The 72089-nt window shown below is 38.2% G+C and overlaps 3 protein-coding genes across 3 annotated transcripts; 2 read left to right on the top strand and 1 right to left on the bottom strand.

Moving 5' to 3' along the window:
* Positions 1-1166: 1166 nt before the first annotated feature.
* On the bottom strand, positions 1167-2134 carry LOC125935128 (olfactory receptor 11L1-like). Its single transcript, XM_049648827.1, is given in 2 exon segments — positions 1167-1207; positions 1210-2134. Coding segments are annotated over 2 exon segments (966 nt in total).
* Positions 2135-17603: 15469 nt separating this feature from the next.
* TRIM58 (tripartite motif containing 58) lies at positions 17604-34112 on the top strand. The gene is made up of 6 exons (XM_049648964.1): positions 17604-18105; positions 21990-22085; positions 25556-25786; positions 28527-28549; positions 28647-28747; positions 32939-34112. The coding sequence occupies exons 1-6, from the start codon at positions 17683-17685 to the stop codon at positions 33526-33528; spliced, it is 1464 nt and encodes a 487-aa protein (XP_049504921.1). The 5' UTR covers positions 17604-17682; the 3' UTR covers positions 33529-34112.
* A 10497-nt stretch (positions 34113-44609) lies between these two features.
* LOC125935129 (olfactory receptor 2W3-like) lies at positions 44610-45591 on the top strand. The gene is given in 2 exon segments (XM_049648828.1): positions 44610-45113; positions 45115-45591. Coding segments are annotated over 2 exon segments (951 nt in total). The 3' UTR covers positions 45562-45591.
* Positions 45592-72089: the final 26498 nt, after the last annotated feature.

Genomic DNA, 72089 nt, shown 5'->3' on the forward strand with positions numbered 1-72089 from the left:
ATTAATGAATGAAATAGTAGGCAGGATTACTAGAGGTCTTCTAAATATTGGCTGAATAAAAGAAATTTTGGGGGCACCTGGGTTTCTCAGTGGATTAAGCATCTGACTCTTGATTTCAGCTCAGGTCATGACCTCACAGTTCTTGAGATGGAGCCCTCCCACCCCCGTCAGGCCCTGTGGTGACAGTACACAACCTACCTGGGATTATCTTTCCCTCTCTCTCTCTCTCTCTTCCCTTCCCCAACTCTCAAAATGAATAAACAAACAAAAAAGAAACGTTGACCTCTCTTCTCTTCTTTTCCTTTCCCTTTCCTTCCTTTTTTTCCCTCTCTCCCTGTTTGCTTGTATGCTTGCTTCCTTTGTCTCTTTGTTTCTTTCTTTCTTCTCTCTCTGTCTCTCTTTGTTTTGTCTTTCTCTCCTCCTCCTCCTCCACCTGTCCCTCTGCCTCCACCTATGCCTCCCTCCCTCTGTCTTCCTCCTTCCCTTCCTTCCTTCCTTTCATAGAATTTTATTAAACACAAAAAATATGTAAAGTCTAAGTTACTGTAAATAAATCTTTGGCACTTCAAAATTCTTTCTTTGTTCTTTCACTAGGAGATGATTTAAGTCAATGATCATTATATACCTTCATTCATTTATTCCAATAAATATATTTTATTAAATAGGTGCAGGCTGAATGTGGGGCTTTAACTCATGACACTGAGATAAAGACCTGAGCTGAAATCAAGAGTCAGATGCTTAACCCACTGAACCACACACAAGTCCCATTCCACAAACATTTAAGAAGCACCAATAGCACCAGGAACTGAATTTATAAGGCCAATCTAACAATGCTTAAAAGATGTATAACATGCTGCATTCATGAGGAATATTACTGAAAAATCCGAAAGTAATGTTTGAAATCATCATGTCCTGGAACTGTACAATTAGATTCTCATTAGAAGATGAAAGAACATGTCAAAGGACAAAATTCCCCCCAAAACGATTTGATAGAGTCAATTTATTTTCTGAGCAATTGTTGGCAAGGGGACATGAAAAAACTTTCATTATGGCTTGTGGAATTTAACATAGTGGCAAGGGTCACATTCAAGTTTGAAGTCTCTGAACCTTTCACTCATGTATTCCCAAACTTAATCTATGGCATGTTCTGTGCTAATTTTCCTTACCTAATAAAGGAACTGCCCTTCACTTTTCCTCCATAGATATCACACCTTTTTCTCATGACTTTTCTAACAGCCTCTTTGAATTCTTGATTCCTCAAGCTGTAGATAATAGGGTTCAGAAGTGGAGTGACCACAGTGTAGAAGACAGAAATAATCTTGTTGATTTCAGGTGACAGGTGGTCATTGGGGCAGACATACATGGAAATCATGGTGCCATAGTAGATAGTGACAACAGCCAAATGGGAGCCACATGTGGAAAAGGTCTTCTTCCGGCCAGAGCCTGAAGGAATTCTCAATATGGTAGACACAATGAAAACATAGGATACAAGTGTGAGAAAAAAGCAAATGCACAACACTGCAATTGACAGAATAAAGATGACCATCCTGGTGATATACACACTGGAACATGAGAGCTGCATGAGGGGAGGGAGGTCACAGAAGAAATGATTGATCCGGTTAGGCCCACAGAAATCCAACTTGGAAATCATTAGGGAGGGCAGAAGCCCTGTGCCAACACCTGTCAACCAGGAGATTGCCACTAACTTGGTGCAGATCTCAGGACTCATCAGGGAAAAGTAGTGGAGTGGGCTGTAGATGGCCAGATATCGGTCATAGGCCATCATGGCCAGAAGGAAACACTCAGTAGCTCCAAAGAACACAAAGAAGTAAAGCTGTGCCATACAGGTGGAGAAGGAGATGACTTGTCCATGGGAGAACAGGTTGGCTAGGAGAAGGGGCACAATAGTGAATGTATAGCAGATCTCCAGAAAGGAGAGGTGTTTGAGAAATATGTACATAGGCAAGTGGAGTCGCTGGTCCTGGCTCACCACTGTAATAATGACAACATTCCCTGTTACTGTGAGAAAGTAGATGAACAAGAAGATGGCAAAGAGTAGTGTCTGCCATTCAAGAAGGTTCTGGAATCCTAAAAGCTGAAACTCAGTGACACTGGACACATTTAGAGGCATCATTACCTGTGGAAGGGAAAATATTTTGGAAAACCACTTTACACAAATCATGCAAATATTTGCAGCTATTGATGTTTAGAGCTTCAGAGATGATTAAAAGTAGTTCAGAACTTTATATACAACACTTTGTTGGGAAAAATGCATAATTTCATCTTGATTTTATGCAAAAATATTTTTCATATCACAAGTTGAACGTGGATGATAGATCTTGGAAAGAACCTCAGCAAATTCCATGCATTGTGTTTTCTGAAATTTAGAAGTCTCTGGTCCAAAGATTAAAAAAAATAACAACAATAATAATAAAACTACAATAACAAAACAAAATGAAAAAAATCTCTGATGGACATCAAACTTGGAAACTAAGAATAGCAACAACAACATTTTTTTAAAGCAGGTACATATGGAAGCAATGGTTTTCTTTTCTCACCTATGGGTTTTGTCTGATAAAGAAGTCAGACAAAGCATATCTCCTATGACATCTTGGGGAAATTTATCCATTCTCCTCACAAAGAGTATTTATGGATGCCTTGCTCTCTCTGTCTCTCTCTGTCTCTCTGTGTGCACATGTATGTGTGTGTGTGTGTGTGTGTTTGTGTGTGTGTGCACGTGCGTGTAAAGCTTTGTGCTGAGCTAACCTGCATGTCCACTGTTGTCCTTTCTTGCCCAGGTGGATACAATGCTCAGCCACTGTAATCACTCTTTGTTATATTCATTTAACGTGTCACTTTTCTTTACTTTCCTTTTCTTCATTGTCAGGGCTAGTCCTGGTTAAAGGCAACATCCACCTGCCATACATGAGCTTCCATGCAATAAAGGAAATGAGAGACAACACATAATGTTGCTATTTCAAAATTCATAACCAATAACTCCAGTGTGTCTCTAGTGCCATGGAACAATGAGTGCACACTTCCTGCATCTATTTACTCTTCCATTCTCCTCAGTGACTGTTTCATATGTGTTTTTCTCTTTTCGAACTTTCAACACTTCCTTGTCTATCTATGCCTTTGGCAAAGTTCTGAAGAGAACACTAAAATCCTCCAATGGGAATATCCAAATGCTCAGACCACTAAATTCCCCAACCTCCTTTTGTTCCTCTGTGTCTGTTTCCTACGACTTACTCCAAATAAGAGGGCCACTTCTTCTCACCTGGATTCTTTGATAGTCTCCTTATAGCCCTCTGTATCCATCTGCCCTGGTTCAGGAAATTCTCAATAAAGCAGCCAGAATGAGACTTTGAAACACAGTGCAGAGTGTGTCACTCCTCCACTCAAAGCCAACAGTGGCACTCAGCCTCCAGAGTGTCATGGGAACATATGGTCCTGTGAATCATTCCTGACAAGTGAATAAAATAACATGGCCAACCGATTTATCCACACATCAGGAATCAATTGTTCTGTCAATTCAGTGTTGTTTTAGTTTACTAGTTTTGCTGTCTTCTGTTTCCTCCTTACATACTTGAGCAAAATCTTTAGGAAGATTATCTTCATTTGACCAGGAAAAATTCATATAGAATGAAAACGATACTGTAACAAAATCTATGCACTTGTTATCAGACACAATACTGGATGTGTCTTATACATCTTGAACTATACAATATGTGATTACTTAAAGCCTAAGAAATAAAAGCCAAAGACTTCACAGTGTATGAGACCCTACTTGTCTCCTCCCATCTCCTCTGCAATCTCTTTGTATACTTTTTCCCATTCTGCTTCCAGAATTCCAGCTCCCTCAGTATTGTTCAAACAACATGGGTCCTTTTTTTTTTTTTTGAGAGAGCATGAACCAGGGAGAGGGGCAGAGGGAGAGAGAGAATACCAATCAGTCTGCACACTAAGTGCAGAACCCAACACAGGGTTCAATCTCACGACTGGGATCATGACCTGAGATCAAATCAAGAGTGTGATGCTCAACTGACTGAGCCACCTAGGTGCCCCAAATAGCATAAGTCTTGACTCCCTTTCTATTCAACATATTCAGTTTTTTGGGACATTATACCTGTATATTTCTAAGTGGCTTATATCCTTTCAGTCTGCTCAGATATCACCAATTCCATGACACCTTCTCTAAGCCATTCTGGGAGCTTAGGACATCAATTCAAGATTCAAATGCTAGAAGTACCTTAATTATACTGAAGTAAAAAATATTTAAAAATATAAAATAAAACAAATAAAAATGAAAAGGTCTGCCTCCCAAAATGCTGAGTCCACTTTAGCAGCCAGTATAAGCTTAGATGTAATTCCGTAGCTCTTTTTGAAACTATATGAAAATAAACATTAAAAAATGTTATTGTTGTGGGGCGCCTGAGTGGCTCAGTCAGTTAAGCATCTGACTTCCGCTCAAGTCATGATCTCACAGCTTATGAGTTTGATCCTCACACCAGGCTCTGTGCTGACAGCTCAGCTCATAGCTTGGAGCCTGCTTTGGATTCTGAGTCTCCCTCTTTCTCTGCCTGTCCCCTGCTCACACTCTCTCTCTTTCAAAAATAAATAAACGTTAAAAAATAATTTTAAAAATGTTATTATTGCAATCTTGCCTAGGACCAACTAAATGGCCTTTGACTCCCTAAGAATTCTTTCTTGATTACTTTCTGTTACTACAGATTTATATGCTAGGCAATTGAGGTAAAATCATTTACTTAGTTTTTACATCAGCAAAGGCTCCAACTGCCTTGGTAGTGAGGAATAATTTATTGAAGTCTATAATTTTAGAATTCAACATCAACAACCAAAGCAAACACTACAATAGCGTTTATGTCACGTGACACTAAAGTATACACCATGTTGATTTCCATCTGAAAACCTTTGTGCCTGTCTACACGAACCTCCCTTACCTGTCTTTCTTCCCAACGTGGAGAGCCCTAATGAGCCACTGCTCCACAACCTGCCTTGCCCTCCTCATACCCAAATGTGGGCTTTCCTCCTGCAAGTTGGAATTTGCCATGTCCTCTGCTGGGGTTTGATGCTGGGTGAAGCAGGCTTTTCCTCTCAATAACTGGGTATCTTGGGGACCTGACCCTTCTGAGAATCCTGGTCCCCAGATATTTTTCTGTAATTTGTTGATCAAGTTAGTAAACAACGGAATGAATCTTCTGAGATTCAACTCTGCCCACTGAGGCTTGGATATCTATAATACATTCAGGATAGATGAATTTTTACATTCTTTTGGAGTTTTTTTTTAATTAGAATTTGTCTCAGAAATTGAATCAAACAAGAATTCTTTGCTAAAATATTGCAAGCAGGCAAATGGTGAATCACCTATCCTGAGAATTGGACATTTGACAGTCACTTTTTGTTGAGTGGCATTTTGCCATCATATTTTAATTGCAATTACAACTAAATGAAAAGCAAAAACATAATTTATGATTGAAATTTAATTAATTCATGCAACAAAAGCAGTCAGTACCCAAGCTTAATCTAAATGTGACTCTGTCAGTTTAACAACAACAACAAAAAAAATGCAGTATCTGAGTTTGTCTGAGAGGTTGTCTTAGTTTGGGTTTTGGAAGATGGAATTGGAACGGAAAAGGTTTTCAATCTGCCTGTGGCATAGCAAGACTAAAAACAAAACAAAAGATGTGCCAAATATATACAATGGAATATGAGTTGGTGATCAAAAAGAATGACATCTTGCCATTTGCAACAATGTGGGTGTAACTAGAGTGTATCATGCTAAGCGAAATAAGTCAGAGAAAGACAGATATTATATGATTTCACTTGTATGTGGAATTTAAGAAACACAACAGATGAAAATAGGGGAAGGGAAGGAAAAATAAGATAAAAACAGAAAGGGAGGTAAATCATAAAAGACTCTTAAATACAGAGAACAATCTGAGAGGGTTCTTGGAGGGGAGGTTGGGGGGGATGGGTTAAATGGTTAATGGGTATTAAGGGGGGTACTTGCTGGGATGAGCACTGGGTTTTATATGTAAGTGATGAATCGCTGAATTCTACTCCTGAAGCCAATAGTATACTGTATGTTGCCTAACTTGAATTTAAATAAATTAATACAAAATATAAAGTCATACAAAGTAAAAAAAAAAACACTAAACAAAAACTAAAATAAAACAATAACAAGCAACACACACACACACATAAATCCAAGTGTATGAAAGGCATTATAATCTGATGCATTGATATGTTATTTAATTAACATATATTTTTAATTTTTAATTTGTTTTAATATTATTTATTTTTGAGAGAGAGAGAGAGAGAGAGCAAGTGGGGGAGGGGCAGAGAGAAAAGGGGACAGAATCTGAAGCAGGCTCCAGGGTCCGAGCAGTCAGCACAGAGCCCCATGCAGGGCTAGAACTCATGAACTGTGAGATCATGACCTAAGCATAAGTTGGATGCTCAACTGAATGAGCCACCCAGGTGCCCCAATATAACTTTTTTTTTAAATAATATGATTCATGTGTATAGTTTTCAGAAAACTTGGAAATAGATGTAGACAAAAGTATCAGTAAATTTATTTTGGTGTGATGCACATATATGGATGTTTATTTTTAAGTCAACATCTTTCTTAATATGTAGTAAATTACAGTAAAAATAATTTTAAATGAGAAACTGTGGTGAAATAAAATGCATAGCAAATTGCCTTGGGATGATCCTTCGGATGTATTGTATACCATACTATCAGAAGCTATGGTGCTCACAGGTAATAAAATATTATGAAGAATATCCAGGTTACTTGGGGGTTGGCTTTATAGTACTGTCTTCCAGAGTTATCTACCTGATGTCTTACCTTCCAAACTTTGTGTGTGTGTGTGTGTGTGTGTGTGTGTGTGTTCTACATATGGGTAATACAGTTGGGTCAGTACTGTATAGCCTATATCCTGGCTGTTTTTATAGCTAATTTTATATAGTCTGTATATCTTGGCATTTTTGACACTACTTTTACAACTAATTTCCATAATAGCTGTTTTATAGTGCTATTAAATTTGGGAAAACAAAGTTAAGCACCATTTATAAATGACATAGTCTTACGTGAGGTGGGTTTTTCATATCCCCCCCATCCCCTGCCTTTCTTAAGTAAGCTCCATGCTGTGCATGGAGCCCAATGCAGGACTCAAACCTACAACCTTGAGGATAAAGACCTGAGCCAAGGTCACAAGTAAGACGCTTAACACACTCAGCCACCCAGTCACCCCTGGGCTTTTCATATCTAATCTCAAATCCAGATTTTTAATTCCTGTATGTTTGCAGAAAAAAGAAAAAAGACATGATAGAGTCTTCAAAGCAGATATATACTTTGACAGTTTTCACTAGTACTTTTATCTATACACCTCAGCCACGGCTCTACTCATGGAGATGGAAGAGTGTCCATTCCTACAAAGATCATCACTGCCAATGCATGAGGGACAGCCAGCCAGAGGGCGCATGGAACATGAGCAATATATATATATATATATATATATACCTACTACCAGAAAGTGTCAGGCTTCACAAATCAGCCTGGCTGCCTAGTGAGAGCGAACCATGGGAGATAGGGGGCACCAGGAAGCTTCTTTCTATCATTTAAGCATGTTGTGACAGCGTGGGTGTCTCTTCTCTGTCAAGAGAAGATATTAGAGCACAGGTGGATAGACATTGCCTCTATGACTAAGGTGGATAATGAGAATTAAAAACATATCATGAAATATATAAATTGCAAGCTATGGTGTACATTTGTAGGTTTCAAATGATATTAATGACATAAACACTTAAAAACCTACAAATGTGTACCTTAAGAACTTAATTTAATTTTTTTTAATGTTTTATTTATTTTTGAGAGAGAGACAGACCACGAGAGGAGGAGGAGCAGAGAGAGAGGGAGCCACAAAATCTGAAACAGGCTCCGAGCTCTGAGCTGTCAGCACAGAGCCGGATGCAGGGCTTGAGCTCAGGAACCATGAGATCATGACCCCAGCTGAAGTCAGACTTAACCAATTGAGCCGCCCAGGCACCCCAATAACTTAATTTTTGAGGTCTCTTTCTGTTTCTCTCCTTCACTGGGTCATCTTTCCCTCACTACTGCTGGCCCTCAGTTATCTTGGGTATTCTATCCAGTAGCTTTTATTTCCCAGAAGCATCATGGCTTCTGATAGTGCAATACACAATCTATCCTAACAAATGTTTATGATGGCCATTTGCTCTGTATTTTATTTCATAGTGCAGGAAGAATTCTGTTATTGATTTCTTATTTCAAAAATTATAAGCTTATTTTAACTAAAGTTTATTGCATATTAATTAACAATATTGTTGCCTTAAAAATAAATATCCATTTCTATCAAAACAAATTTACAGATAATTTTAAATATTCAAAGTTTCATCCAGAATAACATTTTAAAATTCCTCTTTTATATTTCCCAGTAAAGTTGATATTTTAGAGTTTTTTTCATTGACATATGATTGATTTGTTTATCAATGCACAGAGAAATTTGAAATTCAGTAATTATCACTTTGATATGAAGGATTATGTGAAAATTATAGATATTAAATAGTAACCAATATATATTCATACAGATATAGATAAAAACGGATGCTTAGAACTAACCAAATGTTACTAAAAATCCTTTCAAATGTTTCAAAAATCCTTTCAAATTAAAAAAATTGGTAATATTCCATTGTATTAACAACGTAATTTCAATGTAAAATGAAAAATAATCATTCTTTTATTATATAATAGAACCAATATTTCTTGACCATTTGTTTAATTTGAGTCATGGTGCTTTATATGTATTACTTCATCTCACATTAACAATAGGTCTACATATTGGGCACCAATCTACAAGTAAGAAAGCTAAGGCCTAGAAATAAGTGATTCAATCAAGGTAACTGAGCTCAAGGACACTACGAAACCATAAATTCCAACTAGAATGTCTGGATATAGAGGCCATGTTGGAACAGAGTTCTTTCCTGCTTCTCTAGGTATAGAGTGATAGAGCCTTGTCTTATGAAATATACTTGTTTACAAAATAAGGAAGGAGAGGCAAGTATGTGTAAATCAATAGACGACTCACATTTAACCATGGAGACAGACAGCTTCATTTGCAGCCTTCCTGGAACCCACTGCCTTTACTTTTGAGGGTATTCTTGAGAAACTCCTAGACAATATGGTACGTGCTCAATGGTGAAAGTTGTGAGGTTTTACAATTATGGAATGAAAAAGAAGTGGGAGTATCTCATCTGATTTGAAGAATATAAACATGGATGATTTTATAGGAGGTATTAAATAGTTTTATAAGAGAAGTTAAAACGACTCTATTTCATCTTAAAAGTAGAGATGCCATTAACAGATAGTGCCTTTAGCAAAATATATTTTCATTCAATAAAAACAAGGACATTCTAAAACTCAGGGTTGATATTGTTCAAACTCAGGAAATATCATCACTTGCCTAGGTATTATACAGGGAAACAATTATTGAATAGAGAGAATAGATATCCAAGTGTTTTGAAAAATGTGATTCTATGATATCATAGACAAAAGTTTTTTTTTTTTAATTAAATTAGGGGCATAGTTTTCTGACAACATCTAAATTCAACTTTATCAGTATGATACTGCCTTTGTAGAACTACAGAAATGAGGGGGATTTTCCAGAATGCATTCATCACAGACCTTTATTTCTAAAGTGGAGTCACCACCTCCCTAAAATCCCATTCTAATCCCGTAACATTGTTTATCTTTTATAGGGGCTTGAAGAATGAAGGATGGAGACAGAATTCTCAGTCCATCAATTTAAATTATTTACAGAGTTATTTTCAAATCTGTTTAACTTTTTTTTTGTAAAATAACAATGAGAATTATCCAAACATTATATCTCATTGCTTGTTGCATTCTGTACATATTCATATAATGTGGTTAGTCCATTATAGGTATAAGGGATGCTTTGTGCTATATTTGCAATACAGTGATTGATGATGTTGTATTTTTTAGAAATCCCTAATATCCAAGGACAAACTTGGGCAATGTGTTTTTTTTAATAATTTACAGCTACTCTCTAGATTCAAGTAACTGAAAAAAGCTGATGAAATAATTGAAGCAACCAGCCAAAAGCCAGTACTGACGTCAATAATTATTCTTTTCAAGACAGCCATGTTTTAAAATGAGCAGATAATGTGTTATTATCTTGATAAACCTTCCAGCACATAATGATGAAGAAAACGTTGGCTTCTGAACATCTCCATGTTGAACAGACTATAGAGACAAGGAAATTCAGAACAATTACCCCTGCATGGAACTGAACAGATTATGTCCCCAAAGATTTTCACTTTCCTTACTTTCTCTCAGGTGTATTATATGACTGGGGAGTGAGGGTTTTAGACAAGACTTGTTGAGTGTGTATTAGATGCCAGGCCCTCCAAGCACAAAAACCCATATAAGGCTTGTGTAAGGACCCATTTCACCAACAAAGACAGTCAGAGAGGCTTGCATAACTCACCAGGGTCACCAGAGGGGTATTTGCATAACAAAATGCCACTCACCAGGGTCAGAGCACCAATATTTGAATGCAGATCTATTTCAGCTTCAAATCCATAGTAATGTTCTGCTCTTAGGGCAATTCTGAGAATTGTACCAGCAATATTAGTGGAATCAAGCTCAAAGGATACCAAAGGAAATGAGTAAATGCTCATTATACTAATGATAGAAGGTTTGTTATCCTGCTGGCTAATGCAGGAGCTACCCAGAGACAAAAATGAGGAAGAAGCTTATATCTGCAGTAAAAAGAATTTCTACCACAGAAGTGGTGAGGTGGCATCTGAGGGGATGGGTGGTTAAAAAAGCCCTCCTCAGGGAACTAGGAAGAATGTGCAGATATAGCTCCTGGGGCTGAAAGCAAGACATTCATCTAGGAAGATCTGCTTTTCAGAGAAACTACTTTGAATTGTTTCTGATTTTTTTTTTAATTTTACTTTTAGGAGGCCCAAATCGGATATTACAGGTATTCCCTGCTTTTTCAAAGTGTGAATATCTACATTTGGCTTTTATGAGAGACATACATCTGCTTTTGCTAACCAAAAGAAATCTGAGGAGGATTTTCACTTTTACAAAAAATGGTGAAAAGCAAAAATCACATTCATTGTTTTTTGGGGAGCCATTACAGAGGTAGCATGCACCCTGTGCACAAGAGTGGCCCCACCAAGCTCCTTCCCCAGGAACTATACTCAGCATCAAGCCACCATAGCTTTGAACTTTGTGAGCCTCTGTGCTTTATCTCTATTTAGTTTTGTGAGTTTGTCAGCAAGATGCATCCCTATCAGACAAGCCTAAGATTATTTTGTGGGTCTGGGAATCTTCAAAAATGTTTCTGTGTAAGTTTTTTTTTATGCTATTTCAGTTCATGAAAGGTTTCATATGAACATTACACTTCTTTACTTATACTTTCAGAAAACGTTCACTTATTTTTTAAAAAAATGAGGCTAAACTTGGTAATTTTTTTTTAAATTAAGTGCTTTGTGTCCTGCTATTTCCACTCTTGGGAAACCCTCTTCAAATATCACCATGAATTCTTCCTGATTTCTCTCTCACCCTGCCACTAATTAAAACTATGTTATCTTCTCTTTTAAATCTTATAGGAAGCTGGAAAAAATTCTCTTTTATGTCTCATTTTTTTCTCCCTATGCTATAATGGGTTTGTAGAAGACTGTTGAATTCAGGCATTCTTAGCATAGGGCATATCATGTGAGTACTAAGTGACAATGCATATGTTTGTAACAAAATGATTTAGAACAATAGCATTATATGAAACACTGGATTCCATACTAGACCATTAATTGTGAGTGTGTGAAAATCTACATATAAATGAGGAAATGCCTCAGTGCCTTTTCTCATGTAGAATGGAGATAGACTAAGGGGTTGGGATAACATTGCACTCATTGAAGAGTCTTTCATGGGCCTTGCTTGGTGTGGCCAGAGGGGTCTAGAAGGTCTATTGGATACAGATTAATGGAATCTATATAAATACAATTGAGTCCAGGCTGCCTCTACAATTTTGGAGAAACATATGTGTACCATTTCCCCCCATGTCTCCAGCCACACTGGAGCATCCCTGAGGACAGGCAAAGCCTCTAATTCACAGTGACCCATAGGGCTCCAACACCCAAACCACTAGGAAAGACAACAGCAGGGGCTGGGCATAAATCTGTCATCAGTACTAATTCACAGTGACCCATACGGCTTCGACACCCAAACCACTAAAAAAGACAACAGCGAGGGCTGGGTATAAACCTGTCATCAGTAACCATTACCCACAAATAAAAATCTAAACATATTTGCATAGCATGCAACACTGGTCATCAGCTGGTCTTGCCTCAGTCCCAGTCTGAACAGGAGCCACATCAAACTACAGGAAGTTCCAAGACACCCAATGTTGCTTCATACCTCCCTGGATTTTGCACTTGTGTTTATTCTGGCCTGATTCCACCAGAAGTACAAAGGCAAGCTGACAGTTCCAGGTCTTCCTGGACACTGTGTTCCAGTAGTAGTTACTTTATGAACTTTTTCAGACCCCTTTCTCTACATGCTTACACATACATGGTATCTTCATTCTGGTTGTCCTGCTTGTCCATCCTACAAACACCTGGTAACATGTGCCATCACCTTGTTATTTTGTCCATGTGCCAGTTCTCTCTTATAGCTGGATGTAACTCTGAGTTCTTCCTCTTAATTTTTTTAATGTTTATTTATTTTTAAAAAAGAGACAGAGACAGAGACAGGCTCCACACTGTCAGTGCAGAGTCTGATGCAGGGCTTGAACTCACGAGCCGTGAGAGATCATGACCTGAGCCCAAATCAACAGTCAGGTGCTTTACCGACTGAGCCACGCATGTGCCCTCTTAATTAGCTCTGCATTTGATCCCAATACCTGGCTCCACGTTTCTAACCCCGTCTACGGAAGAGGAGTGTCATATCTGCCCAGGCCTGCAGAGGACACTAGCATCATCATCAAACATTAGACATAGAAGAACAGTTAAGACAGGGTCTGCTTCCACTCCCTGCATGTGTTCCCATCTCAGATATCTCCTAATATATGGATGGGGTTTACAACATTTCTTTCAGAGAAAGATTGCATATCTCACCTGGGACATTGTATTTGTTATTTTATTCCAGAAGCTACATGGGGCCCTTACTCTGGGCAAACCCAGAGTGAAGGGACTTTGGAATAAAAATATGAACAGGATACATTTTTGTCCTTCAATACATCAAATTAATTACAAGAAAATTATAATGTAAGTCACTTTTTAAATATAAATTTACTGGGGCACCTGGGTGGCTCAGTCTGTTAAGCATCTGAATTCAGCTCAGGTCATGATCTCATAGTTCATGGGTTCGAGCCCTGCAACAGACCCTGATTTGGATCCTCTGTCTCCCTTTCTCTGCCCCTCCCCTGCTCACTACCCCCCCCCCTCAAAAATAAAAGTCATAAACATTAACAAAAATATATATAACATTACTACATAAGTCTTTATCTGTCAACAAGCACAGACAGAGCTCATGTGTGTGTGAAACTGGCCAAGCGGTGGCATTTGCCCACTGTACCCTTGGTTCTCCCTTATAGTCATGAGGAAACTTCTCTACTTCAACTTTTCTTTTTGTTTTGGATTCCTTCCATGAAAACACGGAGGCACACTGGATGCAGGTGCCTCTTACCTAACTAGGAAAACTGAGGCTGTGTCCATAGAAGACATTTGAAAATGTTAGCTCAATGACTCACCAATGTGGTCTCTGGGGAAAAAGGAACCACAAAAATGCAGGGTGTAACTGCTGAATGAAAACCAACCAAGATCCTTTTAAAAGCCACAAACAGGAAGTAATGTGCTGTGTCAGTGGCTGTTGCTTTTGAGGTTTGCACTTTTTTTTTTTTCCTGTGGAGTAGGATGAGCTTGGGTCCAGGAGATAGTGAATCCCCAGAGCTGAGGCAAATGGTATGACCAGGGAGGGCTGAGAGTCCTGGTGAAAGGACATAGAACTCAAGCTGGGGGAGAAAATATGGATGCCTGAGAGAGCCTTCTTTTATGCCTAAGAAGTTAGGAAAGGTGATTAGGGAGGAATACTAAAAAGGTGGAGGACCCCATATTGTTAGAGATGGCAGGACACAAATGGAGAGAATTAGAGAAGGAATATTAGTGAGGTTTGGGGAGGGCATTTGGAGCTATGCAACCTGAAAAAGAGCCCAAAGTAAGAGAGGAGTTCACCAAAATATGGTTGTATCAACACACAGAGGTGTTTTATTCACCTTAGAAGAAAGATCATGAGAAAATACAAATTTAAGTTAGACTAACCCTATTAAATAAGACAGTGCTCAGGGAGTCCCTTCACATAGCATTTTAATTACAATGAAATCAAATTATAATCCAGTCCACAATTTATCTGTACAAGGGAATGTGTTTTTCTAACAGCAATGAAGGCACAGACCTCATTCCTAGGCTAACAAGTCTGGAGACAAAACAGATCTTAAACGCTGCTAGTCTAGAATCAGTGGGAAGAAATGCCATCTGACATCAATTCACTTACTATGCCTCACCCTTCTGAAAACCACTGTGATTCTTAAACTGGAAGCCAGCAAGCTTCTCTAAGCCTCCTAAGAATTAGGAAATCTACACGCAAGTGAGCTGTGTTACAAATTCATCCATACATTTGAGCAAATATATTGTTTTATTGTGTCTCCCAATAAAATGCAAAAGTTTCTAGCATCACTGAGAGTCTCAGGAATATAAATAAAACAAACAAACTAATATTTGTAAACTTTAGAAAAATATAGAACTCACTTTTTAATTTTTTTTTTTCGTTTTATTCATTTTTAGAGACAGAGCACAACTGGGAAAGAGGGGCAGGAGGGAGAGAGAGAGAGAGAGAGAGAGAGAGAGACAATCTCAAGTAGGCTCCACATTCATCCCGACTCATGGTTTGATCATAACATGAGACAAAATCAAGAGTCAGAGACCCAGCCGACTGAGCCACCCAGGCACCCTGGAACTCACTTTTGACATAATATTTTCATCTTTGAAATTCCCTCATCCATTATCTTCTAAGATAAACTGTACTGATTCTGTTCATTCATTTATTATTTATTCAATTAGTATTTACTGAGTGTCCAAATGTGCCAATCACTCTTCAAGGTACCAGGGGACACAGCATTGAAAAAAACCAGAACCCCCCACCTTTTGCAAAAACAACAACAACAACAACAACAACAAACAACCTCCTTATTTCAATGTGCTTAAAGTGTCTCACCAGGCTTCTTCCATTTATGTTGCTACTTTTCTTTTCTCTTTTTTTCTTTAGGTTTATTCATTCACCTTGAGAAAGAAAGAATGTGCATTAGTGAGGGAGGGGCAGAGAGAGGAGAGAGAGAGAGACAGAGACAGAGACAGAGACAGAGAGAGACAGAATCTCAAGCAGGCTCTATGCTTCCAGCACAGAGCACGATGAGGGGCTTGAACCCAGGAAACCATGAGATCACAACCTGAGATAAAACCAAAAGTCGGATGTTCAACTGACTGAGCCACCCGCGCACCCCTTTGCTATTTTGCTATTTCTTGAATTAAATATACTTACTGCCAGAGAGTGACCTGAATGTGTGGTATCTATGAATTCATTTGATCCTCTGAACAGTCCTGTATGAGTGGCACTAACAATGTCCTCATATTTTAGAGGAAGTTTGGCACAGAAATGTGGACTTGGCTTTATCTAAACCTCGTTAGCTAGAAAATAGAATTTCCCTAACTGGTGCTCTTAAAAATAACCAGCTCATTCAGCCTGGGCCAGGGTCTGCTTTTCTAGCGAGAAGCCCTCTGTTTTTTGCTTTCTTTTCTAACTCCACATCTCTGTTGTTCAGCTCATACCTGCATCTGTTTGTTCTCAAAGAATCTTTTTTTTTTTTTTTTTTTTTTTTTTTATCCACCGATACTCTGGATAGATAAACCTTTCAGACCCTGCCCACCACCAAAACTTCAGGCTAAGAACTTATCCTTAGAATAAGGACACACAAACCTCACATCAGCCCCAAACACCTGAGTCATGTGTCCCAGCCTCTCACTGGGACCTTATCGGCAGCCACTCATCGTCATCTGGTCCCACATACCAGCCTGCCTGGATGGCTGTCAGGTGGTGTATGTTGCTCCCTCCCATACAGTTCAGTTCTGTGCACCCTGTGTCCTCTGTGTGTGGCTTCCCTTCCTGCTTTCTGCTTGTACTCACACCTCAGTTGTTAGCTCAGAGACTCCCTGAGGGCTACAGCCCAACCATGCAGGCTAGTTCAGAGTCCTCTATTATCTTCTTGTGCATGGGTGAACATCCTTTCTCCTAGTTAGTTCTTTGTAATTGCCTGAGTGCTCATGACGTGTCTTAAGGCTCCTTGAGAGATGCCGGTTATATCTTTCTCTTACACTTGTGTCTGAGACTCTGACTACTGACACACGTGTGCTGAGGGAGACCAGATAATTAGGTCCAGGCATACCCACCATCACTCCAAACTCCACAGAATGGAAATTACATGTTGCACAGTGACAGACACTCCCTGTATTTGCCACCTTCCAGATGACCTAATGGCCTCACCATGCTTATCCTGAGTGGCATCATATCCTGTCTTCAAATTATCTTGCTCCTTATGCCTCTTTCTCAGTCTCCCCATCTCAGAGGTGAAGGAGCAGCACTGATGGACTCTGCTTGAATTATTCCTTCTGAGGAAAGCCTCAGCCTACAGTTTTGCAACAGTAATAACAAGTATGCAGTCCTTATGGGACCCTCATTGAACTATGCCAGATACTTATGTTCCGAATCATTGCTGGTCTATACACCTATCATTATCCTACACACATTTGCAACATCTGCACAGCAGCCTACTTCATCTACTCATTTCATTTTTTTGTTTTTGTTTTTGTTTTTTAATTTATTTATTTTGGGAAAGAATGAAAGAGAGAGTGGGGAGGGACAGAGTGGGGAGAGAGAATACCAAACAGTCTCTGTGCTGGGAGGGCAGAGCGCCACCCACTGTTACAACTCACAAACACAGAGATCAAGACGTCAGCGTAAATCAAGAGTCAGGTGCTTACCAGACTGAGCCACCCAGGTTCCCCTACTCATTTCTTTATCATGAGCTAATTAAATGGGAGTAGACAAATTAAAGTTTGGAACATATTTTAAGAACTTATTATGTCTTATAAGGATAAGGAGACCATGGAATAGTTCAGAAAGTAACGAAAGGCAGGAGCTCAGCCATTCTCCAAATGCACTGACAGTGAAAACATGAGATTAGGGGCTCCGTTAAGGTACAGTGTGAGGGATTCCGTTAGAAATGTTCAGTTTCCCAGGAGGCCAGGGTTAACATTATTAAACACTATGTTAAAATGTTAATTTTATCCTTGTAACTGAGGGTTGTCTGAGCTATGACTTTTCCCAGGGAGTGGCTGGTTTGGACTCTTGGAGCTGAGCCAGTGGATAAAACCCTTCCTGGGCCTGCATCTTCTGACGCTGTAGAGTCCCTCCCTTCTGTGCCAGAGCACTGGCCCAGATAGCGTGCGCAGCTGGGGAAGAGAGCGCTGCTATCAGCGGGGCCAGGCGACTTCCAGCCTGCCATGGCCTCTGGGGCACCTGGGGAGCGGTTGCGCGAGGAGGCTAGGTGCCCGGTGTGTCTGGATTTCCTTCAGGATCCGGTCAGCGTGGCCTGTGGCCACAGCTTCTGCCTCAGGTGCATCTCGGAGTTCTGTGAGAAGTCTGACAGCGCGCAGGGCGGCCTCTATGCCTGCCCGCAGTGCCGGGGCCCCTTTGGGCTGGAGAGCTTTCGGCCCAACCGGCAGCTGGCCAGCCTGGTGGACAGCGTGCGGCAGCTGGGGCTCGGCGCGGGGCCGGTGGGAGTGCGCCTGTGTGCGCAGCACTGCGAGGAACTGACCCTCTTCTGCGAAGTGGACCAGGAGGCACTGTGCTGGGTCTGTGACACCACTGCTGAACACAGGAGTCACCACACCATGCCTCTGCAAGAGGCAGCTCGGTGTTACCAGGTGAGAGTCCCTGTGCGCACCCTGCAAAGCGCACGTGGAGAGGCCCCCACTGCGAGTCTGCAAATGCGGCCCAGACATCCGAGCGGACTGAGCCACAGGTGTTAGTGACAAACCCTAGGGACAAACCCACATGATACCATCCTGATCTGTGCCCTTCCCACATCCTGTCTCTCACAGCCCACATTCAAGTTCGGTCTCCTTGCCTTATAGTAACCCCCTTTTGGGACCTCTATTCAGGAGTTCAAATGCACCCTTATTTTAGACTGTCCTTTTTCCCATGAAGCCTTCCCTAGCTTTTTAGTTTCATCTTTTTTTTTTTTAAGTTTATTTATTTATTTTGAGAGAGAGAGCAGGGGAGAGGGCAGAGAGAAAGGGAGAGAATCCCAACCAGGCTTAGTGCAGAGCCCCTAGTGGGGCTCAAACCCATAGGCCTTCAGATCATGACCTGAGCCAAGTCAAGAGTTGGATGCTCAACTGACTGAGCCGCCCAGGTGCCCCTTCTCTTGGTTTTATTCTTGCTGATGCTGACATTCTGGTTCCAACAGCAAGACCTCTGGTGTGGAGGGTTGTGTTATCCAATTGGTTCTTGGCTACAGGTGTGTGTCTTTATTTTAAATACTTCTTAATAACTCCCAGTTGTATAATGCCTTGGTTTTTCATAATGCTTCTATGTTGATTAATATTGTCACCAAAACAATGCCGGGGTTTGGACACGTGTTAAGAATAGTGTCTGTGAGTACACAGCTCTGATCACTTGGATGCATGTGTACCCTGCAGATGCATGTGTACCCTGAAGTAAGAGTCCAGTAGGTAAGCACACAGGCCAGTCTCTATTCAACACCTATTTGGCAGCTGATAATGTGAGCATCCTCAATGCAGACAGGACTTGTATTGGAGTATTTGGCCCTCAAAGTGGCATCTGTGAAACTCTAATAGAATTTTCCCTACTGTTGCTTTTCAAGAGTTCTTTGACATATCTTGATTATGTCTTTTTTTTTTTTAATGCTTATTTATTTTTGAGGGAGGGACTGAGAGAGAGAGAGAGAGAGAGAGCAGAGGAGGGGCAGAGAGAGAGAGAGAGAGGGGACAGAGGATCTGAAACAGCTCCAGGCTCTGTGCTGGAGCCTGGAGGATCTGTGCTGTCAGCTCAGAGCCCTGATGCAGAGCTCAAACTTACAAACAGTGAGATCATGATCTGAGCTGAAGTCGGATGCCTAACTGACTGAGCCACCCAGGCACCCCATCCGATCATGTTTAAATTCGCAACATCTGGAACAGCTACTACCACAAAGGAGATCAAAGTCATCTTTAATCTACTGACATGTCTAACTGAATACTATCACAATGAAATAATTTGCAAACATTGAATTTCTAAAATAATAATAATGTTATTATTTTAATTTTGTTTTACTTTTTAAATTTTTTTTAATGTTTATTTTTGAGAGAGAGACAGACAGAGCATGAGCAGGGGAGGGGCAGAGAGACAGGGAGACAGAGAATTTGAAACAGGCTCCTGGCTCTGAGCTGTCAGCAAAGAGCTGACTCAGGGCTCAAACTCAGGAACCTGAGATCTTGACCTGAGCCAAAGTTGAATGATTAACCGATTGACCCATTCAGGTGCCCCTTAACTTTGTTTTAAATTAAGGTTTTGAGACATTTCTTACCTCAACTTCCTTGTTGACATACCTAGAAATATCTCTTAGTTTTTTGTTTGTTTGTTGGTTTGCTTGTTTGTTTGTTTTTTGTTGTTGTCATCTACAAAATTCAGGTGCCAGCTACTTCCTACCTACACTTTTGAAGCATGTTGTCCCTGCTTTCTTTTTATCCAGAAGTTACCTCAATCTAACTTGATTGCATGTAATATGTCTCAAGAAGTTCCTTATATTTCAGTAGTCCTTAATTAAATGCCAGATAAATATCTTTTAAACTCCTTCACCTGTCAGTCAAGACTTTCTAGGGCCCCAACTTCTGTTTCCACAGTTCTTGTCTTAACCAACCATGAGGTCCAACAAAACCAGCCTGATCACTGTGGTCCCCAAACAGGCCACATCTTTTTCCCCTCCTTGCTTTTGCTCACAGTTTCTTCTGCCCAAGGGAGCTTTCCTCTCAGTGTCACAGTTCTATTTCTTGCAAACACTAAAACCAATGCCACTTCCCCCATCTTGTCAAACGTTTCCATAAATTCTACTGCTAGTTTATGTAGAGTGCTATGGATAAGATTATAGAAGTCTCTTTTTAAAGTCAGTTGTTGTTTAAGACTTATTAAATGGCTTTAGAAAGAGTTCCCCCCCCCCATTTTTCCTAAGATTTATTGAATGACTTGGGACAAATTTAAAAATATGCATATTGTGTATCTTTATGGGTGTTCTCTGTAGATAAAATGTATGTGTTTATTTCTAGCAGTGGTTGAAAGGAGATATAGTTTCTGGGGTTTTTTTTTGTTAATTCCTCATAAGATTTATGACATTCTCTATCTTCTTTTCATTTAAGCATTAGTAATTTGCAAGGTTTCAGTTGACCAAATAATAATAAACAATTTTCTTATTATAAATCAATAAATAATTTTAAGAAGTTTAAATATATAGATACAAGGAATAACATCACTTTTGGGGTGCCTGGGTGGCTTAGTCAGTTGAGCATCCAACTTCAGCTCAGGTCATGATCTCACAGTTCATGAGCTCAAGCCCCACATTGGGCTCTCTACTGTCAGTGCGGAGCCTGCTTTGGATCCTTTCTCCCCCTCTCTGTCTGTCCCTCTCCTGCTCACTCTGTCTGTCTCTCTCAAAATAAGTAAATGTTAAATCAGATTATTTAAAAAAAAGGTATACACTTTCAACCAAGCACTAATTAAGATGCAATTTTGTCTACTGAACATTTGATGCTAACTAGTTTTTATATATCCATTGCAAGTACTTTTTTTTTTCCAAAATTGGTGGTGTATTATATAAAATACACTTATTTCAATTTATTTTATAGTTGTGAATATTTCTTGTCATTCAGTATTTTGCAACACACTATTTTAGTTCCATCATGTTAATATAAAATATATTTTTCTCACTCTCTTATTGTTGACACTTGAAGTTACAATTCTACTATTTTGTTTATTTTATTTCATTTTATTTTATTACTTAATTTATTTATTTTGAAAAGCACTTGTTAGCATTTCAAGCTACCAGGATGCAACCTCCCAACACCCCATCACCACACCCTTAATCTTCTTCTCAGCTCTTCTGCTGAGGAATTTGACCTTCTCCACAACAGACTGTATTGGGACCTTTCTGTTTCCCCAAACTTTGTAGTAGCCGGATCATACCACCTCAGTGATAGGGGCAGCTCCAGTCTTGTTTCTCACAGCATTTCCCGGTGTCTGCTCACTGATGTGTCCACTATTTATCAAGGCTAACAGTAGGGCAGACACTCTGGTTCCTCTTTAAGTGGTAATGTCTCATACCACCTTTTCCAAAGTAACCTGGGCAATATTTGTGGAGGTTGGCTGATAACTATGGTGATTCAAGAGGCCAGCATTACCCTGGCCTCCTGGGTGCTTCTGTGCTTCCCAGTGCAGCCATGGCTGTGGCTCATGTGGCCCCTAAGCTTCAAGATCTTCTGCAATATGGATGGTATGTCCACAGCCCAAAGGAAAGAGAGTCCTACTATTTTAAATTATGCTGCAATGAACATATATTTAGATAAACATTTAATTATACCTGGCATTAATACTTAAAAATATATTTATATTTTACTTAATCCTTAATGAGGTTAAACATTTTTATGTGCTCACTAAAGCCTGTTTTAATTGATCTTTGTATTTCCTGGTTAACCCAGTTGATGCCAGGTACTGAAATAGGGCATATACAATGGGTTCAGTGTATCTTTCCAAACAGGTAAAGCTCCAGAGGGCCCTGGAAATGGTAAGAAAGAAGATGGAGGAGGCCTTGACTCAGGAGGTCAATGTGGGGAAGAAAACTATCATTTGGAAGGTAAGAGATTCTTGGAACTTCAGGAGGCTTGCTTTTCCAAAAGATCCAAGTTTGGGTCATTAAATTACTGTTCAACCATTTTCCCTGCTCCACTACTTTTGTTCCATTTATATACTTGCTCTTGGGAAACATCTCAGTGTCATCCTGGGTCATCCCATCCCCGCAAATTACATCAGGTATGTGTGTTCTTTTTATCTCTATTAATAGTACCCCAATCCAAATTGTAAATAGAGAGTTTTACTGATCTTAATCTTACTATAATTTACTGCTCTATTCCTAATACCTAGAAAAGAGTCTCATACTATCATCACTAGTTTAAAATATATGTATTTGTGTGTGTATATGTATATATATATATATATATATATATATGTATATATATATGTATATAGGATGAATGGCATAATAAATACTTCGCAGCATTGATAGATATGAAATATAGCTAATAGTGATCATCTTACAGATAGGAAGATAATGTGAACTTTCACCTCTTTTCAGTAATTCATATATATGTCCTTTTTTTTTTTACAGTTCATCAGTTTTTTCACTTAACTCTTCATACACACATACACACATACCACACACAGTGATTTCAATCTGCGGTGATTTTGCCCTCTAAAGGATATTTTACAATATATGTATTTTTGGTTCTCACAATTCGGTGGGGGGGGGGAGTGGGCTCGCTACTGGAATTTCATGCGTGAAGGGCAAGCATGCTGCTAAACACCATACAAAGCACAGGACAGCCCATGGAAACTCATAATTAAAAAAAAATAAATTTAATGTTTATTTTTGAGAGAGAGATACATCGTGAGTGGGGGATGGGCAGAGAAAGAGGGAGACACAGAATATGAAGCAGTTCCCAGGCTGTGAGCTGTCAGCACAGAACCTATGCAGGTCTCAAACCTACTAACCTTGAGATCATGACCTGAGCTGAAGTCGGATGCTTAACTGACTGAGCCACTCAGGCGCCCCATTTAAAAAAAATAATAATAATGTGAAACTCATAATAAAGAATAATCTGGTAAGATATCATTAGGGTCAAGATTGAGAAACTATACATAGAAGTTATATGTAAATAATATATAACATATATAGGATTTATTTTATAGAGTATTTCTATTATTTTTCTGTCTCCAAATAACCCTTATTCTGTGATCATATTCTATAATTTTTCTAATTATATTTTTAAGTTTATTTATTTTGAGAGAGAGAGAGAGAGAAAGAGCAAGCACATGAATGCACACCACAGTGGGGGAGGGGCAGAAAGAGAGGTAGAGAGAGAATCTCAAGCAAGCTCTGTACTGTCAGCATGGTGATGAGCCCAACGTGGGGCTTGAACTCACAAATTGTGAGATCATGACTTGAGCTGAGTGAAATCAAGAGTCAAAGGCTCTTTCACCTATGGACTGAGCCATTAGGTGCTCCTATATTTTTCTAATTCTTTCCTTACTCTTTTCTTAAAATTTTTGTTTTATACACTATCCTCAGACAGATATTTCCATAAGGACCATTTAGGCTACATTTTTCTTCTGTGTTGAGTCTTATCTTTTTCTCTTGCTATGCAATATATAGTTAATGTATGTAGTTACATGTAGTTAAATACTTAATGATAATTTTTGTTCTTTTTGGGCTAATAATCCAAGTCTCTCTCCCTCCCTCTCTCTCTGCTCTGCTCCCCAACTTGTGCTCTCTGTCTCTAACATAATAATGATAATTAAAAAAATAAAATAAAAAGTGATAGCTTATGCCCTTTAATCAAACCAAGGCATTATAATGTTTAGCAATGAGCCTGGGAATCCAAAATGAGAGACCGTGGGAGGTTAACTTGCCTCCTATACTCAGTTTAAAGCTAGTCTTACACATATCAGTATGAAGAGAATAAAATTTATGTCTCTGTGTATAATAATGCTGCAACAAAGTATATTCCTTAGGTCTATTTAAAAAATGTAGATGTGAGATTTGGGTGGAAATCAGTATTAATTTCCTGAAGTCAACTCTGCAGTAAATGGCCTGACAATCATTTATTTACTTCTGGGCTATACAGAGAATGTTAGCCTTAGGTTTCACAATTACGATATTACTAAGTAATATTCACATCTCTACTCTCTAAGACTCTTTTTCACATTTACAAATCTAGGTCTCTGTAAGCTCTTTTCATAAGTTATTTCCACCCTGTTCTCATTCTAGTGACTATTTTTTTTTTTAAAATCAGGCTCTTTTTTTTTTAAGTTTATTTATTTATTTTGAGAGAGAGTGCAAGTGGGGGGGGCGGGCAGAGAGAGGAGGAGACAGGGAATCCCAAGCAGGCTCTGCACTGTCAGCACAGAGCCAGACATAGGGCCTGAGCCCACCAACTTTGAGATCATGACCTGAGCTGACCCCAGTGCTTAAGGAACTAAGCCACCCAGATGTCCCTCTAGTGTAATAATCTATAATGTATTTTATGTATAGTATAATAATGTATTTTAATTTCATTGTGCAACTATTCCTTGCTAGTCATTCTGCTCAGCAGTTTAATAGATATCCAATTTTAATTCCCATACCATACACCTGTTTCCCCATATTTTATTTATGTTTTATTTTATCTTAGAGAGAAGGCACAATCAGGGGAGAGGGACAGAGGGAGAGAGAGAGAATCTTTTTCTTTTTTTAAATTTTTTTAACATTTACTCATTTTTGAGTGACAAAGACAGAGTATGAGTAGGGGGAGTGGCAGAGAGGGGGGAGACACAGAATCTGAAGCAGGCCCCAGGTTCTGAGCTGTCAGCACAGAGCCTGACGCAGGGCTCCACTTCATGAACCGTGAGATCACGACCTGAGCCGAAGTTAGACACTTAACAGACTGAGCCACCCAGGTGCCCAGAGAGAGAGAGAAAGAGAGAGAGAGAGAGAGAGAGAATCTTAAGCAGGCCTCATGCTCAGCAAGCTCAATCACATCACCCTGGGATCATGACCTGAGACAATATTAAGAGTTAGAAGCTCAACTGACTGAGCCATGCAGGTGCCTCTCTCCATATTTTATTTTATTATTTTTTTAAATAAAGTTTATTTATTTTGAGAGAGACAGAGTGAGTGGGGGAAGGGAAGAGAGAGAATTGCAAGTAGGCTTCATGCTGTCAGCGCAGAGCACACAGGGCTTGAACTCATGAAGTACGAGATCCTGACCTGAGCCGAAATCAAGAGTGGGATGCTCAATCAACTCAGCCACCCAGGTGCCTCTCCCCATATTTAAAATGTGGCACCAAAACTTGCCTATAAAAGTGCCTTGCACCCAACTCCATGGCAAAATGGGAACCCAAATCCAACTGTCTTCTCAAATTCTAGTGGCCTCTGGTTCTTGCATGTTGTTAAAATGCAGCCCATTCATTCACAGACATTGCCTCCAGCCTCACTGTCCCATACCTGTATGGGGAAGCCAGACGCTGTGCCCCCTACTGCTGATGCTCTGATCCCCTGTGTCACTCCAGGAAAAAGTGGAGATGCAGAGGCAGCGCTTCAGGCTGGAGTTTGAGAAGTATCGTGGCTTCCTGGCCCATGAGGAGCAGCTCCAGCTGCGGAGGATGGAGGAGGAGGAGCGAGCCACCCTGCAGAAACTGCGGCACAGCAAGAACCTTCTGGGGCAGCAAAGCAGGGCTCTGAAGGAGCTGGCTGAGGAGCTGGAGGAGAGGTTCCAACGCCCAGCTCTGGGGCTGCTGGAGGTAAGCCTGGGCGCCTCCGGCACAGGGAGGCTCAAGTGCCAGACCACAGGGACAAATAGCCACTTTCAGAGACAAGTCACATAGTCATTCATGCTTTTTAGCAAAAGGACACCCTAGAATGTATGTGTGAGGCACCTTAATTCGAAGTCCTAGCATCAGAATGAGAACGGACCCTACACAATTCTATAAAATAGTCATAGTAGAGAGAAAAGTTTAAGTATTTTTTAAAAAGTAAAATTAATTCGGTATCTTACCTATAAGGTTAACCAGAAAATGGACAATCTATGCTATGTTTCCTGCAAAACACTTCTTTTTAAATTTTTTAACATTACCTTTTTTTTTTTTTTTTTTTTTGAGAGAGAGAGACAGAGAGAGAGAGCGAGAGAACAGGGGAGGGGCAGAAAGAGGGAGACACAGAATCTGTAGCAGGCTCCAGGCTCTGAGCTGTCAGCACAGACCCCAATGCCAAGCTCAAACTCATGAACCTTGAGATCATGATCTGAGCTTAAGTCAGACATTTAACTGTGAGCCACCCAGGGGCTTCATGAAAAACACTTCTTAAAACTTCATAGTCAATCTGTCAATGATGATATGCTGTATTTCAGTGATGGCCAATTCCAAAAGTCTTTGGTAATCCATTTCAATGTCAGAGCTGAAAATATGAATGATGGTTTAACTTCTTCAGCTTGAAGTTTTCCTGTTAAATCTTATGGCAAACACTAATTTCCTTGTCCATATTGCATGCCTATTCCAGGCAAAGTGAAGAGGGATTCAGTAGGTTTCGTGCAGTTTCCTTATAATCAGTAGGGATTATACAGCAGAGACACAAATAACAAGAAAAAATATTTGTTCTTAACCCTCCAGGAGGTCATCAAAATCCCAAGTGAACTGAGAAAGTCATTGTTGTTAATGTACGCATATTATCATGATAGAATCTACTGCAGTCAAAGATTTCTGGGCATATTTCATTCTGTCTCATCCCCAGTGACTCATCAGGATATTCTGAACTAAGTAATTCATATCATCCCTTAGCCACTGACCCACAGATTCCACCTTGTCTGAGTTAGTTCCAGACACTGAAAGTACCATGAAATAAATATTCATATTAACTATCTATATAATGTTTACAAGTACAATGAATAAACAGCACTGGTTACATAGTTGGGGGAGGTCATTGAATGAATGAACTTACAATGCATTTTTATTTATTTTGTATAATTTAATTCATTTTGTCTTCAATATATCTGTATCTACACAAAATTTATTATTATTATTATTATTATTATTACTATGGTCATTTCCTTGTGAGCAAACTAAGTATGAGAAAGGAATTAATTTTCTGAATTTCAGACAGTAAATATACACAGAAAGTTTAACATTTTCCTTTTTTCTAATTTTTATATATATTTTTAATGTTTATTCATTTTTGTGTGAGGGACAGAGTGTGAGCATGGGAGGGGCAGAGAGATAGAGGGAGACACAGAATCCAAAGCAGGCTCCAGGCTATGAGCTGTCAGCACAGAGCTCGACACAGGGCTCAAAAACACAAGCTGTGAGATCATGACCTGAGTTAAAGTCAGATGCCCAACCGACTGAGCCACTCAGGTGCCCTTAACATTTTCAATAATAATATTCATCATCTTATCTTACTATATCTCAAAACACACCATTACTTTTTTTTACATTTATTTATTTTTGAAAGAGAGAGAGCACAAGTTGGGGAGGGGTACAGAGAGGGAGTCAGAATCTGAAGCAGTCTCCAGGTTCTGAGCTGTCAGCACAGAGCCAGATGAGGGGCTTGAATTCACCAACCGTGAAATCATGACTTGAGCTGAAGTTGGAAACTTAACCGACTGAGCTACCCAGGTGCCCCACAAAACACACAATTTAAAACTAGCATTTATTAGCACCAAAAGTTGTTAAAATGATTTATAGTACAGATCTTAGGGAGAATATATTCTAAAATTATTTATGTTGATTGTTATATCCACCTTTGCCTTTCTTCCTCAGTACCAGTAAGCGGCATTTTACCCTCTCACTCCCCAAAGCCTGCCAGTCCCATAAAAAGTAATTATTTCCCTGCGTTTATGCCTTCTGAAAATTATCTACTACGTGGGTATTTTTTAGAGGGAAAAGGAAAATTTAAGGCAGGTGATTTATTTAAATAATCTCCTTTGAGATAAAATGTTGCTATTGATTAATGACTTTCTTTTTTATCCAGTTAGTAAACCTACTTCCATATGAGTTCGTAGCTATGGTAGGTTGGTTCAACGAGTGAGGAATTTGGGGTTTTCTTAGAGACATTGAGAGTAATATTTTTTTGTCTATACCTTTCATCATCCCTCAAATGAATTCTGGAGACATTTATGGTCTATTTTTACCTTCATTTCATCCACATTAGTTACCAGAATGTATTTCTCTATTAAAATATCCAAATGTCAGAATTATCAATTCAAAAAATAATTAAGTTGGTTGATATCATAGGAGTTAACCTAAACTTTGTGTAGTCTGATTCTATTCAAATAGAGGCAAACTGATTCTATTATGTTAAAATTCATGAGAAAAGTCAACAGCCAAGTTTTGGATTTGGTTAAGAGAGATTCATGTCTCCTCTATTTTCGTCTTCATAGTTAATTATTTCTGATCATTCCTAAAGAGATGTTCATAGTTTGTTTCCAATCTGTCAAAAGCAGTTCAGAGGGCTGACTCACACCTGCTTGTATTTCTCTTTTACTTTCAGGGTGTGAGAGAAGTATTGAGCAGGTATGTTTACTTTCTGAATCAGGGAATGGGTTTGGAGATGACAAGGAAGGTGGTTGATAAGTCCTACTGAGAATTATTGGTTCTGTGTCCTTCTCAGAAGTAAGGATGTCATGCAGCTGGAACTGGAGAACATCCCCATGGAGCTGAAGACAATGTGTCACATCCCTGGGATGAGGGAAATGTTGAGAAAGTTCCAAGGTAGGCTGCATCTTTGAGCTTGGAGAACTATGGAGCCCAGGGTTTGGCTGTTTTTGTAATGTGTTACTGCAGAAGTCAGTCTGCAGAAACAAACAGAACCCAAAGTTTACTGACTAAAATCAGTAAAGGGCTATTTTTAAATCATGTCATTGGCTTCTTTCTGGATTGTGAAGGCTTTTGTTTCACCTCATCTCCCTCTGGGAGCCATGCAGATAGAGCCCAACCTCCTTTCTGTTGCTGGTAGCTTTGGGAAAGGGCACGGTTATGGTGATTTGGGCACTGCTCGTAAAGGCAACCACACTACAGTGGAACACTGGCTTCCCTAAAGATTTTATTAAGTAAAGTGAATCACATGGCCATGCCAAGTTATAAGGGTGGGTGGGAGAGAACACTTTGTTCAGAAGAAAGAAAACTGGGATATGTGTATAATTATAAAAAATATCAGAGGTACTAACACATTTTAGCTACATTTAGTTAGAACAATATAGACTTGAAAGTGTGGTTCTTAGTTTATTAACTGTGATTTGAGTAAAATTAGTTCCAATGAATATTCATTTCCCTGTTTATAAAATGCTGAAAAATGTATTATTGTTTGGAAAACTAAATGAATGATATTTGAAAGCAGAAAAATAACCAATATAAAAGCCTTAAGGTACATCAAATAAGAGATTTGATTTTTAAAAATTTTTTTTAACGTTTATTTATTTTTGAGACAGAGAGAGACAGAGAATGAATGGGGGAGGGTCAGAGAGAAGGAGACACAGAATCTGAAACAGGCTCGAGGCTCTGAGCTGTCAGCACAGAGCCCGATGTAGGGCTGGAACTCATGGACCTCGAGATCATGACCTGAGCCGCAGTCCGACGCTCAACTGATTGAGACACCCAGGCGCCCCGGGATTTGATTTATTATCTGTCACTTGAGGAGGAGCCAATGATATTCAATCAATTACTTTTGTGTATGAATAACTGTGGTGACATAAATTTGTCTGTTAGATTTGATTATTCTGTTCTTTAAAACAATATAGATTCAATATTTGTATTTATTTTTTATTTTGTGTTTTTTTAATGCTTATTTTTATTTTTGAGAGAGAGAGAGACAGAGCACGAACAGGGGAAGTGCAGAGAGACAGGGAAACACAGAATCTGAAACAGGCTCCAGGCTCTGAGCTGTCAGCACAGAGCCTGATGCAGGGCTCGAACTCACAAATTATGAGATCATGACCTAACTCAAAGTCGGACACTCAACTGACTGAGCCACCCAGGTACCACTGTATTTATTTTTTAAAATTCACGTTATATGCAGCAATGAAAACAAACTGTGGCTAAATACTGGTTTCACTACTTACAGGGAGACAGCTTTGACCCATATTGAGAAAACCCATATTACCAGTCCTGCTCCTGCTTAATGATGGGAAAATTAATATATACCAACTGCATGAATTGTTACAATTTATTAAACTCTCATAATCAGTGTCATAATATTCCCATTTCTTTTACTGAATTAAATAATTAATGAATCAATTCAATAAAATGAATTTATGCCACTCACTACTCTAAGTATTGAAATATATTATTGAACAATAACAAAAAATCCTACAAATCCATAACTTTGTGTTGTAAATATTTACTTAAATTATGCAAAATACACAGAATGTTAGAAGATTATACAGAATATAAGGTAAGGGTAGCCAGAAGTTCGTGGGGTAGGGCATCTAAACTTGAATTTGACAATAAAGGAGGGCCCCTTCAGGGATAACTCAGCAGGTATCTAATCTGAAAGAAAACATTCCAGGCAATAGAAATGATGAGTGCCCATGCCTGAGACAGAAATATAGAAGATGTGTTTCAGTAACTATGAGGTCTTTGTAGCTGGGGAAGAATTAACAAAGGGAGAGTCAGAGAGGCCAAGACAAGACCAATTAGCACAGGGTGGTATGGACAGGTCACTGTGAGCAGGATGCTTTACCTTTGAGTAAACAGGAAGTCAATAAAAAGCTGTGAATGGAGGAATAGCATGATTATATTAATGTTTTGAGAGGCTCACTCTGTATGCTTCACTGAGAATAAATGCAAAGGGGCAAGGCTTTAGGTGGGAAAAGCAATTAGGAGCCTTTGCAATAATTCCATTAGAGATGATTGTGGATTGGATCGGAGTGGTACTGTTGGAGGTGCTGAGGTGTGTACAGAATCTTGGCATATTTTGAAGGTAGAGCTGGCAAGATCTGCTGTTGGATTAGATGTGAGTTGTCAGAGAAAGAGAAAAGTCCGAAATGACCCAAAGATTTAAATCTCTACAGCTGGTGTAAGGAAGTTGCCATTTATATTGATGGTTAAAAGGGCAGGTGAGGCAGAAGGAGGAGAGTTGGGTTTTGAGCATATCAATCTTGTGATGAGTATTAAATATCAAAAGTTTCATGTCAGGTAGGCAAATGATTTTGCAAATATGGAGTTTCAGGAGAAAGGTCTAAGGTAGAGATATGCATTTGGAGTCAGTAAGCATTTGAATGGAATTAAATTAAATCAGTGAGCCAACCAGCCCAAGAACTATTGTGTGCTGAGTCAGAAAGAAGAGGTCCAGGTCCTGAGACCACTGGTTTCTCCAATGGCAGTGATGGAGAAGAGGAGAAAACAGGAAAGGGGATCAAGAACGAGTGAGGAGAAAAGAGGGAAGGAAAGCATGATGATGGCTGTCTTTGAGAAAGAGAAAGGAGGTTTTTCAGAACAAGGGTATTCTCAACAGCATTAATGCTACAGAGAAGTAATTTAAGGTGAACTCATCAGTGTGGAGGTCACTGAGGAGATGGACACGGACAGTTTGATTACAGTGTTGTTATATCGTGATGAGCAATTGAATCTAACAGAGAAGGGTTGGGGAAGGAATTGGAGACAGACCATATTAAAAACCATGTCACAGATTTATTGTCTTATAAATGGAGCAAGGAAGTGTGGTGGCTGGGAAATAATGTGTAAAGACATAACATACATCACATACACCTAGCACAATTCCATGGAAAACCATGTCTCAGTCTGTTATTTATGACTTCTAGAATATGGAGAGACCACATAAGCTCTGATTCTGAGTCTCCTCAGCTGTAATGTGGGGATGATAATGGCCACCCCGTCGGTGGGTAAATGCATTAGCAGAGATGAGGTATTATTTATGTGACCAACTCAGGTTTGGGTTTCAACACAAGATCACTAGAAGTGGTCATTGGAATAGTATTTGTTATTATGATATTAAAAATAAAACTATGTTGATGAAATTTATTATTTTGAATATTTATAAGACAAGACACTGAATATTTTACATCCTTCCTTCTTCACTGAGATTTCACACATGCACAAGTAAAACTTCACATCAATCTGACTGGGACTTCACAGCATCAATATTGGTTTTCTATTGGTGTATAACAAATTACCACAGACTTAACTGCTTAAAACCTCACATGCTTATTAGCTCATAATTATACAGATCAGACATCCATGTGGGATCAGCTAATTTTTCTCCTTATGGTTTCACAAGATCAACATTAAAGTGTTGGCCAAGCTGGTCTTCTCTGAAGAGTGTGGGGAAGAATCCACTCCCAAGTTTATTCAGTTTATAGGCATAATGTAGTCCTGACAGTTGTAAGGCTGAGATCCCCATTTTAAGAGTTCGTGTGATTATATTAGATCCACTCAGATAATCTTCCTCTTCTCAAAAAACATAACATAATCCTGAGAGTAGCACCAGGGTCTGAAGGTCATGGAGCTCATCTTAGAATTCTGCCTACCACAGTAACATAACTTTGAAAGTAGTGGATTTCAAATTAATGAAATTTTCCTATGGATTTTGAGAAAAAATAAATAAATGCGGAAGATCTTCCTAAGAACACCCAAGTGCTCTGAATTTAGATGAAAGGAATCTAAATGGTCATGCACATGGTTTGTCATATTATCAATGGTTATGTTTTTATTGAGGCAATAATGAGTTCTGAATCATGTAGAGGTAACTGAGGAATACACAAGTGAGTGATGAAGAAAATAGTCAGCCACCTGCAAGGTAAAATATTTATTTCGCTTTCTCTAGGAGTTAATAGAGAGAGAGAGAAATGGGGAGTATTATGGACTATTATCCATAATATTGTGGCTTCCTAAGTTTTCACCTGTCTTTTCTGACGTTTCATATGTCCCACAAAATTCTTCCCACAGTTGATGTCAAGCTGGACCCTGTCACAGCGCATCCTAGCCTCCTCTTGACTGCTGATCTGCGCAGTGTGCAGGACGGAGAGCTGTGGAGGGATCTCCCCAACAACCCGGAGCGATTTGATACATGGCCCTGTGTCCTGGGTTTGCAGAACTTCTCCTCAGGAAGGCATTACTGGGAGGTCATGGTAGGAGAAAGAGCAGAGTGGGGTGTAGGTGTCTGTCGAGAGACGGTGCTGAGAAAGGGGGAGACCACACCCTCTCCTGAGAACGGAGTCTGGGCCATGTGGCTGCTGAAAGGAAATGAGTACATGGTCCTTGCCTCCCCATCTGTACCTCTCCTCCACCTGGAACGGCCTCACTGCATTGGGATTTTTTTGGACTATGAAGCAGGTGAAATCTCCTTTTACAATGTAACAAATGGGTCTTACATCTACACATTCAACCAACTGTTCTCTGGTATTCTCCGACCTTACTTTTTCATCTGTGACACGATTCCTCTTACCTTGCCACCTATGACAGATGTGGAGTCAGAAAATTGGGCATCCAGGGGTCATCTTTACTCTGCTTCTAATGTTGGACATGATCATTCCTAAAATTCTGTTCCTGAGAATTTTATGCCTAGCAAGTTTTCCTGGAGTGGAATCCGGAGGATGCAAATATGCTAAGCCCCAAAATGTCCCCATTTAGATCAGCACTTTAATCCTTATTGCTATGGACATTTTTCCATGAGGACAAAACAGAAAATATGAAATATTTGCATCTGGAGGAGGATTACAGAGCATAATAATTTTAGAAATGCAGCAATCTCCTCAAGTCTTTCCAGGTGGTGCTACAGCTTTTCTTGATGAGGCTTTCTTCAAGTGAATGGACCTGGTGTTAAACAAAGATTTCTATTCATTCATTATAATTTCACATTCATTTTTATATCCTTTTGTTCCAAGCCTTCGATATATTGAGAATAAGAAATGTCATTTTTTTTTTTTTTTAGAAATGGCAATTCCTAAATTGGTGGAGAACAGTCCAATACAGCATCAGATCTATAATTCTGTTTCTCCCTCTTCTTATTTCCCTTCTCTTCTCTCATTCTTTCTGTGTGTTTGTCTCCATCTCTAACTTTTTTCTCTTTCTTGCTCTTGACTTTTTTTTTCTCTCTACGTCTTCTTGTTCAGCCTTCCATTTTTTTCTAGATTAACAAATTCAGGACCATTTCTTTTTATTCAATTTTCCTATGACTACATTCATTTACTCTTTGAATCCTCTTTGTACTGAGACTAATTGGATTCTGGAATCCATTTCTTTCATTCTGATATAACTGATTACCACACCACACCCCTCTGAGACTGCCATTTTCCCTTTATCTTTGGAGACATGTTTTAGAATAGGAATTTCTCAGAATTCTGATGCAACTAGTTCTTTAACTTAGCCATTTACTAGTTTAAGACCTCAACACCTTTCTCTTTAGGTCTCAGCTACTTAATATGGTTCCTATATGTGGAAAAAATGATATGAATCTTAGAATTCTATGGCAAATATTTAAGATCATGATTGATATGATTGGTTTGAATTAAACTTTCTACTAAAATACAATATAAAGATGATGATGACGATTATGATGATCTGCTAATAATATTTGACTTATCTTTAACATATACTCTCTACTTTCCAAACAAAATTCTTAAGTCATTGAAGGCTAACTTTGCTGTTATATTTCTCTGTATCTGTCTAATAAAAAATTGTGAGGCAAATGCTAAAATTCAAATGTTTAAGTGCCAAACAATTACTAATGAATGGCAAATTTAGTTAACAGTATTTTGATAATAATCTGCCAACATTTTAATCTTCCACTTTAATTCTACCTTGAATTTTATTTTATTTATTTATTTTTTTAAATTTTTTTTTATTTATTTTTGGGACAGAGAGAGACAGAGCATGAACGGGGGAGGGGCAGAGAGAGAGGGAGACACAGAATCGGAAACGGGCTCCAGGCTCCGAGCCATCAGCCCAGAGCCTGACGCGGGGCTCGAACTCACGGACCGCGAGATCGTGACCTGGCTGAAGTCGGACGCTTAACTGACTGCGCCACCCAGGCGCCCCTCTACCTTGAATTTTAAAGTATTTTTCTCTTCCAGAGAGATCTCTTTGACTAAAATCTTTCACTTACTTTCCAATAATATTATTAACATAGTTTTCCTTCTGCAATTTTTCAATATTTTTCTTTCCAGACATTTTTCTTACATTTGGAGGACTATCATGAAATATAATAGTTTTAGAAATGGTATGATCTCATAAACTATTACCAAATGACTCTATGAACTTTATTGATGAATCCTTGCATTAAAAAAGATTTATATACATTCATGTTTGGTATATTTATATTTGATCATAAGCAAACAATTCCTCTCTCCATCTCTCCTTTCCAAATGGGGGTATTAATGTATTCTTATCTCCATCTTGGTGACATTTTATAGACCATGAATGCCCTAGGCCTCTTCCATGCATGGTTTGAGTAGAGAAGAGGCTCATGCCTTGGGTTTCAGCTCATGCTTCCCCATCATCAGGGATTAAACAGGAGCTGGCAACTTACTGTAACACCTGAGTGTTGATGTTACTGTAAGGCCAGGATCCATGACAGGAGTCAATGCAGAGAAAATACACTCAGAGCAGTAGAGACCCTTCCACATAGACATCAGGAGAAACAGAGTCACTTTTCTGAGATCTCACCTCCTTGGGAGTTCCAACACCCATTCACTTATGCTTAATGGGTAGAAGGACAACACCACATAGTCAGGGTGTGAACAGAGAATAACCAGTTCCTATGAGAAAGCAAACATCCTGGTTTCCACTGTTTCTCTCTAATGCTGTTATCTTACTTTGCATCTTACTATGATTTATGTCAATCATTAAGCCAACTTAAGTGTGCCTTCATCCCTTGTTTCCTAAACTTTGCAAGGTTTTGTGCGTCTTCCTAAAGGTTTCTTCTGTTCTTTATGGAATTCTGGTTCACTAACAGCAAACTTCTTTAAATCCTATTTAAAGATTTTTCCTATTCTCCTGAAACATATAGGAATGTGAGAGTGTGCATGTATGCATGAATGCACACATACACACAGACTTCTCCATCTCAGTGGAAAGCAACACCATCCTTTCAGTCGCTCAAGCCAAGAATCTGGTTGACTTCTCTCTTGATTTCTTTGGCCCTCATCCAAACCATCAGCAAACCCTTGGTTCTACCTTCAGAACATATACAAAGCTTAGCCAGTCCTAACCACTCTGTTGCTATAACTAGTCTGAACTTCCATCCTCTTCCACTGAGTTGCTACATTTGGTTCCTAACATTAGCTGTACTCCAGCCCTTTGCGCATCCATTATGGATGCTGCAGCTGGGTTATCCTTCAGCTCCCAAGACAGTACTTTGCAATGACTTTCCATTCAACTTAGATAATCTTTACAGCAAAACTTCAAACCCTGGAGTATCTAAACACCAGCTCCTTACCTGATTCTGATTTTGTGTCCCTCCACATGCTTCTGTTTTTATCTTCCTCCCTCTATCCTGGCACCTGGGCTGGGTTTACATCAGACAAGGCACTTCCCACCATGGGTCTTTCTCCCAGATGAGCCCTCTACCTGTGGTTCCATTTTCCCACATATCTCCTTTACTTATCCCATTTTTTTCATTAATCCTGCTCAAATCCAACTTCTCAGTTCAACTAAACTGTCTGAATCACCTTGGAGTCCACCCAGAACCCACTCTCCCAGTCCCCTTTACCAGGCCCAATGGAGCCTTTTTTTCCAATATTGTAGTTAACAATTTCTAAATGTATTCTATTATATTGTTATCTTATTTATTGTGTTTATTTTTGTTTGTTTGTTTTGCCTTTTATTGGTAGAATGTAAGCACTCTGAAGGGAGGGATATCGGTCTATTGATAACAGTATTCCCAACATATCTCAAGCACCTCAGATACTGGTTTGTACATGGTTATCACTCAATTCATATTTGTTGAATAATAAATGATTGACTTTCAGGGGAAGCATTAAATCATAGATCTAGAAGTGTTTTCTGAAATGTAACATATTATACTATTATAATTAGTATTTTATTATTATTACTATTATTTATAAGTACACAATCACTGTCCAATAAAGTTTAATGTCAAGTGCTAAATGAGTAGAATCCATTTTTAGGTATACAGAAAATTTGAAAAGAAGGATCAATTTGTGAAGGTAATAAATTCTAGGAACATGATGACTTGCCATTCCCAGGTATGGTCTTATTGAGCCTCCGGTAGCTTTGATTCCCTATGACAATATGCCAACACTTTTGAATTATGCATTACTTCATATGCACTCCGTATGCCACCTTTCATACCCACTAAGGGTGTGGGGAGAATTCTGTAAAATTATATGGACTAAAACCTTTTTTTAAATTGAATCTTTCATGCTTTATGAGACCCTCTTGATCTGAGGTTCACAGAAGAGCCAACTCCAACAGCTAAAGGGTGTCTTGGGTCTCCTCTCCTCCCCATCACTCCTTACCATCATGCATGTCTCTGTTATTATACATTGGACTTTTTGTCTGGCCCAGATCACTTTAAGGAATGACTAAAATCATAAAGAATGATTCAAAAGTCAACTACAAACCTTAGATTATAGTTTTTCTGAAGCTATAGCTCTCAGAGTTAGGTTTACAGTTTAACAAGACTGGATAATCTATTCAAATACCTAATTTGATAATTTCCTACTCCACCCCCTCAATCAGGTGACTGGTTTGTCAAGTGAGTTAACCAAATAAGCTAATGATTCTAACATGTTAAGAAGGTCCTGAATGAAGAAAAAAGGGAGGAGAGAGATATATGGGGCTGGTTGGACATAGGAAGTGAAATAGCTGCATTAGGAGTTAGAAAGAACTTAGCAAATTGAGAGTTGTAATTTCAACTCTTAGTGTCCCAAAGGGCACAGAAATTGGGAACGCTGGGATTTATTAAACCTGTCTGCTCTTCAAGCATGGACCCCTCCATGCACATTTTCTGTGCGCTACTGGGTCCCTCTGTGGAATTGTTCAACAGGGAAGAAGGAACAATGGAGGTGGTCTGAATATGTATGGGCACATTCTAGAAACCTACAAGTTATATTGATTCATTTATATGAAATATCTTCTTTGTTCCCTGACTCTGTAACCATATGTACTCAAAAGTACCCAAATAATCCTTTTGATAAATTCTCTAACTAGTTGATTCAAACTCGTCTGATTTTTCTCTGATATTTCTTGGCTGATTGCATGGATTCAATTTCTATTTATATATTTACTTTAGTATTATTAAAAAAAGTCCAACCTCATGATGTCATATTTGCCTCAATAAGGGCATTAAAAACATGGTCATGTATCCACAATCTAATAAAGTTAGAATTTCATAATAACTGCTCAAATTACCTCTAGTTTTTTTTTTCTGAAACTATAAGGTATAAATTAATATATGCTGACATCTTCCTTTCAGATCTAAAAATAAATAAGTAAATAAATGAATTAAACAAAATAGTTCACCCTATTAGCTCCTTAAATTAATAATAAAATGTATACTAGTTAATGCATTTATGACATTTTTCACTAAGACAAAGAGTTCTTTGTCATCATACATAAAATTTTTTAGTAAAAAAAAAAAACGTCAAAATTCTTTTGCTAAGGAGGAAAAAAAGGAAAAAAAAAAAGCATGATCTTATTCCATGTAGTATGGAACTAATTAGTCCTCAATTGTTTTTCAGGCACATAAAAATTCTTGGTAACAGGGGAGCAAATGGCCCATCAGGATTTATGTTTATAAAACAACAATGGATTGAGGCTTTAGTTTTACTTACATGAAGTAATAAATCTTTTTTTATACAAGGGACAAATTATCATGGTACTCATTTTTTGTCTAGACCTTATGGGAGATTGAACACAATGTGATAGATATCTACAGCACACCTCAGTGTATGTACTAATGACCCCTGTGGGCTCAGAAGTTTTCCCAGAGCTTAAGGCTGTTGATGAATCAAGACCACCATTATAATACCTCCCCAGTCTTTCCTCAGGAGAGCTACATCATACTATCATTGCCCTCAGCATAAATATTGTGGTCAATTGCATTTAAAGAGGAATGAGCCAAGCCAAGGAGAGGTGCTTTCATTTCCTCCACATCTGGAATTACACCTGGCTAGAACACCCATGTGAACTCAGTAGTCATGGAGAGGGCATTGTAAAATCCATGGAGGTCCTCCACCTAGATCTGTACATTCTGACTTCTGACTTTTAGTGGAACCTGGTGCACACAAATAAAGATGGTGAGTAGATTTCTGGATTTAGGGACTCGACTCATAAATCTACAGTTATCTTTGGTTTGTTAAAAAAAAGCTGTATGAGATGAATCAAAGGAACACAAAAATATAAAATGAGGAGTATCCTCCTTGCTCTTGGAAAATTTATGGATTATGACAGACAGACCAAGAGAAAAGCTACACATAAGCACATACATCACAACTCATGTTATTTAGCTATAATAGAGCAATAATCTACCAATACAAAATCATTTTAAAAGATAAACAAGTAAAAGTGCTAAAGAGACAAAATATGAAGAAACACAATATACAAATTCCCATTTTTTTAATGTTAGAATTGGTGTCAAGGAAGATAGATTTCTCAGGCAGACATGAGAAAATGATATCTGAGATGGGAGTTTCATTTTGGTGGAGAAAAAAAAAAAGACATTGAAAAGGGTGTTCTCAGCTTCCAGGAGGGAGATGGGGAAACGTCATCCCTTGCTTGGGAAGATATAAGTCTGAACCGTTCCTGCATCAAAACATCAATCCTAGTCCCTATCATCTGCCATTGCAGCTACTTTTTGTGAGCTTAAAACTCTTTAATCTTTATGGATGCCTGGATGGCTCAGTCAGTTAAGATTCCGACCTTGGCTCAGGTCATGGTTTCACCTTTCTTGAGTTCCAGCCCCACATTGGGCTCTGTGCTGACAGCTCAGAGCCTGGAGACTGCTTCCTCAGATTCTGTGTCTTCCTCTCCCTGCCCCTCCCCCATTAATGCTTTGTCTCTGTTTCTCAAAAATTAATAAATGTTAAAATTTTTTAAAACTCTTTAATCTTTAAAAATACTTTGTAAATAAACTAAAATCTTTGATTATATGACCATCTACTTTCCAGGAACTGAAAAAAGTACAATTTCTTTGACTTATGGTTTCAGTGTGGGCATTTTTGCCATAGAATGGTGCATTTGGATGCAATGGTATTTCCAGTGTTTGACCAGCACCTACAGGGAGAAATGTATTTTATCCTTTGGTACACACACACTGCCAAATACACAAGTTAAGCGGTTGTTTTACAAGGTAATAGTTCCCTTTGTGCAGGTGAGCTGCTCTTTTATTTCCAATTCCACACAAAATTATGTCTGAAAGACCAAATCGTTAGTGTGTGGGGAGAGGTCAGTTCTCTCCAGTTCAGAGTTTGATACAGCCTTTAAGTTTCTCTGGTTTTGTTCAATGAAGAGGAAATGCTTCTCCAGGGTAAGGCAAACCTGAAAGGCCATGTTAACCAATTCATTGTTTATTCTTTTGAGCTGTGTCCATGTATAAATGATAAAATGATAGATATTGCCCAATCCTTCTCCTCACCAGGAGAATAATGACAAATTCACGTAACATACGGTAAAATTTGCTATGTGCAGGAACAGGTGCACAATTAGGTTAAATATGAAGATATTCACAGTGGTTATAGAAGGCAGTTATGAAGAGAAAACTGCATTGGGAGGTGGGGAAGGTGGGGAGGTTGTTCATGCAGAACCAATATGCTGAGAATGATCTCTACACAGAGAAAAGAAAACTGATTCTATTCCTTTCAAAGTTTGAAATTAAAGGGAGAAAATATTTGTCCCATCCCCAGAACCATTCAGAAAATGACCATATTCCATATTCCCCATGAGAGACCTGTTTCTTCCATGGAGAGAAGTGTGTGCTAGCAGCTGGCCTCATGGACCCTCCCTGTCAGAGCCCCAGGGGCAGGACAAGTGACTTCTGTCTCATTCTAAAGACAAGGAAAGAGTGGTGCCTGGGCGGCTCAGTCTGTTAAGTGTCGGACTTCAGCTCAGGTGATGATCTCATGGTTTGTGAGTTCAAGACCTACATTGGACTCTGTGGTATCTGCACAAAGTCCGCTTCCGATATTCTGCCCCACCCCCTGCCCCTTCCTCACTCCCTCTGTCTCTCTTTCTCAAAATAAATAAACTTAAAAAATATTAAAAACCAAAAAGAGGCAGCATCCTGGTTAGGAGCTGGAATGGTGTAACATAATAACATTTATTCTGAGTTTCCATTGTTGCAAGTCTTTTTGTGAAGTCATTCTTGCCTCCCCATAGAAGATGTGAACACAGGTGCAGTGGGGGGCTCAGTAGGTTAGCGACAAACTCCTGATTTTGACTCAAGTCATGATCTAGTGGTTGGTGAGATCCAGCACCTTGCTGGGCTTCAGGAGACAGTAAGCAGCCTCCTTGGGATTCTCACTCTCTGCCTGCCCTCTCTCTCTGCCTCTCTCTCTCTCTGCCCCTCCCCTGAGCTCCCTGTCTCTGTCTCTCTCTCAAAATAAATACATAAACTTAAAAACAAAGTTGTGAAAACAATTCAGGAGATTAGAACTCAAGTTATTTTGAAAGACAAACCCATGCCCTTTCATAAGCATATGGCTCATTTTCTGCTCCTCTTTCTACTGTTCTCTTATTTCACAGAAAACATAATTTTAGGACCATGAAGTTGTGCAGTTTTTTGTTATAAAACACTGACACCATTACAATGATTGAAAATTTGTTCCTGCCTTTCTTCCTACATCATGCCTTTTTTAGTTTGTTAATAAAATCAGATTTTCTTAACTCAGATGGGACAATGATCTCTCTAAAGGAGGAATGACAAAGTTAAAAAGACATATTAACAAATTCAGAAAAATAACCATAGGGGAATTTCCTAAATATTATATTATACTAAATACATGCATGGGCATGTGTTCTATCTAATTTCATAATTCATGATTATTGATGATTATTTAATAAAGAAGGAATCATGTACAAATGAAAGCCTTGTTTAAAATGCATCATACTCTTGAGAAGTAGGTCTTTTCAACAATTCAGTGCATACTTCCAGATATTGTTTCTATTTTAATGTACATTTTATACATAGAAAAATATATAATACATAGAGTTTGTGACCAAAAAATGTCATCAAGGTACATATAATCTGATTATACATTATATTTCACTTTTCACTAGTTTGAAATTAATCTAGGTTTTGGAAAAAAATTGCAGGTGAAGTTATGTACCTATACTTATTTTCATTTAGTAGTTGTTTCTAGTTCATAAAATTGTCATTTTTAATCTTTTCAATAACTTTAAACATATTTTTCTATTATCCATTTCAATCAATGTTATAATAAAGTTTCTTGATTTTTATTTACATAATGTGGGTTAATAAATGCAAAATAGATTGCTAGATTCACAATTAATAAGTCAGAAAAATAACATGTAATTTTAAATTTTATAATAGGTGTTTCTTTTGTTAAAATTACATATACAACCTCAAGATATATGTGTACTTTTAATTAATGATCTTTATAAAGGTTGTTCCAAAGTTAATATTCCAATTTATTCCTATCAAAAGTTAATGAGTTTATTTCCCCATACTTTCCCAGCTGTGTATGTATCACATCTTTAAATACTTACCAATCTAAAAAGTAAATAACTTTATATGTTATACTCTTAGTCATTAGTGAGAATGATTTTAATATTTTTAAATCATGTTTTGTAAATCATTTGTTTTCCTGTGAACTTCTTCAAGTCGCTGCCTATTTTTCATTACATGTCTTTTCTCCAATTTCTTGAAAAAAATTTACTAAACAAGGTAGCCTTTCAGCTGTCATATTGAATTGCTCTAGTATTATCATTATTCCTTAGGCTTTGTATTAGTATTGTCTGTTGTAGGATTCCTTATAGATTTTTTTTAAAAATATGTAATCAACTTTATTTGTATTTTGCTTCATACCTTTTGATAGTTGCAACTTGTTTAGTGAGATCTAAGATAATCAGGAAAAAAAGAGAACAACTATGATTCTTTCCTATATAGTAGTTTTATCTTTTTAAATAAGTCTAAATAAGTTTTTATGGTAAGTTTTTATGAAAAAAAATGAATGAAGGATCTATGGTCTACCCACTCCAAATTCCTCATCATTGATCATGTTTTAATTATTGCATTTCCATAGTATGTCTGGATGTATATTAAGGATAGTTTCCTCTCACTAGACTTTTTTTTTTTTTTTTTTTGTCTTCATAATTTCCTTGACTTTTGTCATGGGCTTATTTTCCCATTCCCTATTTGTATAACACATAACCTTTATGTGACATACATATAAACTTTCATATTTGCTATATTTTTTTCATATTAAAAAAATCCCAAAACTTACCTGTAAAATAAATAAGATAGTTTGATTATTACAATTTTAGATGAGAAAACTATAAAACGGTAAAGGAACATTCCAAGGTTTCATAATTGTCTCTTGTTGGCTAAAGGATTGTAACATGGGAGATTGGAGTTATAGCCCAAGATATTTTAAATCTATTCTTCTATATTGATCTGCAAGAGTTGTGGTTTATGTTCTCAAAAATGCTTTGCTTTGAATGTGATTCATTCTTGGAATTGCAATTTGGTAGATGTTTCTACACACATATGTGATTATCACATCAAAGTTTTATTATTTGTTGCATAATATTGTGATTTTTCCCCTCAAACACTGTATAATACTTTGGAAGAAAAAATACTCTATTTCTTGAATACCATACCCAAATGAGAGAGAGCAAGAGAAAGAGAAGGAGAGGGGTAGAGAGGGAATAATTTTATGTGGATGTTGCTTTACTAATATTCTATTGTATCATACATTATTTATCTACTCAGGTGCTATAAAATTTCCTCATTAATAATACTGAAATGAGATTTACCTTTTGAATTTTTTTTTCAATGTCTATTTACTTTTGAGAGAGAGAGACAGAATATGAGCGGGAGAGAGGCAGAGAGAGAGAGGGAGATACACAGAATGGGAAGCAGGATCCAGGATCTTAGCTGTCAGCACAGAGCCCAATGTGGGGCTCGGGCCCACAAACCGTGAGATCATGACCTGAGCTGAAGTTGGACACTTCTCCAACTGAGCCACCCAGGTGCCCCGAGATTTGCTTTTTGGATAAAGAGTGGATAATGTATTCTGCATATAGTGGAGATATTGTAAATACTCTTAATTGGTTATTGTGGGGCTCCATCTGGGACCTTTGAGATTTGAGCAGGAACTTAGGAACATTTTCCTGTCACTGGAATTAGAATCAGTTCCAGCAGTAAAGGAAGAAGGTTCTCAGTTCCATTCCCTGGGTTCCAAACCAGCTCTGCTCCTTTCTAGAAAATGATAATTTGCTTAACACATATCTGTGTCAGTTTCCTCTTCTGTAAGTCAGGAATAAAAAGAGTGCCAACTGCAAATCATTGTAGTTGGAGGTTAAATGAGTAAATAAATGTAAAGAAGCACAGAAGAATGTTTGGCTCATTGTAAGTGTTCCCTTATAATGGATATAAGTATTATTAGTATCACTATTCCTCTCAGGTGCAGTAGAGATGGATGGGACCAATGACAGCACCCAGGGAAATTTCATCCTTTTGGGGTTTTCTGACCATCCCCATCTCGAGAGGATCCTCTTTGTGGTCATCTTGATTGCATACCTCCTGACCCTTGTGGGCAACACCACCATCATCCTGGTGTCCCGGCTGGACCCCCACCTCCACACGCCTATGTACTTCTTCCTCACCCACCTATCTTTCCTGGACCTCAGTTTCACCACCAGCTCCATTCCTCAGCTGCTCTATAACCTGAATGGCCGTGACAAGACCATCAGTTACACAGGCTGTGCCATCCAGCTCTTCCTGTTTCTGGGTCTGGGTGGTGTGGAGTGCTTGCTCCTGGCTGTCATGGCATATGACCGGTTTGTTGCGGTCTGCAAGCCCCTGCACTACCTGGTGATCATGAATCCACGTCTCTGCATGGGCTTAGTGTTGGTGGCCTGGGGCTGTGGTGTGGCTAACTCCTTGGTCATGTCCCCAGTCACCCTGCAGTTACCCCGCTGTGGGCTGTGGGCGCCACAGTGTGGACCACTTCCTGTGTGAGATGCCTGCCCTGATTCGGATGGCCTGTGTCAATACAGCTGCCATTGAAGGCACTGTCTTTGTCCTGGCAGTGGGCATTGTGCTGTCACCTCTAGTGTTTATCCTGGTGTCCTACGGCTACATTGTAAGGGCTGTGTTACAGATTCAGCCAGTGTCAGGGAGACAAAGGGCGTTTAACACCTGTGGCTCCCATCTCACAGTGGTCTCCCTTTTCTATGGAAACATCATTTACATGTACATGCAACCTGGAAACAGCTCTTCCCAGGACCAGAGCAAATTCCTCACACTCTTCTACAACATTGTCACACCACTCCTGAACCCCCTGATTTACACCCTCTGAAACAAAGAGGTGAAGGGGGCACTGAGGAGAATGCTGCTGGATAACAGAGGGGTAGGAAAGGATTAAGTGAGAATGAAAGACCAACATCTCCATCTGGCTGTCATTCCATCAGGGGCCAATGACGGCATCTGGAACTGTTGGAACAGACCAGACAATAATCTTAATCTATTCTTCCCAACTTATATAACTTTTCTTAGACTTCTATAACTGTTTCAGTTCCAATACTATGTTTTAATGAGTGAACTGCACAACACATAGCATTCCAAAACCACCAAATGATCTATCAAACAGGTCTGAAGAACAATGTGTGATCAATAGTTATAAAGATGAGTTTTCACAACTTATACCAGAGTGCCAAATAGAAAACTACTTTTCATAATCAGATTTTTTTTTTTCTTTTTTGTTGTTTGTTTTTAATTGGTTAACTTTCTGGGTTTTTGTGTTTTTTTTTTTTTGTTTTGTTTTGTTTTTTTTTTTTTGTCAGAATGATCACAGATTGATCTTTTACATGACAGCCATCCAATATGGGAATTTAACACATTGAGTATTTTTTTTTTCAAATTCTCATCTGAAGCCTTTCATCAAATCATATTTTTTTCTACCCTTTGTCCCCCAAGTCGGGTTTAAATTTTAGATAAACCAAGAAGTTAACTTGTACAAATGACATGTGGGTCATTCACATCTTAATGTACTATATTTCTCAAGTATGTTTTTATTTCATTGGTGAGAAAACCCTGATATTTATTAAGTTCCTACTATGAGTCAAGTGCTCTTAATTCATCTAATCATCTCCACATTTGTCAGAGATCAGCATGATTATCATTATCTTTATTTTTACCTATCTGGTACTTGAGACTTCAGGTTAAATCATTTGCTCAAGTAGAAATGAACCAGAGATTTACTCCAAGTTTTGTCTGACCCCCAATTCCTGCTGCTTCTACTGCTACAAGAACATTTAGAGAGCAAAAATCCTTAAGAATTTAAGTTGTCAAAAACCCTGTAGGTCTAAGGAGCATGACTTATGTAATACAGAGTGTAGGGGACAAATAGTTTCCTGGACGTTTTTCATGTCCCTGTCTTGGTCTGAAAATTAAACTGACAAAGATATATTAATTAGAGAAAAGCAGACAGATTTCTTTGATGTAAGTTTTACATGACATGGGAGCTTTCATAAGGAGGTGAAAACCCCAAAGTATGATTGTCATGCTAGATTTGATAAAGAGTAGACAGTGATGGAGAAATGCGATAGGACAAGTGGAGATATGAACAAAATTTAATAAACAGGGGGAACCTTAATAATGCCTGTGTCCTCAGATTCATTTCAGGGTCCCTCCCTCTTGGAAATAAAGATTTCCCTTTCCTCCAGGAACAGGGAGGGCTCCCACATGAGGATCTTCTGACCTGCTTCAGGGAGAAGATCAGAAAGTCCTTCCTCCAAAGCCATTTCACAAATTCCTTTATCTCAAAACATTCAGTACACCAAAGTGCCATATTTTGAGGTAGTGTGTACTGAACCCCATCAAGGGCTTCTTCCACTTAATGTGCAAATGAATTCTCTGCAATCTTACTAACATGCAGATTCTGATTTAGGTGGTCCTAGGACAGGCTTGGGATTCTATATTTCTGCAAACCTCCCAGGGGATACTCATTCACAGCTGACCCTCAGACCACACTTTAAGGACATAACATAAAGATCACCCTCAGCTCTTTTTGCAAGCATTTGGAGAGCAGACACATTCTAGAATAAGCTGAGATGGGATTCATAGACTAAGGGGAGATAAGATGAGGAGGAAATGAGGCAAAGAGCCTGGCTGAGGGATATCCTTACTTCCATTCTCAGTAACTAAGTTTCATATTCTTCCCTATTTCACAATGACCTGTCATTCCCACCCTCACTTTCTAACATCCTTTATTCTCTCACCTCATCTCATTTCAAATGGTGCCAGCCCTAGTGAGGATCATTTAATTGTGGAAAATCCAGGGCCTCTTGAAAGAAGGCATACCATGTTTCAAGGGGATCCCTATCTGAATATTCAAAACTGCTGTTTTAAAGAAGTAGTGGTATCAATAGCTTGATGGGAGTTATCTGTAGGAGAGTTAGGGTTTCCTCCCAATGCATCCTTGATACACAGTCTAAGGGGTGATTTAATAGAGAATTGAGAAGTGGCCCCAGGACTTCTGCAAACCCATATTCTTTTTTTTTCCTTAAAAATTTTTTAAATGTTTACCTAAGAGAGAGAAAGAGAGAGAGAGTGTGCACATGAGCAGAGGAGGGGCAGAGAAACAGAGGGAGATACAGAATCTGAAGCAGGCTCCAGGCTCTGAGCTGTCAGCACAGAGCCCAACATGGGGCTTGAACTCACTAATCATAAAATCATGACCTGAGCCGAAGTCTGACACTTAACTGACTGAGCCACCGAGGCATCCCTCCCATATTCTTTTCTTAAGTTTTATTTATTTATTTATTTATTTATTTATTTATTTATTTATTTTTATTTTGAGAGAGAGAGAGAGCAAGCAGAGAAGGGGCAGAGAGAGAGGGAGAGAGATAATCCCAGGCAGGCTCCCCACTGTCAGCACAGAGTCTGATATGTGCCCTGAACTCATGAACAGTGAAATGATGACCTGAGAAGTCAAGAGTTGGACATTTAACCAACTGAGCCACCCCACCCCCTGTAAAAACAATACCTTGTTGGATGCCCTGAGTGAACCTGAGGAGCAGCCACATGGGCTCTGAAGTTGCGATGTTTCTATCTCTGGAAAAATGTACCAGAGGGAATAAAGAAGGTTTGCGTAACTCTAAGAAATAAAAGTAGTCCTGTGCACTGTGGTGAGTAATTTTGTTGTTTCCTCTATTAAGAGCAAAACCCAGTTGAATACATTTTAAGGATCTTATTGGCTTTTTTCAGTGACTCGTAAATTGGACAGCATTCAATCTAATAGATAGAAAGGTGCTCCAAAGAGCTGTGCAAAATAAGAGGCTTTTATAGGCAGAAGAGAACAGGAACAGGGAAATCATTCTAGGCAAAAGTGAACTGATTATTGCAAGATTGCTTTCCTTCAAGAGATGGCAGAGGCTTCTCAGGCAGACCACCTAAGGAATGCTGACCAGGCAATTTCTTGTTGGCTGGTGAAAGTTTCGATCTCTGAGAGACGTGAAACTCCAGTGAATTTTTGTTATTTAACAGATTTGGGTCAGTGATGGTGGGATCCAAAGGAAAGTTCTCACAGTGTTTCCATTTGGGGACAATGGGAAACACAGGCATGGTGCCTGTGAACCCTTTTGAGTTGTTTTCCTCACCATTTCTGAGGGCTGTAGTTAATTACGTTCTTCTCAGTATTCTGCTCTTTTTGCATCAACCTCTTTAAATGGCTTTCCAGTAAGTTCCCCATTTGTTTGAAATCACTATTTCCACATTAGGAACTGCTGAAAGGTTAGTCCACAATTCTCCATTTGATTGGAAACCTCGGCCCTCTCTTCTGTCCCTATCCCACATTGAGAACTGCTGGCTGCAGTTCCTCATTTGTTTGGACTCAGTCAGCAGTCGTTATTTATTAAGTTCTGCCTGTTCAATCCATTCCCCAGTCCCAAATTCTGAGAATTGTTGGCTGTGTACACAGGGACTTCTCTTGGTCAGGAGACAGTAACATCACTTGGTTACTGTGATAAATAAGCCCACTGACCCAATCAAAGTAGGAATGAGGAGACTCAGAGCGCAGAGAAGCAAGGCTTTAATCAACTTTCTTGTAAGAGCAGATGTCTGATGGACAGACACGCTGGGGGCAGTTATGGGAGGCAACTTATCTCCTAGTATGCAAGTCCCTCCCCTGATTCCTCATTGGCTGAGTTCTACAGACTTACAGCCTTACCAGGAAGTCGCCTATGTGACTGGCTTGGTAAGCATCGGGCTGTGGGCCTCCAAATAGAGCTGGACAGAAATGTGGTTTGCATCCCGTTTGTAACCAGGTATGACTGGACAGAAATGTGGGTTAAACTCCATTTACAGCTAAGGGTCCTACCAAACTATTGCTGGCCCTCAGGGAAATTATAAGGGCCATTATGAGGAAAATTCCAATTAGATAAGATTAGTTAAGTGCAATTGAAAGTAAGGGTGCCTCCAGAATTCTTCAAAATTCCAAAATAGCTTCATTACAAAGATTTATTACAAAAGGCTAATAAAAAAAAAAAGTAAAAGTGCAAGAGGTACCTAATACAAAATATTGTAAAACTGATGTAATTCCTACTGCTCCTGTATTTGAACACTCATTTTAATAACCCTCTATTGAGTTGTCTTTACAATCTGAAGAGACTACCAGTCTATAAACAGAAGTCTGTCTGTTAATGGCCTTACAGATAGCCCCATATCTACCTTTGGAGGGAGGCCCCTGGGGGCTCATTCCAGAGATGATGAGACTCTGAGGGATTTTCTGATAAATGGCTACATCATTCCCTAAACAGCTGAGGGAAACTAAATTAAAATAATAATAATAATAAAGTTCATTTTTGAGAAAGAGAGAGCACAAGCGGGGGAAGGGCAGAGAGACAGGGAGACACAGAATCCTAAGCTCTAACCTCTGAGCTGTAAGCAGAGGCCAGTGTGGGGCTGGAACTCATGAACTGTAAAATCATGACCTGAGCTGAAGTCTGGTACTCAACCAACCTGAGGCACCCCGGTGCCCTGGGAAACTAAATTTAAAATTAATAAATCCTTTCCAAATTCTGGTAAATATTGAAGTTATAATTCTCCACTAAAGCCCCACTCAGAAGCTATAGATCAGATTCTTGACAAACTGACAAAAATACCTAAATATTCTTATAAGTCAGCCCTCCCAGATTGCCTGTATTTGTTCTAGCTCAAAAGCAGCAAGATATTTAAAAGAAATTTATAAGTTGCTCTCTAAACAAAGGTTGGCCAAATTGGAAGCTCATATTCAGAGCCTGATAGTAATCATTGTTTTAGACCTTCTCGTTTAAGCAACTGAAGGTAGTGTAGTTGAATGTGTGGATGTCATTTATGAGGCCTTTTAGTTTGCAACTCAGTACTCAGAAATTGACAGCTTAGAAATCTTTGCAAAACTAGAAATGCAGCTCTAGAGGCAGTTCAAACTTTACCTATTCCTTTTTACCACTCCTAAAAACCTTCCTTATCTCACAAGCCTTGTAAATATTGACATTGGGAGACCAAAGCTCTATTTGAGAAACTTGTATTCCTTCTACATGATTCCTTCAGGAATTCTTATCTAGACCAGCCCCAATTACTAAGATGAAAGAAACAAAAAACAATAACAAAAGGTTAAAGAAGTTTTTAAAAACTAAAATATGTTCCACAACTTCCATAAATTTACTTATCAGAACATTTACAAAACTTTTTTTTTTTTTTTAATATGGAGAAGTACTACACTAAGGTATTAGATTGATGGAACATGTTTGGACAAGTTGGAAATAAAGACTAGAGTGGACTCACATATTCCTGTCAGAAATTATTTGTTTTTAATGTTTATTTATTTTTGAGAGAGAGAGTGTACACACTCCCTTTACCTACCCAACAAGAACCCAATGTGGTGCTCAAACCCATGAACAATGATATGACTTGAGCTGAAGTCAGATGCTTAATTTACTGAGCCATTCAGGCAGCCCGAACATATACAAATCTTATGTGTTCTCTCCAAAAACATTAGTAATAAAAACCTTTAGCCACATAAACTATGAGCTGTCTGCATCTGCCTATATGTTCATGTATGTGTGTGTGTATGTATATATATTTGTGTGTGTGTGTATGTTGTAGATGTGTGGTATTTTCTACATCTAGATGATATTGCAAAAATTAATTTGTAAAACAGCTGTATCTAATTCACTTAAAAATAAAGTTGTTATATGAACTAAATACCCCTAAAATTCTCAGAAATGTAATAAAAACTATTATGTAATAAAGACATGATATGGGAAAATATTCAATATGAAAGCTAATTTAGTCTTGTGGGTTTAATTAAAATGGAATGTCTAGAGTTATCAACATTGAATATAATGCAGACATGTACTTTTTGTTTATTTGAGTTTATTTGTCAAATAAGTTTATGTTACCTCTGCCCAAAAATTGTCATCAATAAAAACAAGATATTATGATGAAATTTCATAAGTAATGCAAAAATAATTGTTGAGAACAAGATAAAAGTTTTAGGTGATTTTTAAAAGGTTTTCCTCAATTTTTTTTTTTTGTAAACTGAATCCTTGAAGTTTTACCAAGTTAAACTGAATATTGGATAATCATTACATAGCTAAATCATTTCCAAAAAATGTAAGACAATGCAACATTAATTATTGAACATAGGATTACCTAGTTTTTACTTCTTATTGCAGAGGAAATAAATATTTGGAGTCTATTAGTAAATATATTTTATGCCATGCTGAGAAATTTTCATTAAAAAGCCCATGTTTCTAGAACTTATGAGAAGTATTTATAAATTTGCCAATCTACAGAATGCTAATATAAAAGACAATTCATAATTGCTTACTCTTTAGTTTTGACTAGAGTTTAAAGAATTCTAAGGGGGAAAATTATAATATATGTAATTGAAACACTAGAACTAATAAAAAAAATAGAGCTGGCTAAGAATGGAATAAATTTAAGTAAATTTAATTGAATAATTTTTAGTATTGAAAGTAAGTTGGTATAAAGGGCAAAGTTTTTTTGTTTTTTTTTTTTTTTTAGAAATTTTGCTCTGCTTTTAATGAGGAATTTAAATAAAGTTTTTTTTTTCCTTTACTTTTTAACTTATCTATCCAGAAAGTACATATTTTATGTTTAGTCAAAATAATTCCCTGCATTTTTTAAATCAGGTCTCTAATTACTTTAGAAAATTAAGTATTCTCTGTTATAAAGCTAAGTATTCTTTAACAATGAACTATGATTCTGTTTGACCAAGTGTTTTAAACCTTTTGATATTTTGACAAACTTCCTCCAATCAAATTCTGAATGAAGTCTCTTTGATCTCAAACAATTTTTAGAACTTCCAGAGGGTCCCTGGAAAATTTCCAAAAGCTTTCTTTCTTTACTAGAAATATATACACACACACACACACACACACACACACACATATATACATATACATATATATGTATATATATGTATATATATGTATATACACACATATATATGCATATATGTATATACACACATATATATACACACATATATATGCATATATACATATGTATATATGTATATACATATACATATATATGCATATATATGTGTGTATATATATACATATATATGTGTATATATATGTATATATATATACACACACACAACACACATACATATTAGGGGCGCTGGGATGATTCAGTTGCAGTTGGTCAAGCTTCCAACTCTTGATTTCAGCTCAGGTCATGATCTCACAGTTTGTGAGTTCAAGCCCCATGTCAGTCTCCATGATGACAGTGCAGATCCTGCTTGGGAGTCTCTCTCTCTCTCTCTCTCTCTCTCTCTCTCTCTGTGTGTCTCTCAAAAAATAAATAAATAAATAAATAAATAAACTTAAAAAAAAAAAAACGGAAAAAAAAAAGGACATGTTAAACTAATTAGGCTTATTTGATAAGTTAAATTATGCGGGAAGTATTGTCAAATAACAAGTAATAATAAGCTGTTTTTATAGGGCATCTGGGTGGCTCAGTCGGTTGAGCATCTGACTTCAGCTCAGGTCATGATCTCACAGTCTGTGAGTTCCAGCCCCGTGTCGGGCTCTGTGCTGACAGCTCGGAGCCTGGAGCCTGCTTCAGATTCTGTGTCTCCGTCTCTCTCTGCCCCTCCCCTACTCATGCTCTCTCTCTGTCTCAAAAATAAATAAAAACGTTAAAAAAATTTTTTTAAAAAGACTAAAAAAAAAGAAGTAATAAGCTGTTTTTATGTAGTACTTGTATAACTATGTTATGAGTTTTATAAATAGTATGAAATTCCTGAAGTTTGATATGTTCTTGTATAATGTTATCAGTAAGAAGTCCAGTTGTTATATTAAAATGTGGCATGTTGCAGATATAATAAAATTTCCTTGTCAATTTCATTATAAAGAACTCTCACTAGATCTTTAACAATGGACATGTAAAAAGTCTTTTTTAATTGACAGTTGTTGTTTTACTCTGATACTTTGCAAAAGTGTTCCCGTGAAAGTGCTCCATATTCAAGAAGATTCAAGGAAAAGACTTTTCACAAGTACAGGCTCTCATAACTTTAAGGTCATAAAACTGAACTGAGTAAGAATTACCAAAACTTATAGCAATATTTGATTAAAGTAGAATAAGAATTAACAGCATGGGACTGAATGAACTGAGGGAAACATAATTTTTATGACTTCTTGTTTGAAACATTGTTGGTTCTTTAATGCTTTGCTTTTCCAGTATTAAGGAACCTATTAGCTTCAGCTATCTATGACTTACAACAACATGGTAAAGTATACATTTGTAGACAAAGGTGATGCATTTACTTTTTCCCCTAACTGCCCCAAATAGATTTCAGAAAACTCTTTTTAGTAGTCTCTTCCTGGCAGTACTGTAAGCTATTTTTATAAGTTCAATGAGAACCTCTTTTCCTTGTAGTAGGACACATTTGGAATTATCAGCTATTTTGTCAAGGATTTGATTAGTTTGTCACATTTGAGAGAGATGTTCATACGACTGGACAGGTTTCAGAAGTTAAGGTGGATTCTATGAAACCAATAAAGCCCCTCAGAAAATTTTCTTGGTAGCTTACTTACAAATTTCCAGCAAAACAGTCTTAAAAGTAGCTTCAAAAAGAGTAAAATCACTATTCCTGCTGCATCTATGTCATTAATCAGGCCAAGTTTGATTAAAAAAATATTTTTTTACTATTACTATCTTTTAAAAATGGGGGGATGGTAGAAAGAAAAATATATTTGTACCTTTGAAAATATTAGATTCTAATCTTGTTACTTGTTTCTGAGGTTTTGTTACATACCTGTAAACTGGGATGTATCCTGAATTCTCCTAGTTTCATCAAATATCTGGCTATATTCCTCCAAACTAACCTTTCCAGTTTTAGCTAACTGTTCTGATTTGAAATCACTAAGAACAAAGACTGCCATTGTATCTCCTTGAAAGGGACTCTACAAAGTCCTCTTCACTACTTGGATGACAGCCAAACTTCAGGGCCTTGAACCCAAGATATACGTCTCACAGCTGTAGAAGACATTGTGTGACATTAGGCCCTATTTCACTACTGCAGACCTCCAAATCAAATAGACTAGGAAGAGATGTAGTTGACATCAAGGCAGGCTGCTTCCTCCTGAGACAGTGTATCAAAACTTCATGCTTTAAATAAACATAAAATCCTATTTCTCTCTTCTTTCCTTTATTCTGGCATTGGCCTGGAAAGATAATGCCATAATCTTCCAGGCCATTGTTAATGGGAATAAATTTTCAGACTATTGGATTTGTCAACAAAACAAAACAAAACAAAACAACCCTCTGATCTGTTTATGGTGCTAGAGACCCCTGGGCCCTTTCCTTGCCTCTGGTTAAGAATCCCAAACTTGGGGAATCTTATGTCTAGACTCTGTTCCAAGAAAGGGACACAAGTCAAGGGTATCCAGAATAAAACTACTTGTGTCCTGAGTGACAGATTCCAATGAGAACTTGAGGCATTCATGATTCAGATTCACTTCCTTTAACAGGGTCATATTTCCAGGTTTAGGAGTAAATGTAAATGAGGCTATAATCGGGAACCTCTCCTTAATTCTTTAAAGTATTGTGGAATTTTTTTGCTAAGACAATATCTGCCCAAGAAAGAATCTTAGATTCTCTGTCCAAAGTTATTTTTGAAGATAGGATAGCCCTTGATAATCTTTTAGTTGAACAAGGTGTCTGTGCTGTGAAAAATACCACCTGCTGTAATTGGATTAAAACTTCTGGGGAAGTTGAAATTCAACTAAGTAAAATCACTGAGCAAGCCACTTGGCTTAAAGAGGTAACTCCAGTAGGTTTTATCTGAATTCTTTGATTTTTATTGACTTGGATCTTGGAGACCATGGCTCCAAAGTGTGCTCCAAATATTGGAAACCATCCTACTTATAACCACCATAGTAATCTCCATGGTGTGTTTTATCCTCTCAAAAACCTTAGACACATGTTTGAAGCTGTTAGCCATCAACAGATTATCTCCCTAAGACTGGACTGCCAGAACAGGAATACTAAAAAAAAAAAAAAAAAAAAAAAAAAAAAAATGTTTACCTGAAACCATGACCCATGAATATCACAGAGATTAAACAAAAATGTTATGGCCTATGGATACTACAGAAAATCAACCAAAGCAGTAAGCAGTAGCTGAGGATAGTGCTAAGGCCTTAAATTCTGATCACACTGTCAGATAAACAGAGTTTGATCAACAGTGGGGAGATGGTTAAAACAAAACAGCAGACCCAAAATAGAGTCACTTATACTAAGTCCACAAGAGTGAAACAAGGCTCAATCCCAGTTTCCACCTTCCCCAGGAATACAGACTTAACTGGTCAGTCTGGAATTTTCTGTTGGTACCAGTAAGGTAATCTGACACATGGACCCTTCCCATCCCCCCATAGGTAGATGAGGTAGTCCACTCTTTCCTGATAACTTCCCCTTAGGCTTTTCCTTCTACTTTTCTAGGTTTTTGTTTGCTCTAATAATCAGGTAACATAAGACAGATTAATAAGAGAAAAAGAAACCAAAACATTAGTGACATGTGTGTAGAGGTCCCCTAAAAATGTGAGACCTAAGGACAAATCAGGCAATTGAGGCTGATATGCCCTTTTGAACTAAGGAATGGGATGGCTCCTAGGGAGGAAAAGTGATTCACAGGACAGAAAGAAGAGCAGATGTTTGGGGCACCTGGGAGGCTCAGTTGGTTGAGCATCCAACTTTGTCTTAGGTCATGATCTCACTGTTAGTTGGTTTAAGCCCTGCATCAGTCTTGGCACTGACAGTGTGGAGCATGCTTTGAATTCTTTCTGTCTCTCCCTCACTCATGCTCTGTCTCTCTGTCTCTTTCTGTCTCTGTCTCTGTCTCTCAACAATAAATAAACATTAAAAAAAAAAAAAGAAGCTTAGTAACTAGATGTTTTCCATGCCATATAGGTAGGTCATTCAGATAAAATTATCTTTGCTAATTTCTGAACCAGGTCCCCTATCTAAATTCATTTATTAGTTAAGGAAGGATCAAAAATAACTACAATAGCTGATATTTTTCTAAACTCCCAAAATTAACTTTTCTCCTTTGACGATGATATTGCCAATAATATCTGATCTGGCAGAAATTACGCATCGACCACATAAGGAAAATTCCCATAATCTTTTAGAAAATTTATAGTATAGAAATTTAATGTCCCTAAGAGACCAAATCTTGTATTATGGAATATTTTCAAAGGGAAACATAATCACAGCAGGCACTCTACTGCTGACAGTCTACAAAATTATGAAGTCGAATTTGATGATAAAAGTCCTTTTACCTCTGATTTTTGTTTCACTTTCTTACCTTTGCACACGTGTTGGTATCATTCCACTGAAGGTTTTTACTGACTCTACCCCTACCCCAGTCATAGGAAGAACTCTCTAGTGTTCTACTAAATTCCAATTAATCTCATATGGAATATTTTACATAAAAGTATTAACAACATTTTCTATCTAAAAACACATTATTTACATATCTATTTAATCTGTGACTTATTTTTTTTTACATATTACACACACATACACACACACATACACACACACAGGTAAAATATATACACACAATATTGCAGGGGCAATAGGTGGGCTACCCAAGATGGGCCATCTGGCATGAACATTATTTGAGTTAAAAGCAACCAAAACCCACTAGATTCTGAAAAAGCTCTTTTTCTCCCCCTTCAACTAACTGTCTATACCAGAAAGAGAGCTAATAATAGAGATTCCTCTTTAACTAAAGTATTTATCTACATAATAGGACAACATTTGCTTTCTAAACATCTCCTTTTACCTTCCTACTAATGTTTTTCCTCCCCTTTGTATTCTCAGACTCCCATCCTTCTTAGCTCACGAGCATCATGTTACCTCACTGCCTTTGAAATTTCTATGTCTGTGTGGATTCCCTTATGAGCACTATTAGCTTGATTTTCTCCTGTTAATCTTCCTCAAGTCCATTTGATTCTTAGGCTAGAACTGTAAAGGGTATGGGAATTATTGGTCCCTGACAATATTTATACACACACTTGTGTGTATATCTGTCTTTGCATATACATGGTGTGTGTGTATATGTGTGTGTGTGTGTGTGTGTGTGTGTGTGTGTGTGTGTTTGTGTCTGTTTGTACACATGCACATGTGCATTTAAGATAAAGGAGTTGCTCAGGAAGTTTGTTACAAGTAATGTATATATAATCTACACTCATTGGGTAGCATTAGTGGAGAAAAAATAGTTATTCATTATGCTTCATATGATTTGGGGGGGGATTTTAATGTCCATCAAAACAAGATATGGCCTACCTTTTGGCTTATTTTTTTAAACATATTTTGTACTCAATAGCCATAAAACTTATGGATCAACTGACTCAGTATATATTGACATCGAATTTTCCACTACATTTGGACTTATTTGAATTCTTCCTTTATCATAGCTTTTTTTCTAGTTTGAAAAAGTAAAGTTCTTTGTTATTCTGTATCCCAAACATTTGATTACTGTAAGCTCTTCCTTCTCAATTTCATCCATCCTTTTTATTTATTTCAAATACTGCTTGATGAAAATTCCCTTTCAAAACATCTCTCTTGAGTTATTACAACTGGATTGTTGTAGCTATAACCTTGTCTTTGACACTGATGTTTTTAACTTTGCTCTTTTGTTATGATCAGTGTCAAATATGTCATATCCAAAAAAGACACAGGCATTTGAAGAAGTAAAATGGGACATGAACTAGGAAATTGTACTTTGTTGTGTTTTGTCCCATCCACACCATCCTGCCAAAAGGGGTGTCATAATCACTGGATTGATTCTCATCTATGAGTCCAACCAACAGTCTTTATTTCCATTGAAGGTATTACCAAGGGGAACCACAACTGCATCTTCCTTCCACTGATGCACTCATCAGTTAAGCAATCTGTTGAGGACCTACTCTTTCAGAGACTAGGGTTATGAAGCCCCCTTGACTTTCTTAATTAGCATGGTGATCTTTAATAGGTGTTCTTAAGTTTATATGATTAATTTACTAACATTCCTTGTGTATCTATAAATCTTACTTTCCTTTCTAGAAGGAGAATAGAAAGCCCCCATGTTCCAGGAATTCCAGAACATGAATTAGACGTCTTGCACAACACTCAAGCAAGCACTGAAAGCTGTGAACAGCCACTACCAAATCTACACACGATTAGGAATTTTTACAAATCACTGTACACTCTCATTGATTAACTACCCCCATTCCTTTAAAGTCCTCTTGGTTAGACACAAACCACCAATTTGGTTTTGGGACAAAAGTCCACCTCTCCCCAGGTAGATGGCCCCCTGAATATGGCTCATATTCTTTTTCAATCAACCTTTATCTCTTGAGTATTGACCTTTGAGTGGTGGGCAGACAAACTTGGGATTCTGCAACAGTTATAGAAGCAAATATGACTGCTAAATTCCTTGCTATTGGATAAGATTGAAAACACACACAAATGTATAGATATACAATATAAAAAGAAAGATATAAAACTATTAGATGAAAAAATCATAGGTGATACATTTGGGGCCAGGTATCTCTGTGCAGGTTACAAACTTTGAGGGGGTGCATTTTTTTTTTAAGTGAGCTCTGTGCCCAATGTAAGCTTGACTCATGATGCCAAGATCAAGAGCCACATGCACTAGTGGCTAAGCCAGTTGGGTACCCTAAGGTTGCAAACCTTGAGTAATTTTCTTTAAATTTTTTAATGTTTATTTATTTTTGAGAGACAGAGCCAAGCAGGGTTGGGGCAGAGAGAGAGGGGGACACAGAATACAAAGCAGGCTTCAGGCTCTGAGCTGTCAGCACAGAGCCCAACACAGGGCTTGAACCTATGGACTATGAGATCATGACCTGAGCTGAAGACAGATGCTTAACTGACTGAGCCATACGGGCACCCCATTGAGTAGTTTTTTTTAACATGTTGAGTCAGAGTGCCTTTTGGAAACTTTCATTTGTATAAAACCATCTGAACTTCTATGTAGAGTCTATGCCAGCTATTTATTTTTGAACTGTTTTTTACAATATTGGTTAAAACCATCTAGGAAATAAAGCCAAATGAATAATTATAGGAAGAGTGAATACTGATATACTCAGCTGAGGCAGAAGACTTAATGAGGGGCAAAAAAAAGAGGTGACTGAAAAGGAGGTACAGATGGGGTGCCTTAATGGCTCAGTCAAGCATCAGCTCAGGTCATAATCTCGCGTTTTGAGATCAAACCTTGTATCGGGTTCCACACTGAACATGGAACCTGTTTGAGATTCTCTGTCTCCTTTTGCCTCTCCCCTGCTTGTTCTTGTGTGTGAGCTCTCTCTCTCCCTCTCAAAAAATAAAAAAAAATAAAAAATAAAAGAAGTAAAATAAAAATAAAAAAAGGAGGTACAGAACAAGCTTATGTGACAGAAGAAAATTTCCAAAAGGAAGCAGCATCGACATGTCCAGTATGCCAGGGACTCAGTAAAAGGAAGCTGCAAAATTCCCAGTGAATCATTTGTGACAATCACAAAGACATCGTAACCTTCAATCAAAGCAGTGTTAAGAAAGTTTAAAGAGAAGAAGCCAGATTTCTATGTGCTGTAGACTTAAAAGGCGACAAGACTCTTCTTTTGTAAGAGAAGAAAATAAAGTTATAATTGAGTCCAGAGTTAGAAATGGAAGAAACGAGCTCTGTGCTAATTGATTTGTTTTTCTTTAAAAAGTGTTAGTAGGGGCGCCTGGGTGGCTCAGTCGGTTAAGCGTCCAACTTCAACTCAGGTCATGATCTCACGGTCTGTGAGTTCAAGCCCCGCGTCGGGCTCTGTGCTGACAGCTCAGAGCCTGCAGCCTATTTCAGATTCTGTGTCTCCCTCTCTCTCTGCCCCTCCCCTGTTCATGCTCTGTCTCTCTGTCTCAAAATTAAATAAACGTTAAAAAATAAAATGAAAAAAAAAGTGTTAGTAGATGATGTTAAGGTTGAAAGTAGTCTGAGAGTGTGATTAAAAGTGGAGAGATAATGTGGCCAGTAGCATGTCATAGCAAGAGAAGTAGTGATATATATGACTTAATTTACATTTTAATTCAAATAATAAATAAACAAAAATAAATTGTAAAAGAGAAAAACTACTGGATGTAATTATCAATAAAAACAAAGTTCTTACTAATGAGAAAGAAAATTAAATCTTTCCAATGTGTAAACTCCAAGAAATCTCCAGGGGCTAGTAGCCATTAAGTTCTAATAAAATATTTTATTTATTTATTTATTATTTATTTATTTAAGAGAGACAGAGAGAGAGACAGAGAGAGGAAGTATGTGAGCAGGGGAGAGGGGCAGAGAGAGGAAGAGAGAGAATCACAGGCTCCATACTGTCAGCACAGAGCCCAATGCAGGATTCGATCTCATGAATCAGTGAGATCATGACCTGAGCCAAAATCAAGAGTTGGACACTTAACCAACTGAGCCATCCTGGTGCACTCTTCCCCTTCCTGGTGAAATATTTTTAAATAAATGAAGTATTAACAGAATAAGTGAATGCAGAGTAACTGACACTAGAGCTGTTTAATTACTGATGTAAAGGATGTAGGAGATAGGAAAAGAATGAATATGAAGGAGGAAAGAAAAAGAAAGAAAGAAAAAGAAAGAAAGAAAGAAAGAAAAGAAAGAAAGAGAAAGAAAGAAAGAAAAGGGAACAGATAAATCTATTTGAAGGAATAATAGCTGAAAACTTTCCTAATCTGGGCAGGGAAACATGTAGCCAGATCCAGGAGGCAGTTCTTTTAGGAGACAGAAGAGAAAAGAGAACAGATGGGAAAATCAGCCTTCTGTACAATGAGGAACATTTCCTGCTGTGTGGTTACAGAAAGAAGGAGAGAAGGTAGCCCTTAGCTTATTGATGAGCCCATATGGATATAGCAGTGGCTGCTTTCTAAAGAAAAAATGGCAGCTTTAAAATCTTTTGTTTCTGAATAATTAGAAGTGGGACATATTGGACCTTTAGCTAGTCCCTGGAATTCTCCAGTTTTTGTTATAAAAAAGAAATCTGGAAAATGGAGAATGCTGAGTGATCTCCGAGACATAAATGAAAACATACAACCTATGAGGGCTCTACAGCCTGGCCTTCTGACACCTGCTGCTATCCCTCGAGATTGAAAAATTATAATTATTGATCTTAAGGATTGGTTTTTCTCCATTTCCTTAAATCTTAAAGATTCAAAGATATTTGTGTTCTCCGTTCCTGTAATTAATCATGAGGAGCCCATAAACATATTTCAATGGAAAATTTTACCTCAAGGAATGTTAAATAGTCGTACTCTTTGTCAGCTTTTTGTTGCAGAACCTCTCTGATATTTATGATCTCAGTTTCCTCATGCTAAGATCATCCATTACATGGATGGCATCCTATTAGCTTTACCAGAACGACATGATTTACATGCACTGTTTTTAGCAGCTCAGACAACCCTCTCAGAATATGGCCTTATTATAGCAGAAGACAAAATTCAACTTGATGATTCCTTATTATATTTGGGTCAAAAATTAATGCAAAATTCAACAATGCCTCAAAATGTTTAAATTAATAAAGATACCTTGCATACTTTAAATGATTTCCAGAAGTTATTAGGAGACATTAACTGGCTAAGTCCTACTCTAGGTATACCTACTTATCAACTGACTCATCTTTTTGATATACTTAAAGGGGATTCCAATTTAAATAGCCCTAGAAAAGTAACTCTGGAAGCATCCCAAGAATTACAATGGACTGAAAAAAAATCGTTTTCAGTCAGCTTACTCTAATTAACCCCATGCTACCTGTTTCCTTGTTAATTTTACTGTCACCTCATTCTCTTACAGGAGTATTTTGGCAGGCTAATGGAATCATAGAATGGATATTTCTTTCCAGCAAAGCCTTTAAAAAAATTAGCTACATATTTAGACAAAATAGGAATGTTAATTTTTAAGAGTCAAGAAAGACTTAAGGAAATAACAACACAAGACCCCAAGACAATTATCGTACCTCTGTGTCATGCACAAATATCCAAGGCATATCGACAATGCATTTCATAGCAACTGTTGCATCCACACGACTCCTGAAACAGAATGCTATGGGCACCAGTGACAGTCACAACAAAGTTTATTACAATGAGAGGCAAGGCCGACCGATTGGGACCAACACTCTTGATAAGAGTGCGGCCTCGAACAGCCGGGGGACAGAGTTTTTATAACCGATCACATCGTTTTATCATCACCTGGGAACAGAACAAAGAAACAGGTTCCAGATGAGTTAGAAACAGTTGCCTAATGAGGTGCTTACTTTAGACTTTCTGCCTCTAAGTTGCAACCAGTAGATCTCCTTGACCCTGCCTCTGATGCTCTTTTCTTTGAAGTTTTGTTGCCTTAGTTGGTGAAGCCTAATTTACAAGGGTATGAGGCATAGTTTACCAGAGCAAAGCAAGGCTGTTATCTCTTAACCTTCAGTGTCAACACAAAGCTGTTATTTTTCAAGCTAAGCATTATCTCTACACTACAATTTAACCCTTACACAACTTGGAGTTGCAGATTATATAGGTCACATAGACAACCATTATCCCAAATCCAGATTAATTGAATTTATTAAAACCACCTCCTTTATCATGTCTCAAATTGTACAATCAGTACCTGCAAATGGACCTAATTATTTTACAGACACCAACAAATCCAGTTATTCTGCATATTATGGTCCTACTTCTACATGTATAAAATCCCCATAAGCCTCAATACAAAAGGCTGAACTCTTTGCCATATTTCTATTGCTTAAGGATGTTCCCTCCTCCATCAATATCTTAATGGATTCAGCCTATTCTAAACAAGTGATTGAAAATTTGGAAACCATTAATATTTATTCAGATGTCAGAATTGTCAGAATTGTCTGACTTATTTTTTTCAGGTCCAAAATTGTCTCTAACATCGATCCCATCCTATATATATTTCTCACATACAATCTCATTCTGGCCTCCCTGGACCTTTGGCAGAAGGAAATGCTACAGTGGATTCCTTACTGGCAGCTCCTGTTATTACAGCACAAGATTTTCACAATCTGACTCATCTTAATGTTAAAGGCTTAAGTAAACACTTTTCTATTTCCCTAAAACAAGCTAGAGAAATTATCACACAATGCCCCACTTGTGGGCCTATTGTCATTCCTCCATATTCTCAGGGGGTTAATCCCAGAGGTCAATAACCTAATGATTTATGGCAAATGGATGTTACTCATGTTCTCCAATTTGGTCACCTTGCATATGTACATGTATCAATAGATACATATTCTTGTTTTATAAGGGCTACACCTTTGTCAGGAGAAAAAATGGCCTACGTTATTTAACACCTTTTAGAAGCATTTGCCACGATGGGTCTCTCCTGGAATCTTAAAACTGACAATGGTCTGGCTTATACTTCTCACACTTTTCTTATATTTTGCCAAAAATGGGGCATTCATCATACTACAGGCATTCCTTATAATCCACAAGGTCAAGCTGTTATTGAACGTGCTAATCGTACATTAGAAACCATGTTACAAAAACAAAAACAGGGGTCTATGGCCTTGAATCCAAAGAATCAATTAATGAAACACTATTTACAATTCACTTTTTGGATTTAAGAGGTAAACGAGCTCACCGTAGCTGAAAAATATCACACAGTCTCTAAAACCAGACCCCTTTCACAACCAATATTTTGGAAAAAATGATAATAACCAATGGTACCCTAGGTATGTTAAATTGTGGGGTCGAGGATTTGCTCTTGTATGCACAGATACCGGGGATATCTGGCTCCCAGCCCGGTGATTAAAACCACAATATGAACAGATAGACGAAGAGAAAAAGAGGGACAATTTTTGACCACTGGAGAAAGATATGGAAGAATTAAGCCTTGAATGGGAGATTAAAACAACAGAGAAAACAACGAAAGCCAAACCTCTGACATGGGGACAAAGAAGATGACTCTAGAAGCAGAACAGATCCTCCAAAAAACAGGAACACCTAAGACTTCTACTACTCTGTTCAGTACCATGATGTCAGTTCTTACCTTAACCGTGAGTACTAAAGAGAATCACACATATTGGGCTTATATTCCAAATCCACCTCTTAATAGATTAGTTACATGGGACGATCCCTCTTTCTCAGTTTATGTAAATGATTCGGTCTGGTTGCCTGGACCTTATGATAATAGAGGCCCATTTAAACCAGAAGAAGAAGGAAAAATAATTCCTGAATATTCTGTAGGTGCAGATGGGCCACCTATATGCTTTGGAACAGGCGACCACTGTGTTAAATTTTGTTCACAGGTGTGGATAGCAGAAATACCCAATGGGACTAATGTCTCTATATTGTACTTACTACAGGGAGTCTCCATGGGAAGTCAAAGAATTACATATGATCACCCTCCTAAATTGCCTCGATGTCAATTAAGAAAGATCATAAATCCTGAGGAACGGGTTAATTGGGAGCTCTGTAGAGTGAAAGGGCGGGCCAACGCCCTCCGAATCCATCTTGTTCTGTGTCCTTCACCTTGACCACACCTCCTCCCCTTGAGCAACCCCCCCCCCTCACCTGCCTAACAGGACTCAGACCCTTCCCCAGCCAATCGGCGGAGGCCACAGCCATTACCTCACCAACTGCCCCTAGGCCCCAATAAAACCTTTGTCCTTTTGAAACTCGCTCTCTCTCCCAGGTATCTCACCGCTGCATCGGTGCAGGTAGGGGATTGAGCTCGAGCTAGCTCGAATAAAGGCTCTTCTGCTTTTACATCGGACTCGGCTCCCTGGCGGTCTTTGGGGATCACAAATTCTGGGCATAACAAGAGGAGAGGTTTGTAGAGTTCTTCTTAATACTTCCAAAGGAAGTGTCATTAATTGGGCCTCTGTAGGCTCTGCTCAGACCAAATACTCCAAAAAAAGAGCTCTGATGGCGACAATATCAAGAAAACATAATTTCAGATGTAACATCTGAACCCATTATATGGCATGAAGGACGATGACTCCCCCCAGACCATGTTTACCTGATGAGCCAGTTCATTCAGAACTTTGGAAAATTGGTACTGGATTATTAGGCATGGCCACTTGGAAAGGCCACTTTATGAATATTTCAAATAAATTCTCTATCTCTTTTAGATTAAATGAGACTCATGAAATTCAACAAGTGTCAGACTTTCTTTTCTGATTATGTTAGGCATGCCTCATTGGGACCCTGATAACAATCATCTTACTTTCCATAATTGTTCCTTTTATACTTGTCTTAATTCTACTATTTCTTTTAACCAGGAAAAACAAAGCTTACATATCCTTAAGGCAAGAAATGGGGTTCGGATGCCTGTAATCATGGATCGGTCTTGGCAACACTCCCCTGAAATGTTTCTCATAGATGAAATATTGAAACGTGTCTTACACCGCATCCGATGGTTTGTAGCTTTACTGGTAACTGTTGTACTTGGAATTATAGCCATTACAGCTACAGCAGCAACAGCTGGTTTTGCACTGCATCAGACTATACAAACCATCCACTTTATACAAAACTGGCATCAAGATTCAGAAAGGCTGTGGAATGTGGGACCCAAGGAATTTAACAAAAATCCCCTACCCCTGGACAAGCAGAGCAAGACTAACTCCATTTTGTGCTACACCCACCATCTCATGTATAACCCCCACATGACCTACTTATTGCTTAAGACACTCCCCCACCCTAGTCAAGCCACTGAGCACACCCTTACTGGAAACCGGCTCATATAGGAATGTGGAACCCCTAACCGCCAAAGAATGTAAACCCTGCCTTTTGCCTGCCAAACTTGTACGCCAATTCTTAAACCCTGCCTTTTGCCCGCCAAACTTGCGCGCCAATTTTGACCAGAGTGATAGGTTAGTTACTAGCCTATCAGTAAACAGTAAACAGTAAACAGTTACTATAGGGTAAATTGTAATTCAATTGGCCACCTGCGTGTGGACTGACAGGACTATGCAACTTTCTGTGTGTGTTACAATCTCATTGGCCACCGACCCCTATAAAACTGCTAGGCCTCTTAACCTAGGGTCCAAGTCTCTGCTCTGCTGTGTCAGGTATACTTGGGCCCAAACTCGAGCTTGCAAATAAACCCTCGTGTGTTTGCATCGGTATCGGCTTCTTGGTCTCTTGGAGTCGAAATCGGGGCATTACAGAACAGCCAACGGCTGATTGATAGCCGAATAGAGAGCCAATTATCTGACTTGCCACAAGCTGTTCCTTTTCTAGGAGATCGATTGATTAGTTTACAACAACAGATAAAGCTTCAATGTGATTGAAACTTAACCAGCTTTTGTATCACCCCCATGTATATAATCAGTCTAAGATGTCATGGGACCTGGTGCGTCGACACTTTTTTTTCTAATTTTTTTAATGTTTATTTATTTTTGACAGAGAGAGCATGAGTGGGAGAGGGGCAGAGAGAGAGAGGGAGACACAGAATCAGAAGAAGGATCCAGGCTCCAGGCTTGGAGATGTCAGCACAGAGCCCGTTGAGGGGCTGGAACCCACCAACCGTGAGATCATGACCTGAGAAGAAGGCAGAAGCTTAATCCACTGAGCCACCCAGGCGCTCCGCATTGACACTTTCTTAATCAAGGTAACACCTCTGCTGATATAGCTCAATTGCAAAAGGACATCTATGAAATATTCAAAAATAAGCTTGAGATTTCTTGTGCTCCTTTATCTGAGATAACTAATCGAATCTTGGAATTGAATCCAATGAATTATATAAAACCCTTAAGCTTTTCTGCGATTGGTATTTTTATATTAATCTTTGTCTTATTACTTTGCATATACCTAGCCTGGAGAAGAGGACAGCAATGAAGCCGAGAATATCCTTCACAAGCCTCTCTCTTTGCCCTCCAGCTTTACCAAATGAAAGAAAAAGGGGGAGATGTGGGAGATCCAGAGAGAAACATCAAAGGAAAATACTTCAAAAGGGAAGGGCTGGAGAAGGTGCAAGGCCTTAGGACATGTTTACACAGCTGAACACAGCTGTGGCTGCAGCTTGTAAGGAATGTCTAGAGCCATTAACATTGTCCAGGGCCGGATCATCCTTCACACCTGACCCTTTTTCATGTTATAGAAACCAATTAACTCAAAATTCAACCTTGAAAAGCTAAACCATTAGATTGATTAACACACTTGCTTAGCTGACTTTATGCACGTAGTCTTTAGCAATTATCCTAATAAAAACAGGCTTCATTCTAGAGTCGGGGCCTCATTCCGACTTGAGTATGAGGATCTTCACTTAACTGCACTTTGTGGATACATTTTTTGCGACTCTGGCCATACTCCCTACAACACTTTATAAGTGAAGCTTGATAGAAAAAAAAAAAAAAAAAAAAGAGGAGAAAAATAAAAAGTGTAAAATATTAATAAAATAAAATAAATAAAATAAAATACATTGTTTTCTGCATCCAAGAATAAGTAATAAAAGAGAACAAAGAAGCAAATAAATGAGACCACATCCAGTTTCTCCAAGAGCTGAAATTTTGCAGCACTCTATGATCAGCAGACTAAGGCCTGTGGAAGGTATTTGCACTGGTGTTCAGGGGGAGGGGCCTGCTGCTTTGATTTTCAGGAGTACTTGTTCTTAGCAAAGAAGAGGTTAGAGGGCACAGGGGTTGGGGCTTGTTGTAATGGCTCTGTTTTTCACACGGTGGCTCCCTTTAGGTCACTGAGGTCTATCTGTGTTTGTAGGCTAGGGGTGAAAACAGCTTCACCATGCTCTCTAGTGTCCAGAGCAGGAAGTTTGGTTTCTCACAGACACACAATCAATAACCCTCCCATATCTCTGGCTTCTATAAACTCCCCACCTTCCCACTGACTGTGTCTAAGCTGTCTGCCTGACAGGTGTCACCTCCCTCCAGAGTTTTATCTCAGGCACGGCTGCATTTCAAAACCCCACACTTCAGAGAGCCCCATCGTTTGACTTGGACTGCCCTGATCCTCTACAGGAGGTTCTCATTGAACTGTGGTTATACCAGCTTGTCCCAGTATTTGTGCAACTGTGCAGTGACAGAGGCTCAGAGTTTATGGCAAATTGCAACACACAGTAGGTGCCAGGGTTTGCTGGCCTCAGCTGCTTTGTTCCTATATACAGATACTGGTGAATAGGGCAGCACTATGTCACCCACTAAGTCTTTTGCCCATGGAGAGGCCTTATCTCCTGTATCGGATACACCCCAAGCAGGGGAACCCCCCTCCCCCAGCAACCCAGGAGCTCCTCAGACCACACTGCCAGCACCTGTGACTGCACTCTGCTTCCTCACTGGAGCAAACAATTCTAAACATTACACAGTGCTCATGTTGATATTCACCCATTCCACTACCCATCTCCCCTCCAGAAAACTTCAATTTATTCTCTATATTTAAGAGATTGGTTTTGTTTATTTGTTTGTTTGTCTCTTGTTTTTTTTTATTTGCCTTGTTTCTTAAATTTCACATATGAGTAAAATCACATGGTATTTGCCTTTCTCTGACTGACTTATTTTGCTTACCAATACTCTAGCTCCATCCACATGTTGCAAGTGGCAACTTCTTGAGGAAACTCCATACTGTTTTCCAAAGTGGCTGTACCAACTTCCCTTACCACCAACAGTACAGGAGAGTTTCTTTTTCTATATATCCTCTCCAACACTTGTTTTTTGTCTATTTTTGATTTAAGCCATTTTGACAAGTGTGAGGTAACATCTCATTGTAGTTTCGACTTGCAATTCCCTGAAGATGAGTAATTTGGAGCATCTTTCATGTGTTCAGTGGCCATTCTTATGTCTTCTTATGAGAGATATACCATTTTGTAATTGAATTACTTGTTTGGGGGTGTTGAGTTGTGTGAGTTCCTTATATATTTTGGATACTAACCCTTTATTGGATATGTCATATTTTCTCGTTTAGGTTTGGTTGGTTATTTCCTTTGCTATGCAGAAACTTTTCATTTCAATGTAGTTCAAATAGTTCATTTTTGCTTTTATTTTCTGTGCCTTAGAAGACATATCTAGAAAAAAATGTTGAATGGCTAATTTCAGGTAAATTACTGCATGTGCTCTTTTAGTTTTTTTTATGGTTTCTTTTAGGTCCTTAGTCCATTTTGAGTGTATTTGTGTGTGTGTGTGTGTGTGTGTGTAAGAAAGTTGTCCACTTCCATTCTTTTGCATGTGACTGACCAGTTGTCCCAACACCATATGAAGAGACTGTCTTTTTCCAATTGCATATCCATTCATCATTTGTCAAAGATTAATTGACCATATAATCATGGGTTTGTTTCTGTGCTTTCTACACTCTTCCTTTCATCTATGATTTTTGATTACTGATTCAAGTTCATTGTTGGTAATCTGTCTATCCAAATTTTCTCTTTCTTCTTGCTTCAGTTTTGGTGGCTTATATGATTTTATGGATTTACCCATTTCTTCTAGTTTGTTCTATTTGTTGGCATATAGTTTTTCCCAGTATTCTTTTATAATTTGTATTTTTGTGATGTTGGTTATTTCTCATCTCTTATTTCTGGTTTTGTTTATTTGAGTTCTCTCATTCTAACTTTTGTTTGTTTGTTTGTTTGTTTCTCAGTCTGGCTAAATGTTTATCCATTTTGTTGATTTTTTCAGAGAACCAGATCCTGGTTTCATTGATCTCTTCTATTGTCTTGTTGTTGTTTTGTTATTGTTGTTAGTTTGGGGGATTGTTTGTTTTTAGTTTCTGTGTCATTTATTTCTGCTCTAATCTTTATTATTTTCTTCTGTCTGCTGGCTTTAGTCTTTGTTTGCTGTTCTTTCTGAGGCTCCTTTGGGTATAAGGTTATGTTGTTTATCTGAGATTTTTCTTGCTTCTTTGTCTCTTGTTACCATCTTTATTTTAAAGTTTATTTTTCATATAAGTGTTGCTACCTCAGCTTTCTTTTCACATTCATTTGTATGATAAATGTTTCTCCATTTTTTCACATTCAATCTGCATGTGTCTTTGGGTTTGAAATGAGTGTCTTTTAGGCAGCATATAGATATGTCTTGCTTTTTTATTCATTCCATCATTCTTCATTTGATTGGAGTGTTTAGTCCATTTACATTCAAAGTAATTATTTCTAGGTGTGTATTTATTGCTATTTTTTTATTGTTTTCTGGTTGTTTTTGTAGTTCTTTGATCTTTTATTGCTCTCCTCTCTCACAGTTTGCTGATTTTCTTTAGTGATATACTTAGATTCTTTTCTACTTTTTTGGCATATCTAATACTGTTTTTTTATTTGTTGTTATTACTAGGTTTATACATAACATGTGCATTAGAAGTCTATATTAAGTTGATGGTCATTTAAGTATGAGCCCATTCTTTATTCCTCTCCCTCCTACATTTTATGTATATGATACCATAATTTATATCTTTTTATCTTGTGAATTCTTTGACTGATTTTTATAAATATAATTGATTTTACTGCTTTTTTGCTTTAACTTCTATATTGATTTTACTAGTGCTTAGTCTACTCTTCTTTATTATGTTTGCATATACCTGTAATTTTTGTTGTTGTTGTTGTTGTTGTCTTATAATATTTTACTCCTGACTGTAACTTGTCCTTTCCACTCAAATAATTCTCTTTAACATTAATTCTTGTAAAGCTGGGTTCATGGTGATGAGTTTTTTAGTAGTAGTAATAGTAGTAGTAGTAATTTTGTTGTTCAGCTTGGTTGTTTTCGATTATGTTGTCTTACATCTCACTGAACTGTTCTTTCACTTCATCTAGTCTACTATTTATTCCCTCTACTATAGTTGTAATTTCAGTTATGGAATGAAAACATCTCTGCTTTCTGCATCAGTTAAAAAGAATCTCTGTTTGCTTCTTATTTATCTTTTTGTTGAACAGCTCACTGAGATCCTTCATTCTTTCCTCAATCCAATAAGTATCTTTATGACCATGACTTAGAATTCTCTATCATATATATTGTTTATCTTTGTTTTATTTAGCTGTTGGATATTATTTTTTTCTGTTCTTTTATACTATTGTCTGTCTCTTCATTTTGTCTAACTCTGTGTTTGTTTCTATGTATTAAGACAGTCAGCTGTGTCTCTTGATGTTGAAAGTAGTGGCCTTATGAAGAAAACGTCCTAAATGTCCTCCCATGTTCACCAGAGGCAGGTGCTCGAAGGGTGTCTCCCATGTGCTGTGTGCCCTACTGTTGTGCCATGTTTTTCTTCAGTCTAGTCATCTTCAATGGCCTTCTTTCCCAAGTGTGGGCAGGTTTTGGTCCATGTGGTCTTAAGGTGTGAGTCTTGGGCTACCTTGGACTTGTATTTCCTCAGACCCAGATGTCTGCCTTCAGTCAGTTTTCCAGAAGTGTGGTAATACTCATCTGCAGTCTCTATTCCCTGAATTGTCCCCTGAAAGACTTTCAC

The sequence above is a fragment of the Panthera uncia genome (assembly GCF_023721935.1).
Source record: "Panthera uncia isolate 11264 chromosome A1 unlocalized genomic scaffold, Puncia_PCG_1.0 HiC_scaffold_17, whole genome shotgun sequence".
In the NCBI taxonomy this organism is placed as follows: Eukaryota; Metazoa; Chordata; class Mammalia; order Carnivora; family Felidae; genus Panthera; species Panthera uncia.

Excerpts from the sequence above, each read along its gene's own strand:
- TRIM58 (XM_049648964.1), top strand. The coding sequence starts at position 17,683 with ATGGCCTCTGGGGCACCTGGGGAGCGGTTGCGCGAGGAGGCTAGGTGC. Across the intron at positions 25,787-28,526 it reads CAGCTCTGGGGCTGCTGGAG|GGTGTGAGAGAAGTATTGAG; the intron begins GTAAGCCTGGGC and ends TTTTACTTTCAG. Across the intron at positions 28,550-28,646 it reads GTGAGAGAAGTATTGAGCAG|AAGTAAGGATGTCATGCAGC; the intron begins GTATGTTTACTT and ends TGTCCTTCTCAG.